At 47.7% G+C, this 70,655-nt stretch overlaps 2 protein-coding genes across 4 annotated transcripts; both read left to right on the forward strand.

Moving 5' to 3' along the window:
• The first annotated feature begins 589 nt into the window (after positions 1–589).
• On the forward strand, positions 590–27,309 carry Bpifb4 (BPI fold containing family B, member 4). 3 transcript variants are annotated; one of them, XM_087653917.1, is made up of 17 exons: positions 590–691; positions 2,836–2,956; positions 3,827–3,889; positions 4,601–5,114; positions 6,013–6,117; positions 6,709–6,852; positions 9,125–9,188; positions 9,535–9,595; positions 10,500–10,591; positions 12,097–12,300; positions 13,248–13,301; positions 15,557–15,727; positions 18,571–18,638; positions 20,305–20,347; positions 22,263–22,326; positions 24,056–24,132; positions 27,040–27,309. In XM_087653917.1, exons 2-17 carry the CDS (start codon positions 2,851–2,853, stop codon positions 27,061–27,063), a joined length of 1,854 nt encoding a protein of 617 aa, XP_087510043.1. In that variant the 5' UTR covers positions 590–691; positions 2,836–2,850; the 3' UTR covers positions 27,064–27,309. The 3 variants fall into 3 exon arrangements, with proteins under 3 accessions (XP_087510043.1, XP_087510044.1, NP_001102679.2); XM_087653918.1 differs by lacking the exon at positions 590–691 and having other exon boundaries at positions 2,846–2,956; positions 3,827–4,399; positions 4,448–5,114; NM_001109209.2 differs by lacking the exon at positions 590–691 and having other exon boundaries at positions 2,851–2,956.
• Positions 27,310–48,542: 21,233 nt separating this feature from the next.
• On the forward strand, positions 48,543–63,134 carry Bpifa6 (BPI fold containing family A, member 6). Its single transcript, XM_087654999.1, has 8 exons — positions 48,543–49,154; positions 49,716–49,820; positions 52,008–52,148; positions 53,250–53,313; positions 53,714–53,774; positions 55,087–55,178; positions 56,069–56,111; positions 62,716–63,134. The coding sequence occupies exons 1-8, from the start codon at positions 48,973–48,975 to the stop codon at positions 62,727–62,729; spliced, it is 702 nt and encodes a 233-aa protein (XP_087511125.1). The 5' UTR covers positions 48,543–48,972; the 3' UTR covers positions 62,730–63,134.
• Positions 63,135–70,655: the final 7,521 nt, after the last annotated feature.

Consider the following 70,655-nt stretch of genomic DNA (forward strand, 5'->3'; position numbering starts at 1 on the left):
TAAAACAATCACGAAAATAAAAAAGTGACTCCATGGTTGGATAAAAACGTGACAGAGCAGGCACCACACACAGAATGCAGATGTTGGCGAGGCTGATGAGAGCTGGCACACGTGTGGCGTTCGCTGGATGGTTCTCTCTGCTTTGCTATGCATGGAGCTGCCCCACATGCAAGCAGTTAGAGCCATAGCCACCTTCCAGGGTCTCCAAACCTCAAGGCAAGCATTGTCTCCCTATAGAGACAGTATAGACTTGGGGAGGACAGGGTCACACGGAGTGAAACTCAGGTCCAATCTACCCACCGGGGCACCTAGAATGGGCAGTATCTGCCTTGGTCGGGGGGAGGTTAGAACCCAGATGTTCTCACCTGAAGGCCTCTCAGATCTCCAGGAATATAGCCAGATCAGGATGATAAGGCCCAGCTCATGTGACACCATCCGGAGCTGAGCACACTTCTTGGAATTAGCCACTAACCACAAACTCTTGTGGTTTTGGGGCTCAATGCTCAAGTTGTAGAGAAAATCTGAATTCCGGTCTTATAATTCTAGTCTGTCATAATTACATAGCCCTTCCCTGTCCTGGTCCCCTCTCAGACTGTGGCCACTTTATAAAGCTGATCTGTGATCAGACTCAGCCCACAGCAGAGGCCTAGGCAACAGACCTCTGAGGATTGGCTTGCACACCCCCTCAAGGGTAAGGAGGAGTTCTGTCCCTGTCACAGGTCCAGGCTGGTAGGGGCAGCTGAGGCCTGGTGAGGAAGTGAGAAACCCCACCCTGCAGGCCTGCAGGGGAGCCCTGCCAGCTGTCAGGACCTCAGATATCAATAGGCCCCAATCGGGACACACATATGCATGCAAAAGCTGTGCCCAGCCTTTCCCAGGGGTGTGGGCCTCCCAGGACTTTTATTGCCTTGGTGGTGCCTTTGAGCTGTTTGTTAGTGTTGGAAATGCCTCCGATGACCCCATTTAAAAAAATGCAGAGTTCATTAGGCATGAGATCAGGATGAGATGAAGAAGCCATTCTTGTATAAATGGTGTTTCCAAATCTCCTGGGATGAGATGGGCTTATGTAGCTCAGAAGTGCTGTGAAACTCAGAATGGCGGGAACAAGCTAAAGAGAGTGTCTAAGTGGAAGGAGTTGGTGTTAACAATGGAAGACTGTCGTGTGCTCATTCTCTGAGGCAGATGAACAAGAAGTCTGGGAAGATGGAGTGGGTGAAGGAGGGTAAGGCAGGGAGGCTGCCAACGTTTCCTGGAAGCCAACCAGCTGAGCCCAGATCAGGTGTCACCCCATTTCGGCATGCTCCTCACTTCCTAAGGGTCTGAGGGTCTTGTCCAAAAACAAGAGCAACAGCTTGCATGGCTTAGAGATCTCAATTTTGTGCTTACAAATTAGAGGTCTTTTGTCTAAGGATCAGAATCTAGATAGCTGGGGCCCAGAGCCATGTTCTTAAGTAATGGTGGATTCCACTGCTCGAGGGGAGGGAAGAGTATTTGTTGGCTGACTGGAAGTATAGAGGAATGCCTTGATGGCCATGTTGGTGAGTGGATGGATGGATGGACAGATGGATGGATGGATAGATGGATGGATGGATGGATGCATGCATGTATGCATGGTAGAGGGATTAATGAATGGGTGAGTGGATTAATGGACTGCTGAATAGATGAATTAGTGGACAAATGGATTGCGGTGTTTCTCAACCTGTGGGTTACAACCCCTTTGGCAAAACTCTATTTCCAATAATATTTACATTATGATTCACAAAAGCGGCAAAATTATAGCTATGAAGTAGCAACAAAAATTATGGTTGGGGGAGCATCATACCATGAAGAACAGCATTAAAGGGTCACAGCAGTCGGAAGGTTGAGAACCACCAGACTAAATGAATGGGTGGATATATGATTGTATAGTTTATATATAGTTTATATGTGCTTATATAATAGATAGAAAAATGGATGGGTGAAGGGAAGGTAGATGCATAGATGGATGGATGGGTAAGTAGATAGGAGAGTGGGTAGGTACATGGGTTGATGTGTGGATAGATAGGCAGATGGAGAGAGGGAAGGATAGGAGGGTGGACGAGTTGGAGGATGGATTGGTGGGTGGATGTTCAGCTTAGCAGCTCTTTGGATAAAGAGTAGACAGGAAAGTAGGTAGAGTGCTAGAAGGACGCCTGGGTAGGAGGAGAAGAATGAGTAGAATGAGAGAATGGGAGGTAGAGCGTGAGTAGATGGACAGGCATTGATTGGAGAGAGCTACAAAGACTTGCTAGCTGCCAACGTGTTCTTGAAGCAGTTGGAATTTCCATCCCTTCCTCCACAGCTCAATCGGTAAATTCCATCTTGGGTAATAGATTTCTGTGCTCTGGAATAATTTGTTTAATGACTATTTTTTTTGTCCCTAGATCATTTTAATTATTTGAAGAATTTTAAAGTGGCATCAATGATTCTGGACTATGTCCTACTGTGTGACTCTTGTCAGTTTCCTGTCTCTGGGTCTTTGAATTCTAATATGACTTCTAGACTGAGGGTGCTTATCTCTGCTTGCCGGCCAGAGCTGGATGGATGGGTGAAAAGAGGACAGATAGATGGATAGTGGAAGAATGGAAGGGCGGATGGATGTGTGGACAGATGGGTAGATGGGTGAATAAGAGAACCAATGGATGGGTGAGTGGCTAGGATAGACAGATGGCTGGGTAGCTAGGTGGATTGTTGAGTGGATGGACAGATGGGTAGGTGGACGGACAGATATCAGGACAGATGGATGGATGGGTGAGTGAATAAAAGGATGGGTGTATGGGAGGATAGTCAGAGTGGTGACACACACTGTCTCAGCAGGAAAGCAACATCAGCATGTGGACTGCTTGGTGTGTGGCAGCTCTGTCAGTGGCAGCTGTGTGTGGCATCCGTCAAGACACAACCACAGTCCTCCGAGTTACAAAAGATGTGCTGGGCGATGGTACGTCCGATCCTAATGGGGGTCATGGGTGGTATGGGAAGGGGTGGGAGGTGAGCCAACTCCCAGTACCTGAGGACCCTCCCCATACTAGCAGACCCCAGGGTTAGTGGCTGGGCGACCTCTCCCTTTTGGGCTGTAGCTTCTCCTTTCTCTCGGATGCCACTTCCTAGGCATTAGCTCATTCTCTCGAGACAGAGATTAAGAACTTAGGCCCCAGGATTCCTGAGAGTCAAACCCTACTTATTTAACCTGAGTCTCAGTTTCCTCATTGGAAAGTGGGTGGAGTCATCTGGAAAGGCCTGGTATCGGGAGAGGTGAGTGGGGTGACTTGTGGAGACCCACATGGTTCCTGGGGCACAGAAGTTCAGGTACAGGTGCCTTTGGACCGTAAGTCCTTGTTCCGTACCCTGAGAAATGAGGACCTGCTGTGGCCCCCGTACCTGACCAGGGCTCCGGTGAGGATGCTGCAAGATGATTTTCTATCTACTGATCTGAGAGCCTCAGAGCCTCTCGTGTCTTCATTTCATCACTGAATGGAGGCTGTTAGTCTGGCCTTGTCTGTTCCCCTGAAGTTTATAATTCATGAGACTTTAAACATGGATTTATAATCCATGTTGACTTTAACAAGCCATGGAGTGAGGGAAATCAAAAGGGAGGGAGAGAAAGGAAGCCCATCAAGGTTTGGAATCTAGCTACAGGGGTGGGAGTGACACCCAGGATGTGAGCTCACTGGGTGCTGGTCTGTCTTCTTGAACTATTTCCTGGGGGTGGGGTGGCAGGATGAGGTCCCACAAGTAGGGTGATGCTCTCAGGCGGTGCCTGGGGATTGAGAAGGGGACCCTCCTGGCTGACACCTGTACCTTTCCACAGCCATCTCAGGCACAATTCAGAAGAGTGACGCCTTCCGCTCCGCCCTGAGGGAGGTGCCCGTGGGTAAAGCCCGTGGTGACGGTGGAGGGCCCTTCTTGGGTGGACTGCTTGGTGGAAGTGAAGGGAGCAGTGGTGGGGGAGGAGGTCTCTTGGGGGGCCTGCTTGGTGGGAGTGGAGGAGGTGGTGGTGACCTGTTGGGTGGAGGCCTATTGGGTGGTAGTAGTAGCAGCGGTGGGGGGTTGCTGGGTGGTGGTAGCCATGGTGGGGGTTTGTTGGGTGGCAGTGGGGGGCTGCTGGGTGGTGGTAGCCATGGTGGGGGTCTATTGGGTGGCAGTGGGGGACTGCTCGGTGGTGGTAGCCATGGTGGGGGACTGCTGGGTGGCAGTGGGGGCCTGCTTGGTGGTAGTAGCCATGGTGGGGGACTGCTGGGTGGCAGTGGGGGCCTGCTTGGTGGTAGTAGCCACGGTGGGGGTCTGTTGGGTGGTGATGATAACCATGGTGGGGGGCTATTGGGTGGTGGAGGGAGCAATGGTGGGGGGCTGCTGGGTGGCAGTGGTGGGGGACTGCTAGGTGGTGGTAGCCACGGTGGGGGTCTGTTGGGTGGCAGTGGGGGACTGCTAGGTGGTGGTAGCCATGGTGGGGGTCTGTTGGGTGGTAGTGGAGGGCTGCTGGGTGGTGGTAGCCATGGTGGGGGTCTGCTGGGTGGCGGTGGTGGCCTTTTGGGTGGTGGCAGGCACCGCTATGATGACTACAGACGAGCTGAATTCCCCCGAGGTGTCGGTGGTGTCCCCTACAACGACTTCCATGTCCGAGAGCCTCCCCCCAAATACACCAATGGCAGACAGCTTGGTGGCAATTACAAATACGGTCACATTGAGGCGAATGACAACACAGCTCAGCTGGGGGGCAAATACCGCTATGGGGAGATCCTGGACTCTGATGGGAGCCTCAGGGACCTGCGGCACGAAGACTACCGTCCTTCAGACTCTGCCTACCACCGCGGCCCCGGGAGGTACAGGTCTGCAGCGGACCCGTCCTCGGCGGGCAGGCTCCACCGGCGCGAACTGAGGCCTGGAGAGATCCCAGCTGGTGTGGCCACTGGAGCACTGGGCCCCGGAGGCCTGCTGGGCACTGGGGGCATACTTGCAAACGAAGGCATTCTGGCAGGCCAAGGGGGCTTGCTTGGAGGAGGCGGTCTTCTTGGAGATGGAGGACTTCTCGGAGGAGGTGGTGTGCTCGGTGTGCTGGGTGAAGGAGGTATCCTGAGCACCGTCCAAGGCATCACTGGGTAAGGAACTGAGCTCCACCTACCAACAGGTGAGCCACAAACAGGCAACCATGCCCTGAGGCTGAGGAGAGGTTAAGAAAGGACATCCTGACAGGTCCAAGTTACACAGTGTGCAGTGTTCACTTGAAAGAGGCCAGAAGCCTGGATCCAGCACTGCCTCTTTTATTCGCGTGTGACAGACATCAGGACATTCCTTTCACCTCTCTGTCTTTCAGTCTACTGGAATGTAGAACGATCAGAGTAATTCAATTTATGAAGAAAAAAAGTGAAGGATTTAAAACTATGTGACAAATGCTATACCATATGCTATACCTTATGCTATAGTCTTATGATGAGGCACATTATAATTATTAATTATAATTATCTATTATAATTCCAGCCATGCCCAGGTTCCCTGCTATAGTCATTTGACTCAACCAATATATTGTGCTCTTATGATGTGAGGGACACAGCCCAGGGAACTTGCTGGTGGTGTGTGGTATTGGAGAAAGAAGCTCCACCTAGTAGAACAGTCCACAAGGACTGGTGGGAGCTTCTGGTGAATAAGAAAGCACAGAATGATGGAGAGTCACCACCCTGGGGTTCAGGGCAGGTGGCTTCAAGCTTGAGTACCCTGGCTGAAGTTTGAGGATTATGCAGGAAGGATCCAGCAGGGGGCAGTCTTCACAAAAGATTCAAAGGAAATGAAGGGTACAGAACTGCACACAGATGTCCCCAGGGGTGGGATGCTCGGCCGTGGTCTTTTTGCCTTGAACTTCTCTATGTTTTGTCCACGGAGCTCAAGTATCTCTGTGGTAGGAGGACAGAGTGTGGGGAGCAGAGGAGGCGGAGTGAGGGAGGGTGTTCTGTGGCAGAGGGCGGCAGCAGTCGCCAGCTCACCTCTCTTGACTGCATGCAGGTTGCGCATCGTGGAACTTACCCTTCCCCGGGTGTCTGTGAGACTCCTGCCCGGTGTGGGTGTCTATCTGAGCTTGTACACTCGTGTGGCCATCAATGGAAAGAGGTACGTGCCCTAGGTCCAGGAGAGGTCCCTGACAAAAGAGCTTGGGCAAACTACTTCTCCTCACCATGTGTGGTTGCTGCATGGTGGGAGACCGAGTGTCTGCACTCCGAGTCAGCCTGTGGTGGTGCCTTCAGTAGTAAAGGCAGTTCAGGGCCTGGGAGGCTGGAGGTAGGGAGTAGCCTAAGTTCCAATACACTGTGTCTTCTTGAGTTCACTAGCAAGGCCACTCTGCTGCTTCTGGGTGACTGTGGCCACAGGGAGAGCACCTTTCTGGTCACCCACTGTGGGGACCTTGGAGAGTGGAACTCATTTCCTTGGGGTGGGGTGGAGTCACATCTACAAAGTCAGTATGGTTACCTTACAAACTAGAGTTTTTACCAAACGCTGTTCCTAGCCTTTAAAATTCTCACTGGCTGTGGGTGAGGGAGATTTGTCCCGATGCCTTGAGGCGGTGGGATAGCATTTCGTTTAGGGCTCCGAGACGTGGTGTCAGGAAGAATTGAGGTGACAGGTTCCTGACAGGCCTGCTCAAGACTGACACCTGGTGGTGAGAGTGGCTCATGGTCTCATTGGTCACCTGGTCTCCTCTAGCCTCATTGGCTTCCTGGATATTGCAGTGGAGGTTAACATCACCGCCAAAGTTCGGCTGACCATGGACCGCACAGGCTACCCGCGGCTGGTCATTGAGCGCTGTGACACCCTCCTGGGAGGCATCAAAGTCAAGCTGCTTCGGGGGTGAGTGTGAGGTGGAGAGGAACAGGGCAGGACTGAAGGGCACTGCAGTCACCCATCCCGGGAAATAAGATGGTCTCACACAGAGACCACACATACTGAGAGACTGGTACCTACTTGGTGGTAATTCAAGGGCTGCACCCTTGAGCCTAGGATATGGGCATCCATCCACCTTGGAGAAACTTGCCCAGGTTCAAATCTCAGTCCCTCTGTGCCTTGCTGTGTGACCCCGAACAACTCTGAGCCCCAGATTCCACATCTGGGAAATGGGGTAAATTCTGTCTTTGGGGACCAAGATAATGAGCATAAAAGTAGTTGGTATAGAATCTGGCATGTTGTCAGAGTTTATGAAAGTATATCCCAGAGGGCTCAAATGTCCATGAGTGTCCTAACGCATAGAGCAGTTTCTTGTCTGGTTATAGTCAGCGTACCCCTGGTTGGGGGTGTGTGTGAGAGATTTTTTTTGTCTTCTCTACAAAGCACTATCTTTTGTCCAGCGAGTTGTCAGGCCTACGTGTTGTCCCCAGGTCTGGGAGATCTTGGGTGAGAGCCCATTAGTGACAGCTCAGAGCACAGGGCCCATCTGTTCACTCCCTCAGTTTTTGGGTCTCTAGTCCCCATTTTCTCTCCTGTCTTACTAATCCTTTGACCACATCACTGCAGCCCACATCTCATGTGCCCTCTAGGACTGAGAGACTCACTGTGCAACCAGAATTCCACCCCCCTGCTTCAGGTAGCTTCTCTCCTTGTGCTTCCGGATGGATAGGAGCAGAGAAAACAACGCTTCAGGGTTCAAAGCGCGAGACTTTCACATTCTCTTCGTTCAGGAGGTCAGATGACGGAGGTGCAGAGGGAGCTGGCTATGCTGCTCACGGTGGTCCTCCTTCTGCTTCCTTGGTTACATCAGGCAGACACCAGTGTCTCCACTGCCCCACCCCTTCATGCACTCAGGCCTCTGCTCTGAAGCCCGAAGTGCGTGGTTCCTTCCTTTTACTCAGATGGGAGGAATTTTCTGCAGTCAAACCTTGCAGTGTCCTTGTCTAACAACTTAGAGCTGTGTGTTACTCCCTGACGAGCTGTCATTCATTTGCCCACACCCTGTTTCGTCCATCTGTTTCTGTGACAGTCTATAGCTGTCTACAGACGCCGTTTACAGGAGGCCTGATGCATCTCATCACTTCCCCTAAGGAGATGCACATAGATTAGTGGCACACCATCTCTGACACACCAGTACATGTGCATCTCAGGCATACTCCCAGGGACCTCAGGAGAACCAGGACAGGATCAGCCCCCCTTAAGATGAATCCACTTATGAGGAGGACCAAGGGGCACAGCGAGCCTTGGAGGTGTCCAAGATGCTGTTTTTTTTTCCAGGATGTCTCTCCACAGCTTGGCGGAGAAGTGGCAGTTGGCTCTTTGTGGGGGAGAGGGTCAGTTACAGTGTAAGGGGTGAACAGGAGTGGTGTTAAGAACTGAGCCCTCCAGGGAGACTGTCTGTCTGTCTGTCTTTCTATGCATCATCTGTGTGCATGACCCATCTCTGGCTTTCATCAGCTAGGATTCAGGTGAGCATTGGTGATCCACTCTGATCAGGTTTCCTGCCTTCTTCCTGCTCTGTTAAATAGCTCCCGCCACCAAGTTTTCAGTCCTACTTGCCTGTCCTCGAGTGTGACCCGATGGGCACATTTTCTTGACTAGATTTCTCCTATTGCATCCATACATGTTTTTTGAGCCCATGGAATGTTCTATATGCCATACTGTGAGCTTAGATATATATTCATTTGTGCCCAGGCAAAATGACAAGCTAATAATAGCCCTGCGGAGGGAGCTGCAGGGAAGGTCTGGGTAGCTAGGAATTTGGAATATCCCAGCCTCTCTGGTATGACAGAGGCCTGGTATCTGTGGTTTGTGGAAAAAAGGAAAGAAAGAAGGAAGGAAGAGAAAGGGAGGGAGGAAGGGAGAGAGAGAGAGAGAAGGAGGAAGGAGGAAAGGAAGGAGAAAGGAATAAAGGGGAAGAGGAGACGTTAAAGAGAGAACAGAAGGAAGGGTGGGAGAGAGAAAGGAAAGGAGAAAGGAGGGATGGAGGGATGGAGGGATAGAAGGAAATTTGTTGTTGGCCTATGTGGACAGGCCTGAGGGAGAGCCTTCTGTCTAGTGCCACTGTCCAGGGCTCAGGGGCTCTCAGTGCTCAGAGCTGGAACCAGGCACTGGTGTGGCTGGACACCCAGAGCCCTCCATGCCTGTGAGTCTCCTCAGCCTGCCTCTCCCTCTGTAGGCTTCTCCCCAACCTGGTGGATAACTTAGTGAACCGAGTGCTGGCCAACGTACTCCCTGACCTGGTAAGGATGGGTGAGAGGGCTTTGTGTCTCCAGGGTCACACAGGTGACCCAGTGGGTTGGAAAGGGCCAGGTTGGTTGGGACCATTGAGTGGCAAGATGGGAGACCCAACCTGAGCACCCACAGCTCTGGACCCCAAGCTGGGGTGCTTTCTTTTTGAGTGAAAGCTCGAAACCTGTTTCCCATCTTAAAGATGGGAATTAGGAGAGGTCCCCTTCCTGGGCTGTGGTGAAGACGCAGCCCACAGGGAACAGTCAAGCCATCCACACCGCTTGCTGCTTCTGCCATGTGTACATGTTGCTCCCCAGCTTTTATACCTCCTGAGCTCCTTGGTGTCTCTTTCCACAGCTCTGTCCCATTGTGGATGTGGTTTTGGGTCTTGTCAATGACCAGCTGGGTCTCGTGGACTGTAAGTGTGCCTTCTTTGCTGTGGTTGCCAATGTCTACTGAGGACTGCTTGACCTAGCCCCAGGGTTGTTGCAGTAGCTGGGAGGAGGGGGCAGGGTGGTGGGCGGTGAGTGAAAGTCCCAGAAGTTCCACAAGCATAGTCAGGCCTCCTGCACTGGCTTAGGGCCTGGGAGGCATGGCCTAGACAACAGTCAGAATTCTGTGTAGAAGCCTGGCTCTGCACTGGCAGCTATGGAAGTGGAAAGTATCCTCATTCTCTAAAAGAAGGCATTTCAGTTCCTGACCAGACCCTGAGGACCAGGCTGCAGTGCAACCATCAGTCCTGGATTTCTGAGATGGCTCCCGAAAGCAAGGCAGTCCCCTGGCATCTTCTCTCACACGGCAGTACCCACAATGCCTCAGCTTTTAACTCCCGTGGCCACACAGCACAGTCTTATTTTCTATGAAGCCCATGTCTCTGCGACACCAGGCCCCTTGAGAATGACTTTCCAAGACTGGGAAAGAAAGTGAAGAAGATGATGTGTTTATTACAGGGAGTCAGGGAAATGTAGATCCAACCGTGGAGCACATTGTGCGGCCTTAAATGTTCCCTGGCGCACCATGGTTCACACCTTACGGAGTTTGTCACCATTGGGATCTGTCTCCCAACTCTGCCGCAGAATCTAAGAGGTGACATTAAACACACTTTCCAAAGGAGGAAGTGAGCTCCAGAGAGGTGCAGGGACTCGTCTGTGGTCACACAGCAAGGAAGAGTCAGAGATGGGGTTGGAACAAACTGGCTCTTCCTTGAAGCTGGATGGAGCCTGGGTCCCCACACCACCCCCAGCCACATGCATAGGTATGGGGAACTGGAGGTTTGCTTTGCTGGGAAGGGACCGTAATGTGACATTCTTCTTTACGCACAGCTTTGGTGCCTCTCGGAATACTTGGGAGTGTGCAATACACTTTCTCCAGCCTCCCACTGGTGACCGGGGAGTTCCTTGAGTTGGACCTTAATGTAAGTGATAGACTGGGAACTTCTCTCTGAAGTTGAGTGTGGACTTAGCATGGACGCTCACACACACGCGCGCGCACACACACACACACACACATACACACACACACACACTCACGAGGTATTAGCACATACTGGGAACAACATCTGATCGGGACCCTTTGTGGACTAGAGACCTTCTAGGACAGAGCTGAGAAGCATCCTCACCCACCATTCAGTGCTTACTTTGAACCAGGCACGTCCCAAGTGAGGGCTTTACTGATGAGCTGCTCAGTGTGTTCTCAGAACTGCAGGAGTTGTTTTTTCTGGCATAGAGAGGTAGTTCCATTATCAAGATCACACAGCTAGTGATTGTGTTTGGGCTCTGAACCCAGGCATCCAGCTGCTAGTGTCTGCAGCTGCTGCTGGGGACTTGGGACTGCTGGAGAAGCACTGGCCATTAATTAGCATGCTAGTATGAAGTTAACGCGTTTTCAAAAGTTTGGTTGGCAGTGTTTGCTGTTTTCCATAGTATAAGCACCCCCACAGTGGCCAGTTCAACCTGGGAAACATGACTTCACTGAAAAGTTGGGAGATTGGATCTCGTGAGCTGGGGTGAACAGATCCTCCAGCACTCCGTGGATCTTGCACCTACTGTGCATGGGCACCCATGCCAGCAGATCCTCCCTGGGTCATGTGGGCATGATGCTCCCCTGAGCCTTCAGCACAGGTACATGCCCATGTTACATGGTTGTACAGACACGTGTGTCCATTGCAGAGACATGCTTCCTGGCCTGTACCCACTGCCGAATGTGAAGCAGGGACTAGAACAAAGCTTCTCCTTTAAGGGAATTTCTGATCTATTGCAGGAGAAGCCAAGAGAATTCTTTAAGCAAACAGGCAGTTACAGACCTAGCGCCATGACAGAACCTAAAACAGTGACTGGGACGCACTGGCAAAGCCAATGAGGGCTTCTAAGAGGAGGCAGCCCTTGAACTGTCGATGTGTGCATGCGCATACATCTGCACCATCTAGGGTCTGTTTGGTTAGAGGAATGCAACAAGTAATGAGCAGGGAAGGTGGGGTGGTAAGGAGGTGGGAGGGGACCTGGCCCGGTGCTGGCCTTGGTGGCTGAGGTGCAGAAAGAAGGTGAGGGCAGAGTAGCTAACCTCTGAGTCCAGAGAGGTCCCTGGAGCAGTGCTCAGGGCATTATCTTTGGAGATGGGTGTACCAATGTGGACCGTGCAGGTGCAGGGGCATGCATGCATGGACTCCCTGTGATGGGCTGAGACATTGGATCTGTGCCGTAGTATATGTATGCACGCATGTGGGTGTGCATGCCTGCGTGTAATTGTAGCTGTAACTGATCATAAAGCAGGAGCTGCCATGACCCCCTTCCCTTTCAAGCAGAGAGAGATCTGTCCAAAACAGTAGCTCAAAATCATGGGTGCAAACAGGAAGGACTGTCCAGACACCTCCTTCCAACCTTCGGTCTCATGTTCTTCCCTCCCCTCTTCTATGCTCCTCAGACTCTAGTTGGGGAGGCAGGAGGTGACCTCATTGACTACCCCCTGGGCCGGCCAGCTATGTTGCCCAGGCCACAGATGCCAGAACTACCCCCCATGGGCGACAACACCAACTCCCAGCTGGCCATCTCGGCCAATTTCCTGAGCTCGGTGCTGACCATGCTGCAGAAGCAAGGTGCATTGGACATAGACATCACTGATGGCATGGTGAGTCGACCTAGCAGGGCACTGAGCGGCTGGCCTGGGTCCTTCCTAGCTCATGCTTTGGAGGAAGGACTGAGGATGGTCCTGCCTTTTACCTGGTACTCCAGTTAACCTTTTCAATGGTGATCTACCCACCCATTCACTCATCCACCCATCCATCCATCTCTCCATCCATGTCTCCATCCATCCATGTCTCCATCCATCCATCTATCCATCCATCCATCCATCCATCCATCCATCCATCCATCCATCCATCCATCCACCCATCCATCCATCTCTCCATCCATGTCTCCATCCATCCATCTATCCATCCATCCATCCATCCATCCACCCATCCATCCATCTCTCCATCCATGTCTCCATCCATCCATCCATCCATCCATCCATCCACCCATCCATCCATCTCTCCATCCACCCATCCATCCATCTCTCCATCCACCCATCCATCCATCTCTCCATCCATCCATCCATCCATCCATCCATCCATGGTCACTATGTCTCTCTCTCTCTCTTTCTCTCTCTCTCCCTCCCTCCCTCCCTCCCTCCCTCCCTCCTTCTTCTCCTTCACACCCCTCTCTTTATCTTTCTGACAAGTGGTACTGCCTTTATCATTTGAGGTTATAGGAAGTGAGTAGATAAGAAGGAGAAATGAAGGGATTCAAAGGAGGCCAAGCAGACGCTAGGCTGTGCCCACGGACTTGCCCAGGATTCCCTGGATTTTACAAAGAATTCTACCAGAGAAGACAGATTTGGGCTTGCCTTGAACACACAGGCCATTTGTGTAGATAGACAGCCTGGACTCCATCCACTTAGCCACACAACTGCAATATGGTCTACACAGTGGCTCCTCTGGTGTGTATTCTTGAGGTGTTAGGCTTTCCAAGGGATGTGTCTGTTTTAGGGTGCACTGGGATCTAGGCGACTCACATGGCCTTGTCTTTGTTCCACAGTTTGAAGATCTCCCTCCACTTACCACTTCCACATTGGGGGCCTTGATTCCCAAGGTATGTAAGCAATCCCAATGGCTGTCCTTGTCTCTACTTCTTTTATGTCCTGAGGGGAATGTCTCCACGTCACTGTAATATAGAGTTAGTACTCTGCAATTTTAAGCAGTGCCCCCTTGGTAGAGAAAATAGGAATCATGGCTGGAGGTCTCTGCAGGCCGTGATGACACCTGGAATGGCTTTGCGTCTTCAGTTGGGCAGGGGTCTAGCCTGGCTCCTTGGGGTTCAGGATGGGTGTGGAGGCCAGATTCTGGTGAGGGAACACAGGAGGGTCAAGGATGAAATACCCTGAACTCTGATGGTGGGCCAGCCTGCACAGTCTCTCCTTGGCCTGGCCACTCCTGGGCTGGAGTTTGAACTCAGTGTCTTGCATATTCCAGACAAGTGCTCTCCCCTCTGTGTGACTTTGGACATATAGTCTTGGCATTTTTGAGTTTATTCTTCTCATTTTTAGAAAAAGGCTCATCCAGGTTGTCCAGAGAGACAGCCAGGGTTGGGCACACACAGGCAGAGGGAAATCCTGGAGGGGTTGTCAGGTGTTTGGAGGAAGGCATGACTCAGCATATTACAGCTGCCAATGACCTCACTGGCTAAGCCTTTGGTTCTTCTCATCTGAAAATGAAGGCCCAGAGTGGGCATTTGCAGATGTTAACAGCTGTTCTTGCTGATATCTACAGATTCCCTTTCAAGTGGCCCTGTAAAGGCAGAACGAAGGCCTCTCTATTCACAGCTCTAGTTCTGAGCACCAAAGAACTCTATGGATGGTAGAGGCCACACGAGGTGGAGGATACTCATTTAGAGCCCTCTGGATCATTCCTCATCTCTCTCCATCTGCCCCTTTAGTTCAGGAGATAGAGAAGCCATCAAAACTCAACAAGTGACCATTACCGCCCTCGTGTGCTTGGCATTTAAATAGCAGAAGCAGCATTTTGAGTTCTAAGCCTCTGCGGTTCTATCATGGACCTGAGATACTGGACCACTTCCTGTCCACACCGCTCCTGATATCTCATGAGACTGTCCCAGAATCTCCTCTTTCTTTGGGAGACAGATCCCATTCTCAGCTGGGCAACAGGCAGAGAGATCACACACAGAGCCAGAGCCTGTTTACAAGAACACAGGGCTTCAGAGGTCTCAAGATGGTCTTAGAGGTTAACACTAGACAAGGTGGCAAATGGCTTGACTCATAGAGCTCTGGTGGCCTCTTGGTGCTCTGCTGCTCTGGGGATACAGTTCCAGCTGCCTTGGGGTCTCCGAAGGAGGCATTACTAAGTCTCAGAGACATTGCCTTTTTTGGTTGGGGCGTTTGGACCCCAAGCTTCTCTGGGAAAACATCCTGAAAATCTCTATGAATAGACACTTGACCAAACGTCTGATTAGTTGGGGTTCATGCCCTTGAAGGTGACTTTGGAGGCTGAATTAAATAGCTGAATTTATTGAATTTGTTTGTGGACCCAGAGTTTGTACAGAAGACTATCAGCTTTCTTATGTCTTTTTAGGCATAATCGCCCTCGTCCCAGTCATGGGCAAAATCTGCTTGAGAAACAGTTGCCTCCCACTCCCTCTGAAAGTGACCAAGGGTTTGTGCAGTGTCCAGGAACTGCTTTCCATATTTAGAGTTTTACATGGAATTAACTGGTATTTAGTAACTGTGATAAACCAGTCTTTTAATGAGATGTCCCTTCAGCAAGTTAGCTTTGGGGAGCTGATCTGACCCCAAGTGCTTGCACTGGGGTCCCCAAGGGGACCCAGCTAGTCCCTGCTGGTGAACTCTACCTTGAGATGACTTGGGGCTACCTTCACATCCCAGGAAGGGTGTAAAGGGACCTGCGCCCTCTGCTGGTCTTAGACAGTAAGCTGTAACAATTGTCTCTGGCCTCTTAATTTCTCTAGTTCAGGAAAAAGAAGTACCCGGAGTTTGAGTCGCTGAATTAATAAAATTTTGACTGTCACTCAGAACCTATTCTAGTGCTTCAGGAGACCCCACTTGGCTCTCAGCCAGATCCTGAACATCTTCATGTGTCTGGTGTTGAGCTTGAGGCTCCACCCATCTTGTCACACGTAGTTTGTGTGGTGCTCCCATGTGAGGGGATCAGAGAGAGCAGACTCTTGCCCTACTCAACAGCAGGTCCATGCCTTTGCCTGGACTGAGTGGGCATCCCACCTTGAGGAACCACTCCACGCTCTGCCCACTCTGTGTTTGCTGACAAAAACCCACTCCCGATGACCCTGTTCACTCAGTCTGGTTCCTCCTGCAGGTGTTCCAGCAATACCCTGAGTCCCGCCCACTCACCATCAGGATCCAGGTGCCCAACCCCCCAACTGTGACCCTGCAGAAGGACAAGGCACTGGTGAAGGTGTTTGCCACCTCTGAAGTTGTCGTCTCCCAGCCTAATGATGTGGAGACCACCATCTGCCTCATCGATGTGGTATGTGTCTGATGGTGAAGGCATCTGATGGTGAAGCCCCCCCCCACAGCTATATCTAAAGACAGATCCATAAGGTCTCCCAGGCTCCCTGTCCTCTTCACAGCCCCACAGCCCCACCAGTGGTGAGCCATCCAGCTTAGGGGTCAGGGAAGCTGGCTCACATCCAGCCTTAGTCACTTTGACTGTGTGACTTTGGGTTAATGACTTCCTATCTCTGGCCTGACTTTTTCCTCTCCTTGGGGAGTGTCATATGGGCATCAGTAAGCTGCTTGGAGCAACTTTGGGGACACCATGAAAGTCTTGAGGTGTACCTGCCAGTGTTCAGACAATAGGCAATATGCATTGGACACTATTATGTATTATACCTTCATGTAGACAAGACCAGGGTCACCAGCACACCCAACCACTCACGCAAGCATGAGCTCACACACCCATCACCTCATTCACCACCAGCTTATGCAGCCATCAGCTCACACACTCCTATACTTATACACTCACACACCCATACACTCACACACCCATACACTCACACACCCATACATTCATACATTCATACACTCATATCCTCACATACTCACACACCCAAACACTCTCACACCCATACACTCACACACCCATACACTCACACTCCATACACTCACAGGCCTATCAGTTCACACAGCCATCAGTTGACAGTATTATACACTTGCACACTCATCACCCACCTCATACACCCACCAGCTCACACACCCATATGTTCTTTGCACTGGAAACAAAAGTTCTCCTTCCCAGTTATCTTGAGGTCTGATAAATTCTTGTGAACCCTGTCACTTTGCCGTACACTTCCCAAGGACTTATTAAAATGAAAACAATCCTTCTTCCCTGGTTCCCAAAGCCCTCAGAAGGAAGTCAAGCTTCTAACAATGTCCCCCAAAGTTCTGCAAGGTCTTCTCTTGGTCACATTCAGTGCTCTTCCAAAAAGTCAAGTGTGATCTAACCACAGGGCCTTTGTTAGGCTGTTCCTTGATGTCTGCATGGCTCGGTCACTTGCTTACCGTAGGCTTCTGTTCAAATACCACCTTCTCAAAGGCTCCCCCGTATCTTAAAAACCAGCTCCTATCTTCCGAAATCGCTCATCTAAAATGCAGCCCCCCATACTGCGTCTCCCTGGCTTGTAGCCTTATTCGATATTACAAAATACATTTGTGAGATTATTGCTGGGCAGAGATTGATCTCATTCATTGTCAGATCCTCAGAGTGCAGCACAGGCCCCGCACATAGAAGGTAGCAAGAAAACATTTTGCAAAAAAAAATACGCTAAGGGCTGCTCCCTCCTCTGAGTGAGGCTTTTGGCACTCAGGGCTCTGATCTCATCTGCTGTCTTCACAGTGCCTGCAGCTCCAGGACCAACGAGGTCCAATAGCCTGGAGCCTATTTCTAGGCTGGAAGGTGGTGCTCTTGGCTGAATCACGATAAGCCATTGTGGTTGGGGCAAGTGGAGTGGGGGTTAGGGGTAGGGGGTGTCATCCGTTCTGGGCATCATCAGATGTGACTTGGGGATGGGAGTGTGTGTCATGTGTACCATGGTGAGTTTCCAACAACAGCTCAGGTGTGTGAGCTGGCTAAGGACCGGGACAGAGTGACCCACCACTGAGATTGTGGTCCTGACTTCCTGAGCCCACATCTCTGCCTGGTCTGGCCCAGATCATTCCACCTCAGCCTCAGAGTCCTCTCACCTTCTTGTCCAGGGTTCTGTTGTATAATACCTCCTTCTTCCTTGCCCCAGGGCCTTTGCATATGCCTCCCGCCAGAACCCAGACTCTCCCACCACTTGTCATCTGCTCAAACCCACACCCTTCAGTCCCCAGCACAAACACCAAGCACAGGATGGCTTCCTATGCCAGCTTGGATCCTTGCCACAGGCACTGGGATCCCAACTCTTCTTCATCACTGTTTACCAATGCTGTCCCCTTTGTTTGTTGGAAACAGACATTAATTTTCATGGGGCTGTTTCATTTTATTTTATTTATTAGGGGAAATCAGTCAGTGGGAAGTGAGAATTTTTCCCTTGATGAAGCTTCTGTTTGAAGAGGCAGAGGAGTGTAGATATTTTATGCCTCTCTTTAGGGGAGGGCAATTATGATTGGCAGGGGTCCTGTCCAATGGCATCTTCGGTGGCTCATCCCCAGCAAGTTTCAAGCCTGTAAGTCCCATCTCCAAGGGACCTTGGGGAACTTTGTCAATACCTACAGAGCTGGTGTTGGCATGTCTCAGAGAAACGTTCTCTCAGCCCCTCCTGAGACTTGTGTGAAAACAGCAGTGGGTGTTGGCTGACCTCTGCATGCGAGCCATAGGTTTGGGGTGCTTCTGGAAGTCTCATGCTTATGTGGGGGCCAGGCCTTTTGACAGAGTGACTTACCTTTTGAGTGAATGGGGCACCAGTGGGCACTGTACACTGTGAGCACTCAGCTGGCATCAGGAGGTGAGAGAACGCTGAGGCTGAGGTGGAATGATCTAGGCTAGACCAGGCAGGGATGTGGGCTCAGGAAGCCAGGACTGTAGTCTCAGTGGTGGGTCACTGTGTCGGAGTCCTTAGCTGCCTCACATACCTGGGCGATGCTGGAAACTCACTATTGTAGGCGTGGCACACATTCCCATTCCCAACTCACATCTGATGATGCCCAGAAAGGATGACACTCCCACCCCATCCCTGGCCATCATGGCTTGTCATGCTTCAGCCAAGAGCACCACCGTCCAGCCTAGAAGTAGTTCATTTGTCACGGATATGCAGACACTTTGAGGACACGGCAGTACCGTAATGCTTATGACATTAATGGTGCTTATTCTTCTCCCCCTGCCTCCAGGACACAGACCTCTTGGCTTCATTTTCTGTGGAAGGGGATAAGCTCATGATCGATGCCAAGCTGGATAAGTAAGAGGCTCTGTGGTGGTGGGTTTCTGCTCCTCAGAGCATGCCTTCTGTACTGAGACAGCTGGTGTTGGCTCATGCAGGGCCACCAGGCAGGGGTTGAGGTCAGCTATGTGGCTGTCACAGCTGGGTAAATCCAACAGGCTAAATCCAAGAGATGGTAGAGGTGACCAGGGTTCTGTCTGCTGAGACTGCCATGAACCAAAGCCAGGAAAAGAGCCAAGAAAACCTGTCAAGAAGTGCATTAGGGGTCACCAAAGCGCTGGTGACAATAAGTTGCTAGACTACTCTTAGCTCTTTATCTACATGTTGTGGCCTTCTTAAAGATCTATGGCATCAGGGCCTTCATTCTCTTGTTTTAGAGGTGAGAAACTAGGGCTCAGATAGGTGGATGTGCTAACTTAAGGCCACCAGAGTAAAGCTTGGAGCCAGTGCAGGTCCGGGTGTCTCCACCTGAATCTAGAGTCCAGAAATACCATTCAGATCCCGATGCGATCACTGACTGGCTGTGTGATGCCTGTCAGCTGACTTCTCTGAGCATCAGTTTTCTCATCTGGCTACCACAGCCTTTACCTCACAAGATGCATGAGAAAGACCATCATTCATTGGGGCAGACTAGAGGTTACAGAAGTGTCTCTGTTTAATCTTGACCCAATTCTGTAGAAGTAAGTATTACTGTCAAACCCATTTCAAGATTAATGAGACCTTACTTTGGGCTGTCAGTCCACATTTAGTTCAGGATAAGTTTTCCTTTTGATGATCAGTGTTATGAAGCCCAGCAATGGTGCTAGTTGGCTACCCAGGATGGTCCAGCAGGTGCCGGAGGGGATGGCGAGCCATGAGTGGTGAGGAGAGCAGCCATGGGCAGACCAGGGGCTTCTGGAGAGGAAGAGTGGGGCTTTCCACTGGGGAGACTGATATGAACAGTTTGCAGAGTGTCAAGGCATTTGGAGGGTGTGTTGGGAGAAGAGTGGTAGGCCTGGACCTCAGGATGTTCAGCTTGGAAAATCTTCTCCTTGGGAGGCTGCTGTCACCCCAGGTGGAAGATGAATTTTGCTTTTGAGAAGCCACAAAATCCCTCTGCCTCCAGGGAGAGTCTGTGAGTCTGTTGAGGCAGGACTGTGGGGTTCACTGAGAGCCTGTTGGTGCAGAGTGTGAACTCACACCTAGATCTCTCTTAGAGTAGGACAGGAACAGAGCACACAGGCTCAGGGTGAATCCTGCTACCTATCTTTAGTTCTGTGACTGAGCTGAAAGACCCCGCAGCCTCAGCCTGGGGTCCGGTATGCTATGAGGATTAAGGGAGATACAGGTAGTCAGTGTCCATGCAGAGCATTGGTCATGTATCACACACAAACATTCCGACAGCCTCAGAGAGATCCCTCATTTAGTTCTGGCAGCCATCTCCTCTATGGGAGGGGAAACTGAGGCACAGAGGGGCGAGGCTCCTAAGATCTCACAGCCAGTCTGTGGTAAAGCTGTAATTCCAGGCTTATATCTATCAGCATGGTGTCTGAAACGTTCTTAGTGCTCAGTACAGGACAGTGAGCTGCTCTCAATCGGTTCTGCCAGGAGAGTCTTCCCGGGGATGCTGGTGGAGAGGCTTCTGACAATTGCTGCCAGTTCGAGGCCATTATTGCTTTTAATGGACCACATTCTTCTTCTGTAGGACCAGCCTCAACCTCAGAACCTCAAACGTGGGCAACTTTGATGTAAGTATCAGGACTTAGGCATTAGAAGAGACCTTTTGAGAGGTCCATGCCCTCTGGTCCTAGCCGAGACCAGCAAGGTTGGGATTTGCAGGGGCTTGGCAATGCCGCTGTCGCCCCTTCTCATGGATGGAGACTGAGGCTACAGTGTGAGAAAGGGGTGGGAGGTGAGCACACATCAGCCGCTCAGCCACAACGGCACCGCTCATCCTAGAGGATGCCCTGGGATCTCACCCAAGTCCTATTTCTTCAGAAGGAGGAGGCACAAGGGCAACCAGGTGCTAGGTACCCATCTCTGCTCTTGAAGTTGGGGGGGACAGGACCCATGTGTGACTGGATGAGCATTGCCCACTCATGCGAAGTCTCCATTTTCTCCTACAAAAGGGAACTGGGTATGGACTCATTTCTCTTCTAAATATCAGGCCTTAGCACGCTGCCTTTTAAGAGTTCATAAACCTGAGGTGCTTAGAGTCAAAGACCATTTCTTTTGTTTATTCTTGGGTCCCCCACCTAAAGCTTTAGATCTCTCTCTCTCCCTCTCCCTCCCCCTCCTCTGCTTTTGGGCAGACCTGGGTGATACTTGTGCACATGCTGAGAATGGCAGGCCCATTCATCTTGTCACTTGTTTTTGAGCTTCTTCAACCCCGAGCCTTGTAGTAGTGAAGTTGATGCCATGAGCCCAGTTTCAGGCAGAGAACCTGTCCCCAGCTTTGCAGCTGCCTGGCAGAGCTCCAACTAGAACAGGAATCTTTGGCTCCAGGTGGGGAGGCGTACCACATCCCACAGTCTCAGTGGATACGCATGAAGTTCCCAAGCACGGCCTCAGCTCAAAGCCTTTCCCCCTTGAATAGCCTTTCTCACGCAGTCCTCTCAAACTTCTTAGGACTTAGACAGTGTGTCAATCCTCCCTCTTTTCCTAAATAAGAACAGGAAACTCAGGGACTTTGCTGACCTACCATAGGCGATATGATTTGTCAGAGCCGTGGAGGGGACACTGGGAACTGGGTGCCCACACTTGGCCTGTGGGGAGCCCTGGGTAGGTGTTTGCACACATTGTTTGTTCTGGTTTTCAGTACCACTGCATGTAGTAGGGATCATCTACTCCTTTTTGGAGATGGAGAACCCACAGCCTAGAGAAGTTGAGGGCAGTCGGCAGCTGAACCTCAGCATCAGTGAGGGATCAGCTCCAGGGCCCCCAAGATGGCCAAAATCTGTGGATGCTCATGGTCTGTGTGTAAATGGTGCGGTGTTTGCATGTGGCCTGATGATCTTCCTGCTTACTTTCCGTCTGATCTAGATCATGTGACATGTGAGTGTGGTTATCATCTGTATAGTTGAGGGAATCATGAAGAGAAGAGAGACCTAAAACACATTTAGTGAAGATTCGTTTTTGTTTCTGTTGTTGTTACAGAGTCTTATACTGTTAGCTCAGGCTGGCCTTGAACTCATGGCGACCTTCCTGCCTCAGCCTACATATAATTCTTCTTATACTTGTGAAGCACATTGATCGAATCCTTAGAAACAGGGCTCATGGACACAGAGGCCTAGCTATGTGACTAACGGCCAGGCAGCTAATCCCCAGAGTCCTTGCAAGTCCCACTGCACAGTTGAGGAGGCTCAAGGTCAGAAAGGTTCAGAGCCTTCCCACAGGTCCCTGGAGGCTGAGTTGGGACACTCCTCAGCCTCCTGGGGGAGGAGCTAAGCCTTCTTTGCTACTTACCTCCTAGCAGCTTTGCTCTGGTCCTTTTCTTCTCTTTCTGTACTGTAAGCAAGTGGATCAAGTGCATGGAGAGGCTGTGACCTGGAACCTTTGGGGGTTCTCTCAAGGCAGCACAAGGCCTTCACCTTGAACTCCAGGTCCCTCTGAGTCTGTCAGAGCTGACTGAAGCCCTGCCTGAGCTTTGTTCTTCTTCCTCAGGTGTTCATCTTGGAAATGTTGGTTGAGAAGATCTTTGACCTAGCGTTTATGCCCGCAATGAATGGTAAGAATGGGTGCCCATGTTTCTCTGAGGCGCGTGGCTTGGGGACCTAGTGATTACAGACATATTGGGTAGGTTGAGTATAGATACCCGATGAAGTAGCATTTCCAGGGACTTCATTACAAGTAGATTGGTTTAAGTTTACAAAGGCAGATGCTCTTCAAGCTTAAAAACGAATAAGAGGTAATTTTAGATTGGTTTGAGACAGGGTCTCACTGTAGAGCCCAAGCTCATGATACTCCTGCTTTGTCTGTCTACATGTTGTAGACATGTTATAGGTGCCTGCTGGTGGCCCAGTTTAATGTTTTTACTTAGCAAGGAATGAACGCCCACATTTCTGTCATCAGGGTATAGCATTGCTCCCCAGCTCCCGCAAATGTTTCCTGTTTGGCTGCTTGTTTGGTTGTGTTTTTCTTATTCCTATCAGGATTGCCTGTGTGCAAAATTTCAAAGCACAGTATGCCACCCAGGGATGAGTCATCCAAACAGCTGAACATTTAGCGTTTCCTTCTAAACATTTAGCATTTCTGGCCCCTCAAGATCACCCCTGACTCCTTAGATGCCACAGCAGCCTTGCAGGTAGAAAGAGACGTGGCAGGACTGGACAGACCAGAGCTGGGGACTCTTGACCTGACTTGGTACCCTTGAGACAAGCTTTTTTTTAGTTTTCCCAGATACAATTTATCACCTTCAAATGTGAGAGATTTAACTAGATCTATGCTTCCCAAATAGGTTCCAAACAACAGCACCGTAAGAACAGTGTTCTGTGGCCAAAAGAGACTGGGGAACAGCGTAGTTCCTCCTGTAGGGCAGGCTCCAAGCATTCCAGCTGACAAGCCCTGCTGGGGTCCAGAAGGCTAACTTCAGCTAATCCCGAACTCCACCTACCCTTTCCTCTACCTTCCTCCTTTCCTTTCTTCTTTCTAGAACATCAACCAGCAAACCTATTAGCCTCTGACTTTGTTTTTAAAGTTTCATTTTGATGATGATGATGATGATGATGATGGTGGTGGTGGTGGTGGTGGTGGTGATGATGATGATGATGATGATAGTGTGTGCAAAATGTATGTGGGAAGGTATATGTGCCACACTGTGTGTGTGCAGATCAGAAGACAAACGTGTGAAGTTTATTCTCTCCCTTTTTTAATATATGGGTTCTGGAGATTCAACTCACATCTCCAGGCTGGAGCAGCCCCTTTACAATCAAACGCCCGCAGCAGTCACATATTGGGGGCCCACGTGCATCATTCCGTTCCTTCACTCAGCAAATCTTTCTCCTTGCTTCTGGTGCTAGGGACAGAGTCTTTAAGGAATTGACATGGGCAAGTGTGACGGGTGCAGAGACAGAATTAACGTGTCCTAGTTTCTCTGGTGACAGGAGTCGGGAGTAGGGCAGGAGTAGCAGCTGCCCAGAGTTACCGGCTAAGGTCTAGGAAGACTGTAGATGACAAGGCTTGGGAAGAGCCCACAGGGGGCTCAGAGCCCACAGGAGGGGTAGGATGTAGCTCACTTGGTAGAGTGCTTTCCTGTATGCGCAAAGACCTGGGTTCAGTCCCAGCACTCCTCAGCAACACAGCAAGTCTGAGGCCAGCCTGGACCTCTAGACGCCAACCCCAAGGTCGAAAGACTAAAAGACAGCTGTGGTCTTGTGAATGCTGGTTGCTTTTGGCCAGGCTGCCACCTCTTGGCTTCATGGATAACAACTGACTGACTCTTCCCACTCTCTTTATAGCTATACTGGGTTCTGGAGTCCCTCTGCCCAAAATCCTCAACATTGACTTCAGCAACGCCGACATCGACGTGTTGGAGGTAAGAAGAGATAAACGCTGGTTTCCCGTTCAGCTCTTGCCATCACCTTTGTCCACTGGGAGAGGAAGTGGTGCTGGGTAGTGGGTGGTCGGTAGGAGGGTGGGGTTTGTAGGAGGACAGTGACTTAAGTTCTTCCCTTCAAAGCACAGGACTGGGGCTGAGGAAACAGGGCACAAAGCTGAAATCTCTTATGCTTGTACCTCCCATTTTCCAGCTGGGAAAGCTGAGGTTCTAAGCAATACTAGGTGTGCCAATGGAGTGTGGCAGAGTTCACTGAACATCTGCTTTGTGCCACACATTTCAACGGGCTGGAAGCAAGTTCAATCCTAGCTCCAATCTGACTCTCCCAGACCAGCAGAGATTCACACCCCTGAAGTAACTGATTATTAATTACATTGATGGCAGGTGCCGTCAAATTCAGGGGCTTTGACTCCATTATAAGAGACACGTGAGAAGCATAGTGAAGGTTCATCCTGAGTATCACTCGGGAGGACATTCAAACTGGAAGTCACCCAGCAGACACTTGCTGGTGTTCATTCAGAGCTTTCTAAAAATTCTGCCTCCATCAAGGTTCTGATGTGGAAGGCACTGGGTTTTGGCTGGGTGGCCTTGGGCAGGTTATGTAACTACTCTGAGCCTCAGTTTTCCAATCATAGTCATGAGCCATCAGGTTACTTTGAGGATAAAATGAGAATCTAAATGGAAGAGATTCGCACAGCGTTTGGAATGCGGTAGGCCTTCTGAAAGTGTCTGCCATTACCTGTGCTATTATTATAATACTGCAGGGGGGACATCTTGGTGCCCTGAACCCAGAGAGAACACACTCCCAGAACAGTCCAAACCAAACTTTCTTTCACACAGGAAATTTCTTTTAAAGAATTCTGGGTATATTTACACTGCTCTGGGTGTGTAAAGAACACACACACACACACACACACACACACACACACACACACACACACACTGGATCTTGTTGGGAGAGCAGTATTCCTTCCACATCTGGAGAGTATTTCAAGGAGGTGACAGTGAGCTTGGACGGAGAGTGCAGGTCTGGAGCCATCCCCAGGGCTGCCTGTCCTGGCCCCATTCTTTGAGCATCTACAGGACTGAATCTGCACTACCTGAACCTGGGTCCTCATGAGAGCAGCAATTTCCATCCTGTGTTTTGAGGGAGTGATCTTGTGAGCCAGCATTTTCTGTACAGCTATTGTCACCAAAGCGCTGGGACTCGAGAACAAGCCTGGCATGGAGTTATTGTCCCTGTCATCATTTCACAGTTTGCTAAGCATGTGCCCCATGCTCCCTGTCATGAGTTCAGTCACAGCCCCAGCTTGGGGCCCAGTACAACTTCCAGCAGACCTTTGGACCCTTTATAATGGTGGCCCTGTAATGGCAGACAGATCACATACTAGGAGGAGTGTCAGTGGGGCAGACCCATTACCCAGAGTCACTCACTCTGCTGGAGTTTGCAGGGAAATCACACGCAGGGACCCCCCCAAAACTACCCCTGCATGGGGCTGACCCCACCCCTACCCCAGGGTTTTGGAACCAGGTAGGGATGGACTTCTCCTTCCTGACCAATGATCTATGACTCTTTCCATGTCAAAATATTTACTACTTTATATAAATGTGGTAAATATTGTCTTTATTTCTCTTTCATATCCCAGTAAGGGAACTGCATTGATATATAAATTAAGCTGTAAGATTAGAATTTATCCAGAGTCATAAGGAACCGTACAGTGTTGTACTGATGTGCAAACACATGCTGGGTTAGTTAAAGGTAAGGTCAGCTCTTGGCCTGGCCTTGCAGCCCCTGATAATGTTTCTCTCTCTCTCTCTCTCTCTCTCTCTCTCTCTCTCTCTCTCTCTCTCTCTCTCTCTCTCTTTCTCTCTCTCTCTCTCTGTGCAGAGGGGCCATTTATTTTTAGCAACATTTTAAATTTACAGATTTTTTTTTAAAAAAAGTAAGACCAGATCCTTTGGGAGTGCCATTTTCGTAGCTTCCCTTCACCTTGGCCCACTGACCAAAGCGGAGCAGTGAGCACCAGTACATGGGTCCATCAGCTCCCTGAGTGTCCTCTGTCCTGCTCAGGGTCTGCTCTGGGATGTGCTGTGTTGCACTGTGTTGTCCTGTCTCCTTCGAGTCCTGCCACCCCATGGAACCTCACTGTTTCACTGGCTTCACGACCGTGACATTTTCTGTTTGCGGGGAGGGCCTAATCTGAGACAGACCTGACGTTGCTTCCTGATGGAGCCAGGGTTGTCTCTATCACTGTCACCTGCCAAGACACAGTGTTCACTTGGCTTCTCCTGGACAGCCTGGCTTTCTGGTTGTCACTGCCTTCTTCCTGCCAGGCTTTCCGACTGTGAAGCCACCGTCTGTCCTCTGACACTCACATACCTTGTATAGAAGCTCACGGATGCCTCCATGTCCTGCCTCCCTTCTCACCCCTCACTCGCTTTGGCTGCTGTTAGCTCTGTGTGTTCTCCTGCTGCTATTCTATGCATAAGTCATTCCTTTTGTGCTTATTAATCAGAATTCTTACATAAGAAAGAGCTGTCTCTCACCTTCCACTACTTAGGTGTAATGGAACCTTCTGTTGGAAGAGAGGATCTCAGTGGGCATTTTATTCTGGTTACAATCTATGCACTATTTATTCCAGTCATGTGTCCTGGATTTGGGAAGACTGCAAACAGAGGCATAGGCCCACTTCTCTGATTTGATTGAAAAGGGAGACGGGGGACAAAGAGGAAAGTATCACACACCTTCCCCAAAGTCCTCTACAGGGCAACATAATGGTCATCACGCCATCTCACCCTGTCCATCCCATGAGATGGCAAGCGAGTGGCTGAGGCTGCAGCCAGTGACACTCACCTGCTCGTCCTGTTCTCTGCTCTTCCCTGAAGGACCTTCTGGTGCTGAGCACATGAGTGACAGAGGTAGACAACGTGAGAAGAAGTCAACCAGCTTCAGGGAGGATTGTCCTGGACACCGGCCTGGTCCCAAGTCTCTTCAGCCTTCACCACAGGTCCCCTCCCACCCTCCCACCCTTTCCTCCTCCTGCCCTCAGCCTGGGAAAGGATCCAGCCACTCCCCATTGGCCAACAATGCCATGCTCAGGACAGCCTGGGGACTGAGATCTTGTGCTTTCAATAAAACATTTCACTTTCCCTGCATTCGGGGTGTTTCCATGAAGGATCCTCCTGGGGCCTAGCATTTCCCTCCCTCCTTGTCTGTGTCTTGGAAACAGGCAGTGGATGACACACTGAGGGCCTGCAGAGGAGCGGTGGGGTGGGGGTAGGGATGGTGACTTGGATTCAGCTTTAGTGCTTTCTTCTGCACTCACTTTGGTGCATTTCTCTTGCCTCAGTTTCCCCACCAATGTTGAGTGGACAGAGGAGGCCTGGACTCAGGAGCAACAAATTAAAAACTATTGGACATCACATCTAGACTGTCATTGCCTCCTGGTGCTGTCATGATCATGGTGCCCTGACCCTTGTCAATTTTAGCGTTTTTTTTCTCCCCTTACTCTCCTCTTGTTTTTCAGCTGTGACTTGTCCTGGTACAGACGGGCAGGCAGTTATATCCCAGGTTCCCTCAAACTAATACCCACTTGCACGCTTGAACACACACACACACACACACACACACACACACACACACACACACACACAAAATCATCTCTCCTGACTCATCCCCCAACAGACCAAGTCTGCATAGCCAGTTATGGCTGTTAAGACTTGATGACATTTAACTTCATGGGAGAATCAGGGGGCAGGAACCAGGATGGTTCCCATTTCATAGATGGTGTAACAGAGTCACTGAGATGGTCACTCAGGGGTTTGAGCAGTGTCACACAGCTGAGGGTTGGACTTGATGACTTAGCTCTGGGAACTTTGCCCTCGCTGCTCACTGCTCTGCTGCATGTAGTTGTAAGCTGCAGGTTTCATGTGGCCTTAAAGTTTTATGATTCCAAGAGGAAGGATGGAGTGGGGACAGTGCCATGCTGCCACAAGCCTGCTTCTTCTGGACACAACCAATCTGCTCATATTTCGCTAGAGACAGGGTCTGACCTGCCCAGACAGGGGAGGAAAAGCAGATAAACTGATGACCACATTTTTCTGTATTCTTCTGTCTAAGGGGAGGCCAGAGAAGCAGCTGGAGGGGAGGGAGGACTGGCTTGTTCTGCCTCCTTACCCACCTTGTAAAAGTACCAGGCAGCTCATGTCTGGGCCTAGGACAGAACATCTGCTCTGAGAACAAGCGGGTTTCTAAAGCAGTCCACAGGGACCTATGGCTTTTAAGCACAAAGCCAATGGCTGTACATTAAAGGACTTTGGGCTCTGGCCACAGCATCATTCCCTCACAGATGACACATCCCCAAACTGGTAGGAACACCAGAGTACAATGACTATCTCTTCATAATTAAACATAAGCACACAGTGTTCTATGGTGGTTCTCCTGTGAACAGCAACCTTGTACACACATCAGAAGCTCATTGAGCGAGAGAAAAATTTGGAGTTAGAAAAAGGAGACTCAAGGGGCTGGAGGGATGGCTCAGAGGTTAGGAGCACATACAGCATTGAAAGAGGACTTGAGGTTAGCCCCCAGTGCCCATGCCAGGTAGTTCATAACAACCCCAGCTCTGAGAAGATCTGACACTCTTACCCTCCTCTGGCCTCCATGGGCACCTGAACTCATATGCACACACCCCAACACACACACACACACACACACACACACACACACACACACACACACACACACACAGAGAGAGAGAGAGAGAGAGAGAGAGAGAGAGAGAGAGAGAGAGAGAGAGAGGGAGAGAGAGAGACTTAATGTGAAGAGACACCATGACCAAGACAACTCTTCTCAAGGACTACATTTAATTTAACTGGAACTGGCTTACAGTTTCAGATGTTCAGTCTGTTATGATCATGCAGGTAGACATGGTGCTAGAGGAGTTGAAAGTTGTACAACTTGATCCAAAGGAGGTCAGGAGACTGGGCTGGAAGAAGAATTCCAAAGAGAAAGATGGAGCTAACCTCTACCCTACAAGTCCTTCAAAGAACATCCTGGAGGAAAGGAACTTCCCCATACATTGTAATCTTCTACTCATCAAAACCCCAGAGACACATCTTCCCTTCTGGAAAAAGCAGAGTGCACTTCTGTGAGCACATGGTCTGCTCTCTAATGTCCTAAGCCTAATGTTGAGCACAGCTCTCTCTTCCTCCAAACCTCAGGCTTCATGTTGCTTTGGTGGAAGCTGTGGGTAGTGGCTCAGCCAGGGCTGGCAACAACTTTCCAAGCCATTCCAAGTTGTCATTTCAATACCTACATTTTGTGTAAACTTCTGTAACCAGTGTTTGTCTTCCAAACCCAACACTACAGTTGACTCTTAAATGACTGCATTTCAGCTAGCAGCTTCTCTAAAAGAAGAAGAAAAAAACCCACCAAGAAGCAACAGTCACTGTATTAACACAGTCAAAAATCACCTCCCAACATCCATGTTCACTGGGGGTATTGAACTAGGACCGCCAAGAATAATTTTACCACTGCAGAAAAGACAAAACAAAACAAAACAAACAAACAAACAAAAAACACAAAAGGAACAACAAAAAACCCTAAAAAAACAAAACAACACTAAGCCAGAATTCCAAAGTTTTGTAACCACCTTATTTTCAGGGCACAGTAAGCATTACTCAGTGCTATTTTACATACAAAAGTGACACAGAAAAACAGTTACAGTAAACCAAGCGTGCACTCTAAGCTATAATGTAAGCTATAACACACTTACAGTAGACTGGTCAGCTAGAGGTCCTCTAAGGGGTGCCCAAGTAGAACAGACTTTATATTTTTCATGGTTGCACAAATTACAACAGAAATCTCAAATCCCATCTTTCCACATTCGTTACATCCAATTGTTTTCTGTTTTCCTATGGCATAACAGACAGTCAACAGAACTCCAGATTTCCTGTCACCCAAGTGGCTGTCACTCAAATGGTTAAAAAAGAGCCCAGGTAGCTCAAAAGAGCCTAGAAAAGCAAGGCTAGTCACACAGATGACAGTTGACACAAAAAATGATGTTTGAAAAGGACACAAACAGCTTAAAGGATTCTCCTCAGTGAGAAGAAAAAGGGAGGGAAAGCTGCACCAGTCCCAGGGAACTTACCAAGGGTCAGACTTCAGGGCCAGGAGAATCCAAACACTCATGTTTTCTGGTGTACTGAATAAGACAGAAGGCAGCCAATGGCAGTTGAGGCTGAAAGATAAGAAGTAGTCCTGGGAATAAAGTGATTACAGCAGCTTCATGGGCTGACTAACTTTTCCTCTCTGTAAGGTGTCTTTCTCCTAGTTGGCCTGTCAGTTGTTACTGGAGATGTTAGGGTCAGAGACTGAAAGATACAATGAGGGAGTTAGGCTTGCACCTAGGTTCTGGAAAGCAACTGGGGCCAGGGAATGTATGCTAGGTTATATTTCCTATATGTATGTGGGCATCCCTGAAAAAGCTGTGGCCAACAGAGAAACAATCTGCAAGAGACATAAGAGAGATCTGGTTCAGCACGGCTTAGTTATCTGGCCTGGTCCAAATTTCTAGAGTCTGACATGGGGTAGTTTATTTGAGCCACATTTAATCACTGGATAATTTTGGAAAAAAGTTTCCCGATGACAATTAATTCTTGGGTACAACAAAGCTTACGAGATGTTCACATTGAAACTTTTTATAAAGTGCATATGGCTTCTTCCATAAAGACGAGTTCTGTTGACTCGAAAACAATGCCCAAGATAAGGATCAGGTAGGGAGAATGACTGAGGTAAGCATCATACCCTGTGGGAGTCAGGGATGTCTTTGTGCTAAGATAACATAGAAGTTACTTAGGCTGTCTTAAAGTACAGGCGATATCTCTCATAAGAATGGGCTTCATGGGCTGAGAATCGATGCTCAAGATCTGGGGGCACGGGCATGGGAAGACTGGGATAAACAAGCACAATAGTTTGGGGGATATGGGTGAAACCTGGATCTCTAGATAGCAAAAAGTCATCAGGTTGTAAACTACATCTATTCCCAGCATTTTGGGTGGAAAACAAAGAAGACATGAGCATGCGTGTTTGAGTTTTCTGGTTTCTCTTCTGTGACCTCCTCTACTCAAGGGTATTGGGAGAGGTCATTTTGTGAGGCCCTGAAGGTGAAGCTTCAGTAGAGACTTTAAGACACTAGATGTGGGGTGCTCACTAAGTAAAGCTACAGGCATGGAGTGGAACCAACCCAAGAGAGAAGCCGTAATGCTGCTGTGGAAGAACTAGAAGGCTAGGTTTCTCAAGGCTGTTGAGCCCAGAAGATTCTATCATGAGTCCCAAATGTAGGACACGTAGCTATAGGATTTGATGTTTGTCCTGCTGTATTTTGGTCTTGCTTTGTCCAGTCTTTACTTATCATCTTTCTGTTTCTTCCTTTTGGCATGGAGAAGTCTAGTCTATGCCATTGTCTAATGGTAATATGTAACTTAAAGAAATAAAGGCAGTTGGCCGCCATCTTTTCCCACCACAGTGAGACACTTTACCCTCTTTCACGTGATCCTGGAATGGAGTCCCAGTCTGTGGTTGCAAGTCACAGCCCACCTGAAAAGTCTTTGACATAGAGTGAGGTGCCTGGTAGAAAATTCAAGAAACGCGACACCCCCTCCAATATTTAGTTCTAACCTTTTTATTTTCAACATGGGAGTATGAGACTCCAGAGGCAAGGGGTGTGATCCAGGAGTTCCTTATTCACTGTGGGAGCTGAAGAAGATGGCAAAATGCAGATTCGCAGGGGTCTCTTTAGTATTCCTGGACTCAGGGTGGGGACCTGGGAGCTGCCTTAACGAGTGCTCATGGATGCAGAGGGACAGGGGAGACATAGAGAAACATTGTCTTTGTCCACCGATCCCAGGGTATACTTGGAGAAACTGAGGGTTGGGTTAAGTGAGGGGCACACATCAAAGAGGTGACAGAGATGGCTTAGAATTCAGGTGTTTGATGCCTAGCTGTGAGACCAGCTGGATGTGACTGGCTTATGAAGATGTTTAAAGAAGTCTCCCCACCTCAAACCCAACGAATCGAATCTACCTTCCCTGCCCCGCCCAGGTATGGGCTGACTGTGACAACTCCCTGTCAGTCAGCAGCCTGGCAGTGCCCCCAGAGAGTGGCAGGGCCAGTTCTAAGCCTTGAGCTGACACCTCTCTCCCTGTCCCACCTGAATTCTGCTGTCCCATGCAGCCATTCATGCCAGCAAGTCCATCTTCCTGGCCCCCGGGGATTCTACATTTTCTTCTTGCTGTTTAGTCTGTCCACCCCAGTTCTATTAGTCTCCCCAACTTGCCATTGTTCCTTGTCATTCATGCCTTCTGAGGGAACCACTCAACATACTTTGTTGGTAGTGTCCTGGTTCTGCTCTTTTTCATAGATTCTAGCCCTGTGTCAGTGTCCCTGAATGATTTTCTCCCCGCCTTGACCACAGACTCCTTCTCATCAGTTCTGATTTAGCATTAATTCCCAAAGTTCATGTGAAGAAGTGATATAGGTGTGTTTCTGTTGTCCCTGAAAGTTCAGTTCTTCTGTTTGAGGGACACCCTTGGCTTGGGAAACCATTACAAAGCACGATGTCACTTGACCACTTCCAGCGAGAGAGGAAGACTCCCATATCACAAAGAAGAAACTGAACTATGAGAAAGCCATAACTTTTTATGGCTACCTGGTCAGAAAGATGGTGCTGTGTGCCAGTCAAGCCTCCTGACCCCAGAGGCAGGCTTGAGTGTTCATCTCAGAGCAGCGATGGGCGGGTTTTTCTTGTGCTAATCCCTGGCATATGATTCAGAACAGGTGCAGCCATCGCCTGCACTTTACAGGGAGGAAATCATGGCCTAGAGAGACGACTTGAACCTCACCTCTCCCGCCCTAACCCCTGAATACCAGGGACAAAGCTGAGATTTGAAGCAGTTGCCATGACATCCGAGCACATTCTTTCATTTTTAGGCACAAACACTAGGAAAGAAATGTAGATGCACCAATCTGGAGAGGATCCCGAGGAGATGGGCGAGGCTGGAAACTAGTAGCTCTTGTCACATCAATGATCCCCAAAACAAACCTCCTTGGAGAGATGGGAAACCATATGATGATGGGGATATTTGTACCATGGTTTGGACACTCTTCCCCTGGCGGCCTCTTGGTCCCTAATGAGTGAAGATGGCCACAGCAAGCATGGTGATGATGCTTCCTCAGTAGAAGACGAGGTGCTGTCAGGATAGCAGTGAAGTGTCAAGACCTTAGTCCTTTTCTTACATTTCTTTTAGATAGGATCTTACTAAGTAGCCCAGGCTGCCTCAGTGTCCACAGTGCTAGGATTACAGGTGTGTACTACCACTCATGACTATTTTTATCCTTTCCATATTAGTGCGTGTGTGTGTGCACATGTGCGTGCAAAGCTCACACACATGTAAAGGTGTATTTCTTTACTTTTGTTTCCACTTTACAGATGAGGGGCTGAAGTTTAGTCAGATCAGTCAACACATAAGTAGGCGAGTCAGTACCCACTGACACTTCTTCCACGTGATGCCATGGACCCCGTGGGGAGTTGGAGCAGCATGCTGGTTAGCTTTTAATGTCAACTTGACACAACTTAGAATCTCCTGATAAGTGATTGATTGCCTTGAGTAATTAATTGCCTTTATCAGATTGCCCTGTGGGCATATCATTGGAGGGATTTTCTTGGTGCTAATGGATGTAGGAAGACACAGCCCATGATGAGTGGCACCATTCCCTAAGCAGGGAGTCCTGAACTACATACACAGGATTAAAATAGCTAGTTCAAAAGCAAGTGGGTGTATGGGTGCATTATTTCTCTGTGTGGTTGTGATGTGACTAACTGCTGAAGTTCCTGCCTTGACTTCCCCTCAATGATGGACTGTAATCTGGAATTGTAAGCCAAATAAACGCCTTCCTTAGGATGATGTGCCATATAAGACAGAAGCGAAGTCAGGGCAAGCAGGAATAGATGCATGACACTTTCTGTAGGTTTCTCACCAAAAGAATTAAGGGAAACTATCTCCAGAGTTTCAACACTCCAGCATTCTCTCTCAAGAACCCCACTTTCACATCTGGCTCCTCCTTTCTCCCACCTTCCCTCCCACAAACATTGCTTCTCCTTCTTCATGGAAGGCAGGTCTTTCACAGTCTCTAGTCCCTTATGCAAGTGCATGGCTGGGAACAGTGGCATTCAGACTCTGAACAAAGGACTGGGAGTGAGCCTCAGTGGCAAAGGAGGTTGGCCAAGTGCCTTCCAGTGTGATTTCAAACAAAGAGGAGCATTGTGATTAAGGCCGCGTTGATCTGTCTTTGAGGGACGGGTTCCGATAACAGCCTATCATGTGCTTCGTGGTGAAGATCCTGGAACGGCCCCAGTGTTGAGCAACTCTGCTCAGAGAAACTCTTGTGGTTCCCACTTGGCAGCATTCTGAACAGAAAGATTTTTTTTTTGGGAGAACATTTATATCACTAACAACAACAATGTTAGGCCTCTGATGGGTGGTGAGGCCCCCACTCTGTCTGCCAGTTAGTAAATTATTTCACAGATAAAGGAATGAATGGGGAGAGAGCTCTTTCTGATTCCTTTGTGTTAATTACCATTAAAATTGTATTAATAACTTGTATGTGCTTCTAATGATAGCAATAACAATCTGAAAGATTGTGGTGTTTTTACATTTTCAGATTTTATTTATTTTGTGTGGCGTGAGGGTATGTGTGTATAGAAGCCTGTGTGTCACACACTCATGTTGGGGGGTCAGAGAACAACTCATAGAACTGGTTCTCTTCTTCTACTATGTGGGTTCTGGGAATTGAACTCATAGAGCAAGTCTTGGTGGCAAGCATCCTTACCCACTGAGCCCTCTTGCTGGCCCAAAGACTTTTTAGATGTTGAATATATTAAGGAAAAGGAGATTAAGAAAAATTTAACCAAGATATGTGACTCTCCCCCTCTATTTTCTCCTAGCCCTTCCTTCTTTGATTCGTTCCTTCCCAGGGTCTTCTTTGTAGCTCGGGCTGGCCTAAATTCTCAGTTCTCCTGTTGCCTCCAGGGTGCTAGGTTTCAGGAGTGTTATCCTCATGCATGGCTGAAGAGGCATGTATATAAGAATACATACATGCATGCATACAAGCATACATGTGTGCATGTGTGTTTGTGTGCATGTTTACATGTATATGTATACGCATGTGTATGTATATCTGTAATTTCTCTCTCTCCCATTCCCTACCCCACAAGACATGTATTTTTGGTACAGGAAAGTCCTTGCTTGTCCTCCTTGCTGTTCATTCCTCTAACACAGAAGGTACATTTCCAACCCCAGGACCTTTGCTCATGCCCAGATTGCTAAGCCTTCCTCTACATAGATTCAAGTTGTTCTTTTGTCTCCTGAAGTTGTCAGCTACTTTCTAAGTGATGGCTTCTCTGACTTCTGTATCTCCAGCTTCTCTGACTTCTGTATCTCCAGCATCTCTCCCTTCCCCCAACCTTTTCAAGCCTCCATATCGTCTTCTCTCCCCTCAGCACCAGACACATATGTGGCATATATTCATTTTGTTTGTAATTAAGCCAGAATGCCCATAGGAGTTTTTAAATCAGTTTAGTTCACCACCGTCCACAGCACCATGCCTGGCTTACTCAACAAACTTTAGTGAAATGAACCGAAGAGTGAATAAAGGAGGAACAAGGAGTGAGTTTGTCCAGCAACACACTTTTGTGGACAAGCATACACTACTAGGGCTGGGAGTCTGTAGGGAGTTAGAAAGGCAAAGCAATTCCAGGGAGACAGGAGAGCCACAGGTTTTCTGACTTCAAAGGATGTGCTCCCCCTGTTTTCAATTGGATGCTGGTGCTGATGGAGCGCTATTAGGGTGTCCGGGCTCCATTTGTAAATGTAAGAAAACCCTGTGATGCCTTTGTCTGCAGTCCTCCATACTGATTAAAGCTCACTGCTCATGCTGCAACATTTGAGATAACAGCATGAACAGGCAAGCATCAGGCCCAACAGCCAGAATGGCTGCCCCAAATAAGATGGATCTACCCAGAGCTGGCCGTGAAGACTTTATTATAAGATAGAATATCTTTGGAAAACTGACTTAGCAGGATCTACTAAATTGGTCACTCCCATCACTTGGTCCAAGTGTACTGTGCACACATGGTACCAATGGGAGGTATTGGGTGCATCCGAAAAAGACTTAGTAACTATAGTGGAGTATTATATGACAAGGAAAATGAACAAACCATGGCTGTATACACAGTATGAATGAATCTTACAAGCAAAAAGTGTAATGAAAGAAACTACTCCGAAGGGCACACGCTGTGCCCTTTCACCCATGGGCACAATAGGGCAAGAGAAAGGAACCTATGGTATGAGATGTCTGAGCAGGAGTTATCCTTAGGGATGGTGATAGGCGGGGAAGTGCTCAAGAGAGACTTCTTATGGGCTGGGGGTAGGGAAGATTGATAATGTTATGGTCCTTGTTTGGATTTTGGTCCCAACAGGAATTGGTCTGCCAGGGTTGTCATAAATGAGCATCATGGCGTAAGTGATGGCTTAGATAATAGAAGTGCATTTTCGTCTTCTTCTGGAAGCAGAAGTCTGAGCTCAAGAAGTGGTTGGGTTGACTCACTTCGAGCCTACTCTCCTTGGATTGCTAATGGCCATTCTTCCCCTGAGTTGTCCCTCTGATACTGTCCAGTGTGTGTGTGTGTGTGTGTGTGTGTGTGTGTGTGTGTGTGTGTTCTGCTTGACGAAGGTGTGATGGAAACTCAGATAGAGACTGTCATAGCCCCAAAGTAAAGGCAGTGCTTCAGTGTGTGCCTCTCAGGAGGCCTCACAGCAGGGTCTGCCTCCTTAGCTCTGACCATCCTCAGCCTTGGCTAAGCAAGACTCATGATGTCCAGAATCTCAGGTTTGGTGCCACCCTCTCTGGTGGAGATTTTTTTTCTTCCTTTTGCACAACAAGTGGTGAGAAAGGTACACAGACAGAGGTCTGCCAGCCATGCCCAGCCAGCTATGCCCGGTCATACACCCCGTGACCTGGAATACCTGATGACTGGTTCCAGCGCCCTTGGCGATCTGAAGTTTTGGAACTAGAATGTCTGGAAGAGACAAAGAGTTTAAATTGGGAGGGTCTTTCTGTGGTTAGGCCTTTCACTGTGTGACTCTGCTCAGGGCTTGCAGCTCTCTGGGCTGTAGGCTCCTCCTGCTCTGCTATTTCTCTCACCTGCCGGACATGCACAGGGAGAGCCCTGCTGAGGTAAAGTGAAAGGTGGCAGAAGGGGCCATCTTTAAGAGACCTTCCACAGTGCTATCTTACAGTCCACACCTCGCCATCCCTGTCTAATGAGGTGGGCGCTAAGGACAGGGCCTAGGGGGATTCGAGAATTCCTGACAGGAAGAGACACAGTCAGGGTCCTGCATCTGGGCCATGATAGAGCAGGATCTTCCTTGAGATGCTCAGTGTGAACTTCAGATTCAGCCTGAAGTGAGGCCCCTCCATGCCCTTGGAGGGGGAGAACTGAGTGCAACCATAAACGTTTCTAGGAAGGTCCTGGAATTGAGCAGGATCCAGCATTCCTTCAGGTCCTAGGGCTCTAAAAGGGCCCAGACCTTAGTAGGCCCTGAGGCCTCAGCACACTGACTCCATGACGGAAGTGCCATTCAGCCTGTAACACTCACCACCGGTCATCACTCAGACAAAGCTAACCCGTCGAAGCCCACGGCTCTGGGGAAGCCTCTAAACGTACTAACCTTGCCTTTTGGCTTCTGTAGTTCTGCTTATGGCCACCTGTTCTTTTTAACTCAAGAAGGCCAACTCAGAACATAGTTTTTGTGCTTAAAGGTTTGCCCTTGGAAAGACTTAGGCCACTCTGAGCTTCCTAGAACCCAGTGTAGTCACTGGCCCACTAACATAGACTTGTAGTAAGTTAAACCTACATCTGAGCAGTCTTCTCTGGTGAATACCCCACAGTGGGAACATTCATAGGTCCCTGGAGTCCCCACAAGACTAACAGGAGCTGTCACAGCCTTTTACTTTCTCACAGAAGCAATGGCATGTCCCTCTGACATTCAGTTCTGTCCCCAGCACACCCAAAAGGAAAAGAGAGACAAACTAGCTTAAGATTCTTTAAGGGTTCAGGTATCCTCTCAAGGATGTGTGAGCAGAATTCTGAGGTAATTTCAGGAATGTCTCTCAGGAATAGCCAGATCCTCACAGGAGGAGACATTTTCCACCATGCCAGAAACTCTCTCCCAGCACATAGACTCCCAAGAGCTCCTGTGATAGTTGGAACTGATTGCTTAGACGGTTAGAGTATTTTGGGGAGTCAGACCAAGCTGAAAACTCTTTCTGCTGCTTTGCAGATGTTCAAACAGAACAGAGATACCACCATCCCCAATCACACACGGCTTTGGCCCACCTATGAACACACAGATGCATTTAAGCCAGCCTGGATTTCTGCAATTTCAGGAAGTCACACTCCTTCCCAAGTCACTGATATGCATGACCTATGGTCTCATTCTCCTTAGGTCCTCAGGGCACAGCCCTGCCTCACCTCTGTTCTGTATTAGCAGAGGTGGCCCATCTTCCAACAGCCTGCTCAGGTCTCTGGTACATTGGCCCAGCCCCCTGTTCCTGATCAGTCTATTGGACTGGGCTACCTACTATTTAAGTGTCTCTCTGCCTTCACTTTGGAAGCAGGTGCAAGAGACCCACATGTCCTAAGTGGCTAGAGCTGTAACCCAGGTAAGCTGTCTCTATCCCCACTCCCAAAGCAAGGAGAGTATCTAGATGAGGAGGGACTTGAGTTCTGGGGTTCATCTTGCCTCGTCACTGATCCCCCAGGCTACCCTTGGGCCTTGAGGTGGGAACTCTCACCTTTGAACATCATGCCTGCCAAAACAGGACACACCATACTTGAGGGAGATAAAATCAGATGAGCTTAGGACTCTTTGCCATCTAGCTCATCTGTATGCAGACATTTTCAGGGCACAGACATGTATGTTGCCTTGAAATGGTCGCCCCTTAATATTGTTGGGATCAGGTTTCTTTCTCTGATAGTCAAAAATAATAATTATGCAAGTGTAAAATGCCAGGCTAGCTTTGTTGAACTGAAGATGGTGTACTCCTGGGAAGAAGGGGACATAACCTGATGTGAGCCAAGTGACAGCTCAGGGCCTGGCACTTAAATAAGCATCCTCATTGCCACCGTTCAGCAGGACCAGTGCTACTTCAGCACAAGTACCAGATGCACAAAGTCATTTGCAGAACTGAGCTTCTCTCTTCTACCCACCTTTGCTTAAAAAAAATCAGCTTTATTTCTTTAGAATTTGCCTACCAGCACAATTGCTGGGCACAGAATCTTTTGCCCTAAACTTATCAGCTAGCCCGTATCAGCCAGCTCCTGCCAACCTCCTCCATCCAGGTCAGAGGCGGAGGCTGCAGGCCCTAGCTGCCCCGAGGCTTTACAGACCGCTGCTTTCTTCTCATTCCAATGCATGGCAGCAAAAGCCCCTTCTCTTTCCCTGCATCTGTTTCCCCCTCCCCACTGCCCCCTACCTAAAAGTCCCACCTGTCCTTTCTGCCCAGCAATTGGCTCCCGGACTCCTTTATTGACCAAATCAAGAACCAATTTGGGAACCAGATCTTCCTATCAGCACCTCCCCCTACAGCAATGGGATAGGTTCTCTTGATGTGATTTTTATGAGACACGAGGAATGTCATGGGGCTGTACACTACTGATAACTAGTAAGACCCTGATCACCTACTGTGATGTTTGGTTTCAATGTCAACTCGCCACAACCTAGAGTCACCTGAGAATGGTGTCTGTTGAGGAATCTTCTAGATCAGGTTGGCCTATGAGCATGTCTACAGGGACTGTTAATTGCATTGAGAAGACCCATTCTAAACGTACGTGCCACCATTTCATGGGCTTGTCCCTAAACTACATACGAGTAGAGAAAACAAGCTGAGTACTTAACGGCAACCTGCAAGCAACAGTCCACATGTTTACTCCTCTGCTCTTGGCTACGGATGTGGTACCTTAAGTTCCTGCCTTGGCTTCCATACAGTAAGGATGGAGCAGTCAGCCAAACAAATCCTTCCATATCTGTGCTGCTTACAGCAATAGAAATTAATCTACAACACCCATCATCACCAAGGTGGGCTGGAAGAAGCAATGGTCCCTTCAGAGTGCAGGAGACTTTCACAAGATAGATCTCTAGTGGGATCATTGCTGAAAACATCAGATCTTCAGCCTCCATCAATCCAGTTAGAGACACAGGTGTTAGATTAGTACACAGGATGGCCCACGAGCATTGTATTAACTTACCATGCAGCCTCAGATAAATCGTCATAGATTCATAAAGATTAGTCAGGCAGAACTCTCACTGAGGTCAGGGAAATGGTCAGGAAGACTTAGAATTGTTTGCAGTTATTTTTACAATTTTTGGGTCACAGCCTGTGACCCAAGCCAGGTTTGGTCCCTGTTATTAATAGAACAGTTTAAAGAGCCAAATTAATAGTGAAAAGCAGGGAAAGGAGTTTTATTCAATAAAACCACATTGAGAAGAGGAACAAGGGATCCAGGGACCACCAACACCCCTAGCCCATGTTTAGGGTCTAAAGTGAGATAGAAATTCAAATAGGGGTCAAGGACATGCCCATCCAAGCAGTCCTGGTCAAGGTGTGGTCCTGTTCACTGTTGACCCATCATCGTCTGGCTTTAGTCTCATCCTGAAGGTGGTCTGAGAAGTTGTTAGAACTGTGTGAAGTCTCTAGGAGACAAGTTTTTTTTCCTCTGGTGGCACTTATTTTTTCTCCTGGTATAAGCCTTTTGGGGGGATTTCCATTTCTTTGGGGTTCATCATTTCAATATTCTGCTAGTCAGATTTTTGAGACACAAGTGTCTCTTCAGAATGTCTTCGCCAGGCTGGTTACAGTTACTCAAACCACAATGAAGATCTACCAGATACCCTTGTTTCTCTCTGTACTTAAAATGCCTTCCCTGCTAGTTTCCATCACAAGTTACAGAATTCAGGATTTCCTTACAAACCAGGAGCTACTCAAACAGTTCAAAAGAACAGTAATGGGTCAGAAGAGTCCCTGCTCCCCCATACAAGGAAACCATCTTCATGCCAGACAAATGACAGAATTCGGGTGCCTTCATAAAAAAAGCCAAAGGATCCTCAAAAATGAGAAGAACTTTATTTTTATTTTCAATTGTATCAATAGATGTAACTCATGGTGTGAATTTGTGCTTGCAATGTCCTCAGAAGCTGGGAAAGGAAAGGGTTACATCCTCTGAAGTCGGAGATAACAGGCAGTTGAGTGGCCTGATGTGGACACTGGAAACTGAACTTAGATCTTCAAGAGAAGGATGTGCTATTAACTTAAGAGCCATTTCTCCAGCCCTTAAAAATGACAAGGAAAAGGGAAAGGCAAGATCTGAGGTACACGGAGCCAGAAGAATTTACCAAGGGTCTGACTGCAGGACTTTTGGAGTCTGAGCACTTATTTCTCTGTCCCACTGGACGGCGGTAGAAAGCAGCTAACAGAAGTGAAAAGATAAAAAGCCCCCCGCAAAAATGACTCCAGAAACTATGGGACAGCTAATCTGAATTTGGGGCCCTGAAGTGAGATTCCAGTTTAAACAGAGGACAGAGGGTATGAACATCTAAAAAGTCTTCCCATCAGGGTTTAACTTGGGGCTGGTGGAAGTCCCAAAGATGTTCTTTCTCCTGACAAAGTTTGTAAGCACAGTTATAAGACAAAATCTTGGGATACAGAAGCCATAGAAGCTAGGCTTGGTCGTGTGTACACCAAGTAAAGACATTAGGACTGGTGAAAAGTAGCAAAGACAATCATTGCATGCTCACTGGGGAGAACAAATAAAGTGGGGGGAGTAGTGGCTTCCAAGTCATTTTTGGTGTAATGATGTCATCTTTAGGTTTAAGTAGAGGAAGGACTGCGGTCGTCTGGTTTCATTTTTTTTTTCTGTGTTAACACTGTGATCAAAAGCAACATAAGAAGACGAAGATTGATTTGATTTACACAAGCAGCTCACAGTACATCATTGATGGAAATCTAGGCAGGAACTCAAAGCAGAACCCATGGATAAACATTGTGTAGTGTCATAATCTTTAGCCTCTGTATAGCCTAAGACCACATGACTAGGGATGGTGCCACCCAGAGTGGGCCAGGCCTCCTGCATCAATTGATAACCAAGACAACTTTCCCATAGACATGTCCACAGGCTAACCTGATAAAGACAATTACTCAATTGAGAATTTTACCCCAGATGATTCTAGATTGAGTCAAGTTGACAATTAATGCTAACTAGGATATGGGGCATGAGGCTAGAAGTCCTGATCAAGGGTGTATTCTGGTTGATCCTTGTTTCAGCTCTGGTTCTGACAGGTGACCTGCTCAAAGAAGTCTTTACCCCTGCCAACACTTGAAGTAATCTGGCTGGCTCTCATAAGATAAATTTTACTCCAGGGTATAACCTTATCATTATGGATAATTGCTCTCAGTTGACAGATAGATAATTCCCTGAGCCTTTCCTCTTAAATCCAAAGTAAGTCACAGGCTCAACTGAGTGATGAAGGCTTTTAGCCATAGTTGTTTCTAAGTGCCTGTTACAGGGGACGTCATGGCACCAAATATGTCCTCCTCGCTGTGGTCTTCTCTGATGAGCCTGCTCACCTAGTCTGTAAGAGAGGGTAGTAGCTGTTTGTGATGTCCTCATACATCAATGCCTTCTTGGTACTTAGGGCCTTAGTACCATCTTCCCCCATTTGCCATCATCCTACAGAGGTCACAGGTTCAGTACCCTTGGGCTAGTATCAGATGCACGCCTAACCCCACTGCTCCATGCTCACCCTCCTCCTGCCCTCTTCCTTTTCTCAACCTTCAGGCTCATGGAGGCTACCTTCTCCATCTGGCTCAGTCCCTCACAGCCTAGGCTTAATTCTCAAGCTGGCAATCCCAGGAGAGATGTGTATAAGACACATGTGATTACAAAGTATATTTGACTGATTTAAACATTTTTCGAACAAGTTGCTAGCATATTAAATCCAAGAGCTTTAGTCTCTCCTCTTGTTCTTAGTGCTGTAAGCTAGTCCTTACTTCAGAGTCTGCAGACACAGGAGCAGTTAAACCAACCTTGTCAAAAGGACATGGCACTTTGACAGGCAACTCCAATTTGCATTAGTGTGGAATCCCCTGGTTTTCCTGGAAGGGCAGCTGAAGGGTAGCATGGCTCCACTCTTCATCCAGCAACAGAGGGGCTATGCCCTTGAACCATTGCATTAAGCCATGTCCCAATGCTACACTTCTTTCATGAGGTTGCTTGCCATCTCTTAAGATACATGAATATTTAATTCCATCATGGCCAAGGCACATTCATCACGGCCTACACTTCCTTACTATGTGGAGTTTGAAGGGTAAGCAGGGAGGGAGAAGGAAAAGAAAAGAACAGAAGCCATGTCCTTTTGCTGGCATAGCCACTGGGTCACAAAGTCACTTATGTGTGCTCCATTCTTTGGGGTAGTCAACAACCCTTACCCATCTAGATTTAGGGGTAGGAAAATAGCCCCCACTTCTTGGTGGGAGGAGCATTAGAGATAGTGTAAACACACACACAGGAGAAGTAGACTATCATGTGACTGTCTCTGAAAAACTGAAAACCTAGCCCTCCACCCCTCACCCTCTGGCCCAAATAGCTAAGAGTGAATTCACACAATGACATCTTTGTGTCCCAGATCTACCATTAGCCACGGAGGGACTCTTGCAGCTCATTTTGTTTCCATTTCATATTAGGGTTGTTAGAAGAATTTAATGCTAAGTAGTGAATAAAAGGCACTTAGCATGTGAACTAGTGCAGAGTAGGTCTTCAGTATAGGACCTCTGTGACCAACCACTTCTGCCAGATCCCCTGCTATAACACAGTTGGGGTCTTGTAAGTGAAGGGTCCGGGGGTACCTGGAAGAGAATGGGGGACAAGAGATGTGAAGAAGGACGCCAAGACAAGAGTCAGATCAAGGCGACAATTATATTTTTCCCCAAGGCTGAATCTATACCATAACATGGGTAACAGAGGGAGGGGGGAAGTAAGAAACATTTACCCAGGCCAAGGACACAATATTCGTGTGGCCAGGGAGTAGGCTGATGTTGACAGGATGTCAGAAAGGTCACAAGTTTGTCATATCTATTAGTCAGCAGGATGTTGGTTTTTCAGAAAGGTTACAGGTCATCACATTGGGTATCTTGACGAATCATATTATTATTCATTTTGACCACCAGATTTGTATTAGTCTTCTGCAGCTGGCTGGGGATTTTCCATGAACCCAGTCATACTTAATTCTAACCATAATAGTAACATCAATAATGGAGGGCTTCAAGGGCATCGCTCCCAACAGGGTCTGGGCTCAGCCTGCTTGGCTTTGGATTTTTCTCTGTCACCAGCTGTGTGGTTTTGGGCAACTCGATTTACATCCCCATACTTCATTTCTTCCCTGAATTCTGTTTTAGAAAGACATCATATTAATTGTCATACAACAACCTCCCAGTTTTAACTACTTAAGCAGAGGAGCTCACTGTCTAGAGGGTTCCCTGCCTCCCCAATGCCAGGATCTTCCAAAAAAAAAATATGAAGTGACTGTTTTTACAGAAGGGGAAACTGAGGCTTGGCTAGACCACATAGAGGATGATTATAAGTTTTGCATAAGACCCCAGGACTCTAGGGTCATGGACTACTGTTACTCCATCCGCCAACCATTGTCTCCACAGGTACTTGCAGTGAACATGAGACTCTTGTGGGCATCCCTCTTCCTCGGCTGCCTGCTTAGCAGAAGCCATGCTTTATTGGAAGATTCCATTCAGAAATCAGGTGAGCTACCTCATACTTCTTGGGAGTTCCATCCAAGGAAACTCCAAAAGAGACAAACTGACACCTGTTAGTGTATCTGACCCACCAGAATAATGTAGATTTGACAGTATCTCTGGGTGCTTTGGGGGGCACTGTATCCTCCCCCAGAGACACATTATCCCATCTGGGGCATATCTTGGTATCTAGATCTAATAAACTACTTTCTTCCCATTATTGATTATCTCAACATAAATTTTAATTTTTACACCCACTTCCCAGGCAGGTCTCCTAGCCTTCAATTCTGATGGTTTTATCTCATGAATCTTTGCCCTAAAGAGTAAAAATCCTGATCTCTGGCAGCCCCAAATTGTAGGCTCAGCCACCTACCGTAATGTTCCAATTAAAGACAAGAACGATGGTGAGAAAAGCAGGAGGAGATTTAACTGAAAAAATTTCAAAGAGGAACCCCCCCACCCCGTTCCCTCCAAGCTCATCTTTAGGATGTTGTTGTAAAATATAAAAAATAAAAAAAGGTATTGTTGTCTTTTATCCTCCTAGGTCTGACACCTCAGTGCCCCAAGATATCTGCTAGAAACACATCCCAACTTCACCACTGCGGCCCAGTGTCTCCAGCCGCCGTACACTTCCCTACACTCAAACCCTCACATAAAAGAACACACAACACAATAATCTTAGATCCAATTGATAAGATATAATTGCCCACCTAAACATAAAGAGCCCAGCACCATCCATCCCTTAAGAACATTGATAACAACCTGTAAATACACAGAGCAAGATCTTTACGTCAGCCTACATTGTCCTGCCATGGCTTCTTGGCCTCTCCTCCTCTCTTCCTCTCTCTTTGTTCCAGTCTCCTCCTCTTCCTTCAAACTTCTCTCCTGCCCATCCTTCCTTCTCCTCCAATGACAGGCCTCCTTCTATCCTGTACCTGCCCCTCACCTGTATTTTACAAATTCAATGGGGAGAAGTTTCTGTTGAAGTCACCTGATTCCTGAGTATGTGACTAGGCAGCTGTCCTTGGGGCAGTGGAATTAGCATCAAAATAAAGATAACTCCAGGGCAAATCAGAACGTTAGGACTCTGGAATTTTCAGTTCAATAGAACAAGACCTGGGGTGAGGGGCAAGAGGTCTGCTTGATGAAGGCTGAGAGTCAAGGTGTGGTCTACTTGGTTCTCCATCCCAGTTCCAAGGGATGCTCTGAAGTTGTTACCGGTGTCATCATTTGAGGAGATTCATCTGGTTCTCACAAGGTATCACTTCTGCTGTGGGGTGTGTCCCCACGCATAGACAGTTGGATCTATGAGTGCCGGGGGTCTGTCTTCTGAGACTTGCTTCTCCTGGAATCCAAGATGTCTGCAGGTTTCAAGCCTATCCCCGAGCTTTCAACCTTGCAAGGGAAAGAGCTAAGTTAGGTGCACGGATGATTGACATGTCCGGGAGGCAGCAAGCAGGAGTCTGAGCCGAACTCAAAGCCCCGGTGCCAGGTTTCTATCCTGTGGACTCAGGGAGGCATCTATGCTTTTTAGCAAAAGAGGTTCCTTCAGTGTCTAAGAACACAGGTAAGAGCTTAAGCATCTGCCTGGGGAGCACACAGCACAGACATACAGCTTCGGGTGTGATGACCGATCCTTTGCACATAACTCCTTCCTACCCTCTAGGTCTACAGCCTGGCCCACATTTATCTCTGAAGTCTTCATTTGAAATCACATTCCTGGGACAGATTTTTGCCTTAGGTGTAATTTTGTTGTCAGGAATAGAAACTTCATCTGCTAAGAGGAAAATGTTGATAAAAGGGAAGAAGAGCTATCCTGTATGTCTCAAAGTTCAGAAGCTCCCTTTAGGGTGTGAAAACCAAGGTCTAGCAGTAGAAGGGGATATAGCTTGGTTAATAGGAAAGAGAAGTTGCCTAGCTTTTACAAAACCCTGGGCTTCATCAGCAGCACTGAAATAAAAGAGTAAATAAAGTGTGTGTGTGTGTGTGTGTGTGTGTGTGTGTGTGTGTGTGTAAGTAAATTAAGATGTGGGAAACTGTGAGCTCCTAACCGTTGCTCCTTCTTTGAGGCTTTATTTTGTTTCTCCGAGTACCATTGCTCATTAGTCTTTTCTTTATACAGCTCTGCTCCATGAGAGATGACCCCGTGTGTCTTGCACATGTCTGATCTTTCATTGCCTCCTGGGCTCATGTGCAAGACAGAACCTTGGTTTTTCTTTTGCAAAGAACCTGGCTCCAGAGTTTGGCTGCAGCTGGTCCTGCTTGGAACACCTATTTTTCTGTCCCCAATGGGAGCTCGTGCCCCAGGACCTAGCCATATGTTTTTGTCTCAGCAGGCATCAAAAGTGGAGGCGGTGGCCCAGGATTGAATACAGGATTGCTGAGTGGTAATAAAGGTGAATACACTAATCTGGGAGATGCCATTGGGAAAATCCCAGCTCCGATCCCTGTTGCTTCACCTGTCAAGGTCCCTGAGATCAATACAGACATTGCGGGCCAACTTGATCAACCTGAGATGAATATTCCAGGAGACTTGGACACAAGTGGTATTACTGGCCAAGTATCCTTCAGGCAGCTGGGTCAAAAGAGTATGAACAGTCCTGGCCACCATGGCCACGGGTGTTTAAGAGAGTCTAGCGGTTTGCTGGTGGGTGTCATGAACTTTACCTTTAGCTTCCAGGTCTGAGGTGGTGGTTCTGGTCAGTCCGAGGCTGTGTCACCTGGTAGCCCAGGTCAATCTGAAGCAAGGTCAACAAATAGTCGCCTGAGACTGGGTCATCTGGTGATGTGGATCAATAGGAGCAGTTTAAACAAATGATTGGACTGATACTATGTCATTCTGATTAATGTGGTCAAGATGGTGCTGGATCAATCTTCTGGAAGATTTGATCAGGGCCAATAAATATCCACTGTGGCTTTAGGTCATCTAATGGTTTTGAAGGAAAGTCAATGAATGGTCAGTTTGAAGCTAAGTTATCTGGGGACTTAGTCAGTCTGGAACAGGATTAGTAAGTGGTCTGTCTACCTGGGTTTTAGTTCATCCAATGGCCATGGCCAATCTAGACTAGTGACCACTCCACAGTCATGATTAGTTTAGGTGTAGAGTATCTTTTGTCTCTGATTCTTTTGACTGTAGGTTACATAATAGTTACGACAGGTCTGAGGCACGATCACCCTTATGTTAGAAATTAAAGCAGATTCATTAAAAGGTGCTACCAGGACTCTACCTTTGGATGAGTTTTATAAGGAGAGTTACAGGTTCATTACCATAGACAGCCATGAAAAGGCCATGTTGGAGAGTTAATCATTTTGTCTGTAAGTAGCCATAGTAGAGCCTTAAAGGGAGAGACATCTATAAGACAAAAGTGTTTTCTGCCTTACAGATTTTCAGGGGTGGAGTTGGCAAGCTCCATGTCACATGACCTAGCCTTGCTTGTCTAGGTGCCAGAGTCTGGAAGGCATTGATAAAAGTGAAGTTATAATTCATGACTGTCCTTGGTCTAGATATCAGGGTGTGTGAACAGGCTCACAGCTGTGAGTGGAAGATACTAAATGTGTAAGAAGTATGAGGTCCAGTGTGCTCTCTTATGAGCTCTGTCTAGAGAGAGCTGTAACCTACTTCTTGGATCAAGGCTTGGTGTCTCTGACCACCCTGGTTTCACCGAGGAAGTACTACTTGAATGTCCTGTCCACACGGGAACTCCAGTAGGTGATGGGGTTGGTTCCATAAGTTCATCACAGTTAATATGAAGGCACTCTAAAGAGAACTAAGTAACATCCTTAACCAATAGTTGTCAACACCTGTCCTCAACAACGACATCCTGGCCCAAGAAGGGCTGTTGGGTGCTGTTATTCTCAACAACCAGAATCTAGTCACAGAAAGAGAAAAACTACAAATGCTACTCCTGGGTGGCAAAGTATCATTTGGTATAAAAAATGACCTCGTGGAGGCAGCAGGGACCTCAGCTGTGGAAGGCTTGGTCTGCAAAGGCTCCCTGGGTGGCCTTTGTGGCCATGGGAGTCTCTCTGGCATGAATAATGTTCTGAAGACCATGAATTCTGGGAAACTTGATAGCTGGTGAGTTTGACTTTTTTTCTTGTTTGCATTAAGACAATTCCCTAAAGCATTTATCAGAGAAGGTTCCAGGTACCTGAAAGACATTGGTCTGACTCATTCTTTAGAAAGTTTAGAAGGAGTTCACCACCTCTTCTTCCTAAGTCAGCCACTGCCTAGTGTTTCTCTAACACAGTCTGTCCTTTGGGTTTATGAAGGTTTTTCTGCTATATGGTAAGTCACACCAGGAAAGCATATCACAGATGCTCTGACCACTTATCCCTTAGTTAGTATCGGTCCCCCAGTGAGTAAAAGAACCCCTTCCTTCCAAGCTGATCCCACAGTTGTTAACTGAGGTTTTCAATATGGTATCTGCTTTCTCTTACCATTGTAATCAAATACAAACCTCAGGTACTGGCTGATGCTTTCCTGATCTAGGATTTATAGAAATGGGGCTCAGAATAAAAAGCAAGGGTAGAAAGAACAGGCATGGGGTGGAGGGAAGGGAAGCCACTGCTGCCTGAGTAGGGAGCCAAGGAGCCCTGGAAATTGGCGTTTTCACTTCCCCTCACTCTTCTCGTGCAGGCTCAATGTCACCCGCTTCGACATTGTCCATCTATCATGGAAGGTCTTTGCCTCATCTGATCTCGAAGTTAAATTTCAGACCAAGTTGACTATCAACTTCTCAGGGTGAGCAAAATGGGGGATGTTATGGTTCGCATCAACTGTCCTCTTTAGGCTCATGCTTTGAACTCTGCCGCTGTTTTGGGATGCTGTGGAGCCCTTAGATGGTAGAGCCCACCTGGCTGAAGTATGTGACTAGAAGCAGGCTTTTGAGGGTTCTGGAGCTCCAGCTGCCTCTGCTTCTTGCTCTTCCCTGACACGAGCAGGTGCTTTCCACCACGTCATGCCATTGAGCTGCCTTCCCTAGGAGATGAACGGAGGCATCTCTGAAACACTGAGACCAAAACACCCACCTGCCCTTTGCTGTTTCTGTTGGGCATTTGGCCGCAGTGATGCAGCATAGCTGACTGCAGTGGGAGAAGGGAGTGGAGGGAATTCCTAGAGAGAACCCGTGGTTTTATTGGTAGTGGGGAGCTTTCTTTCACTCAACAGATATCTTAGCATTTCCCCAAGACGTTGATAATTTCTGCGTAAGTATACAGTGCCTTAGGATGGCGGTGATGGTGGACACAAATGGTAGACGACCTTTTTGCTTTTCTTCCATAGTCTGAGGCTATGTTGAAACAAACATGGGAAGGAAATTAAAACACAAAAGAAAACCATCCTCCAGTCTTGCATCTGAGAGACACTGGCCTTTTAGGTGGATTCTTTGCAGATCTTTCCCCACAACCATTCTGTAAGGCAGTAAGTGCTCCATGGCACATGTGCAACATGGTAGCTGTGAGCTATCCTGTGGACAGGCACCAGGATTGTTCACCAGGTCATTCCTTTAAATAACTGTGATTGGTTCAAATCATTAATCTGTTAATTCTCTAATTATTAGAAAGTCTCATGAGCACAATTTATAGCTACTTACTTACTTACTGTGCTGGGAGTTGAATCCACGACTTCACATGTACCAGGCAGACATTCAACTACTCAGCTACATCACCACCTATAATTTATAGCCTTTGATAAACATTGCCAAATTATCTTACAGGAACCTGGCGATGGTGATTAAATGTTTCTAACATTCTTGAGTACTTGATACAGTCCAGGTTCTGGGCAGCAGTTTCCTTGAGTGATCTTTTCAGTCCGCACTGTAGGCCTCTAAGGGAGGGGTAGCTATTGCGTTGGTAGAGCTTCAGAGAAGTTCAGTCAGACTCCACATGCAGATGCAGAGAGAGCTCTGTTGGCAAAGTGCCCGTGGCACAGGCTTGAAGACGTGAACTCAGATCTGGTTTATGCTCCATGCCTGTCATCCCAGTGCAGGTGAAGACAGAGAGAGGTGGATCCCTGAAGCTCATTGGCTGGCCTAGCCAAATAGACGAGCTTCAGGTACACACCATCATACACATATGCACACCATCACACATACACACACAATTACACACCTCACAATACAACCACACACGCGCACACCATCACACACATACCATCTCTCATACACACACAAACACACACACACATACACACACATTACCATCATCATCATGTAAACACCACCACACACTCACAGTTACACATGATCACACATATAACACATGTAAACACCATCACATACATACCATCTCTTTCTCTCCCCCACATATACACCCTCTCTCTCTCTCTCTCTCTCTCTCTCTCTCACACACACCCACCCACACACACACACACACACACACAATCACACACACACAATTACACACCTCACAATACAATCACACACGCACATGCTATCACACACATACCATCTCTCATATACACACACATCACCACCATCATCATATAAACATCACTGTGCATTGAGTTACACATGATCACACACACATATACACCATCATACGTACACACACACATCATTACATGCACATATCACACACATATTATTCAACGTGGGTGGTTGTGGGTATGCATATAAGTCCAGGAGGAGATTCTAACATTGGAGATGTGCATGAATTTGGCAGAACTCTAGGCAGCAGGGAAAGAGGTAGCCTTTCACTACCATTTTTAAAATGAGTCTTGAGCTATGAATAACCATTTATTCCAACAAATTATTTTATCAACTTTATATATACATATAATATACATATAATAAATACACGCAATAAAAACAGATTAAAAGTATATATAGGCCATCACAAATTCTTTTTTCAAAGTATGTCTATCAGGAAACCTTTTAGAGTATTCCCAGACGTGCATTCAGCTTCTAACGGCCCTCTTCCATGCAACCAGGATGCTCTCATTTCTCAGTGGTGCCACAGTGGATGTGAACATTGAAATCCCCTTGCATTTGCAACAGGCTGAGCCTGGTCAAATCTCATTTTCCGTGAAGAGTTGCCGGACAGTATTCACTGGGATCCAAGTGAATACAGGGTAGGTACAAACCCAAGAGATCTGGGCACCACACACGGTGTGTCATAGGATGGTGCTATGCTTGAAGTAGTTATCAGGCTCCATGGAATCTGACCAAGATGCCAGGAAACTATGTCACTAGTGTTTTAATGCCCTGCTTCCAGTCAAGCTTCTGTCTCAAGGAGTTTGGAATACTAAGCAGAAGGGGATACCTTTGGGCCAGGAGTACAGACCTCCTTGGCAGCACCCACTTGTGGAGAATTTTGGGTGCTCCTGCTTCCAAGCTCTTATGGAGAGATCCTAGGTAGGAACTCTGCACATCACTTCCTGCTAGGCTTCCGTCTCCCGAGGTGTCTGTGTGAGCTCTTAAGGGCAGAAGTTGCCTTATAGTCATCATCATTTTTCCAGCACACATTGAGCCAATAGACATTGTTGTTCCTGGAGACACACAGGAAACAAGACCATGCAAGATATGTGAGTGAAAACGAAGGGGAATGAATGGGAGGATGATTGAATGAGAAATGGATGGATGCATAGATGGATGGATGGATGGAAGTGAGTGCACACGTTCATGGATGGACAGAAGGTATGTAAATATATGCATTTATGGATGGATAGATGTATGTATGTATGTATGATATGTGAGTGCACACACTTATGAATATTTGGATGGATATGGATAGATCCAGGGATGGATTTAAAAAGAGTAAATAAAAGGCATATTAAAAAAGATATTAGTGGTCTACCTGAGAGGTCTAAGCTAGGTTCACTGGGGAGGTCAGGAAATGCATACTTGCTTAATCTAACACAGTCATTCTCAACCCTCACAATGCTGTGACCATGTTGTGTTGGTGACCCCCAAACACAAAATTATTTTCATTGCTACCTTATAACTGTAATTTTCTACTCTTCTGAATTGTAACATAAATATCTTATATGCAGGATATCTGATATTCAACACTTGTGAAGAGGTCATTTGACCCCTAAAGGAGTGACAGATTACAGGTTGAGAAACGCTGATCTAACAATGGAGACCTAACCAGTACTAAGATTGTATAGCAGAGAATTTCAAAGCCTTTAGTGGTAATGATCATTTCCACTGTTTCCCTTTCCTTTCCTCAGCGTGTTCTCCCCAATGATGGAATCAATGTTGAAATGGTCCTTGAACATCTCCTTGCCCAACATAGTAAGTCTGACAACGTGGCCCTGGCGAACCCTGAGCATGTGCTGTGGAGACGGTGCTGAATCTAGTGGCATGGGGGAGCAGCCCACACAAGCAGAGGCAGCCAAGTGGGACAGCTTTATTACTGAGCTATGCAGCCTCCTAGAGTTGCTCTTATGTCCTTCGTCAAGGTTCCTGCTTCTGAAGAAGAGACAGAGAAAAAGACAGTTGTAGAGGGGTAACTGTGCAGCAGGAAGCTTAGGCCTGTATAAGAGGGAGATTGTAACATGTTTGTGATAGACCTTCTCCATCTTATGTCAGAGACTTTTTTGGCAAAGCATCTTAGATTACAGAGTTCAGCTTGTATATACCAGTGAAGTAGGTGTAAGTATCCTCTTACAAGGCCTCCAATCCTCTGTTACAGTTGTGCCCAGTGGTCCGATTCTGGTTCAACATCATCAACCAACAGTTGGCCATTCTCAGAAGTAAGTAGAGCTGTTGCCTGCGCACGGCTTTCTCGTGCCTACTGCTACAGTAGCAACTATACCTACTCGCACTCCGCTGCTAGAGAGCTTCCTGAGTTGCACCTCAGATCTCCCATTTCCTGGGGGATCAAGTGGAGACCTTGGGGCATGTCATCAGGGTCTTTCTAGAAGCTAAGTTCCCGGTGTTTTCATCCTTCTCTAGGGGAGTGACCTAAGCCACCTGCATATACCCTACAATGTATGGAGACACAATGGCTGAGTTCTGCAGGACTTCCCACTCTGGCTTTCTATGACTGAAATACTCCTTCATCTCCCAGTGTAATCTCCATGTTTGGTCTATCTGAAAGCCTCTGGGGCTCTTTCTCAGCAGAGCCCCCTCCTCAGGACTCTTACAGCCTTTGGCACGCCCTTTTACCATTCACTGTATTGTGTGGAAATGTCTACTTCCAGATTGTCTATCCCAGTAGCCCAGAGCTCCTTGAGGTTGCAATTGCCCCTCCATTTATCTGACAGTGCAGATAAACACAGTGTAGACCCCCACAAATAAATTCTGCTGGTGTGTAGAGTGAAAAGGGAGAGAAGGGATATGGTGGGCATGAGTAGGTGGGAAAGCAGAAACATGGTAGGGAGATAGCAGAAGAATGATGGACACTCAGGAGGATGGGAGTGTGGGGTTAAGGGGGGATGGTAGAAGTCAGAAGGGGTGATGGAAGGATATAAAAGACAGACAAGTGGAAATGGAAGGAAAACACAAATAAAAGAATCTGAGGAAAGATGGAAGGAAGGACTGATGGACAAAGAGCAACAGTGTTGCAGTGCGCATGTGTGACGTACCATTGCTGGGTGCATGAGGAAGGGAAAGTAGGGTCTGTCAGCAGATGTGTGTGAAGATGGAGGAAGGCGAGACGGACTGTGACCGAGTGAATGGAAAAAAACAAGCTACGGAGATGGCTAAATGAAGGGAAAGAGGAAAGGGGGAAGAGAAAGGGGCAGATGAATGGAAAGAAGAGAGGGAGGGCAATGGGATGCACAGGAAGAGGGGGGGAGGAGGCTGCTGGGATGGGAAATGGATAGGTCTGCTTGTGGGAGAGGTGGATTTTCTTTGCCAGGGTGTGAGCACCCACCACCCTGTCCTGGATGACCGTGGGGTTCTGCGTCCTCAGTATATACTCAACAGATGGGGAATGATCTCTTTCAGACGTGCTCGCTTATGAATGGATGAGTGAGTTTTATGAGTCCCTGTTTCCATCAGTTGAATGCTTTGTGTTTTCTCTGACATTTGCAATGCCCCCTGCCCCCTTCTCTCCATCAGATATCGCCTCATTAGGGATGCCGGGGAACAGCAACTTACTCAATGCCTCGCAACCCATGCTGTATGAACACACATATTACATGGACTTTAAGGTAGGAAGAGCCAATTCCTCCTCCTGTAGAGAAGCCACGTATCCCCATGTGAGGTCTCCTTGGCTGGGAATGTACCCAATCTGTACTAGCAAGAGAGCCCACCTGAGCTTGGATTTTGAATGATTACGCAGCCTTGAGCACTATGCCCTCACTTCTGAACCGCAGTTTTCTTGTCTGTCAGGGAGGGGTGATTTTCATAGCTACACACAGTTTTTACCACCTGTGTCTCCCAGCATTCGAGCATACCTGGAGTTGGTATCTTCTATTCAAAGGGATAGCACGGTTTAGCTGGCAGGTTTTACAATGTCCTACTGGCCCATGAAGTAACCTGCCCTTGAAGTGGTAGTGTTCAGTACCGTGAATATGAACTAATGGTTAGAGGAGAAAGTGCCTGGCATATATGGATTACAGTACCAACTCAAAAAATGATTGGCTTGTTCTGATTTTCCCTTGATTTAAAAAGATTTAAACAGCCAATCAAGTTTACTGCTTGGCAGGTTCACACGGAGCCTTCAGGGTGCTGGGACAGTGGTTCTGGTGGCCTTGGCTATATGCTCCCCACCCTAAATCTTTCCAGGTTATGGGATGGCCAGGAACTTGGGGGCAGTTCCTAGATTCTACCATGAAGTGGGATCTTAGGGTCAGCAGAAGTTCACTGCTTCTCAGCCCTCAGATGTCCAAGGACAGAGTCTCAAATCAAAGAGTTTAGGAACAGAATTATGACAGTTCAGTGTTTGGTTTGGACAAAACCATTCCCACCTCAGAGTCTCCTTTGCTTGTCTTTTTTTCTCATTTTCAAAGTTGGTGTCAGGTTTGCAGGGGACACAGAGCCTGGCACATAGTAGGTATACACTTACTGTGAGTTTTCTGGTTTTGTTTTGTTTCTCTAGAACAAAAGCTTCCCGGCTTCTTTCATCAACTGGTTGATTAAAAGTAAGTTTTCGTTCTCATATCCATCCCAGAATCCCGCAGTCCTACTTCTCTCTTCAGTGTTGAACGTCCTTTGGGAAGGGTACTGGAAATGAATGAGAAACCCCGAGCCACAGAACGTCTGCCGGGGTAAACCTTCTTGATGCTGGGCTCCTGGAAAGACATCTCTATAATATTACAGTGGGGTTCTTGAGATGGTCCATTTTAGAGGGGTTATGTGTAAGTGGGTCTCTAGGACAATTCACTGATTGCAAGAGAAATTCTTGGAGTTGTCCAGTTCTAGGTGGTTGGTGCCTTAGGGGGGTTTTTAAGTTACTTTATACTTCGTTATTAAGGTTTCTATGACTGTGGGATATCTTCCTCAATGAGTAATGTTACAGTTAGCTTATTGAGACAGCTCACTCCATAGCGATTTTGATTACCGTGAGACTCTGGTGCTTTCCTATCCTCAGTGATTCTGAGGGATTCCTGAAGAAGTTTCTTCCATGGTGGGAAGTGCTTGGATGGAGTTCCTGGGACAGCCTACTCCACAGAACAGCCATCCCTGAGCTGGGAGTTAGGGATGGGCTTAAATCCCAGTTTTGCCAGTATCTTAGTTACTTTTCTTAATGCAATGACCAAATACCTGACAATAAGCATTGAAATAGAGGAAGGGTTTATTTTGGTTTGAGAGTACAATTCATTGGGGGCAGAGAAGACAGCAGAGCATGGGGTCACATTCTGTCTGTAATCAGGAAGCATGGGCGAACGCTAGTGCTTCTTACTTTCTCCTGAATAAATCCTGAATCCCAGCCTGTGGAATGATGTAGGACTCATTCAGCCTGGGTCTTCACATCTCCATTAATTCAACTTATTAACCTCCTTGACGGACCCAGAAGTGGCTCTAGACTGCCATGTTGATAATTAATGTTAATCACAGCTGCTAACTTCCTGTGGCCTTTCTATGAGTCCTGTTCTCCCCGTCTCGAAAAAGTCTTTCTTTTTCCATCTGTTAAGAAGGCTTTTAACTAACAAAGAGTATTGGAGGGAGAGGGGAACAAGATCAGATGCCAGAAGAGTTTGCAGAAAGATCCAGGCCATGATAAGTTTTCCTCATGGTGGCCAGTGTCTTCCCATCTCTTTGCTGTGAGATGTAGATGCTCAGTGACTCCTCGGCCCCATTTCCTGTAGGATATTGATAAGACCAGGCAGGACTATGACAGTGATGCTGAACACTGAGTGTCACTGGAATTCTGTGACCTTAGTTGGCTCTGGCCTGGATCTTGTTTTCAGCAATTTCCCGTAGCCACCCCCTACCAGCCCTCTAGACCTTGGGTTTTCACTCCCAGAAGCTGACCAGGGGAAAGCATGCACAGATCTGTGTGTTAGCATGCACCTGCTTCAGGTGGGCCCACCTATAAGAACTAACCAAAGGCACGTGCTTGAGAGGGGACAGGGTGGTGAATGGCCTTCCATTTCAGACAGTAGGCAGGACTTAGAGTCCTAACAACTCTTGGGATCATCTGAAGCTGGTGCTGGGTCCATCTAGACAAATGGCATTCTCTGTTGGCTGAGAGCTGGGCCCTGAGTTCTAAACAGATGCTAGAGGAGATGCTACATGAAGCCCTAGCCCTGAACCCCAATTAGCTGTGCCTCTGTACCTGACACTCCTCTGTCGTGTGAGAAACATGCTCGCAAGCTGCTTTCTCTGTTCAAAGGTTCCCTGTGGGGTCTCTCCAGGGGTGGGTAGAAGGCCCAGATAACACATGTCTTAATCACTCTTCTCACTGCTGTAATGAAACATCCTGACAAACGTAGCTCAAGGGAGAAAGGGTTTATTTTGTCTCAAACTTCCCAATGAGGGTCTGTCACGGTGGGAAGTTACAGCGGCGGCACAGCTGGTCACATTACATCTACTGTCAAGAAGTGGGGTGATAAGTGCATGCTGGTGCTCAGCTAGCAGCCCAGAGTATGGTGCCACCCATCGTAGGAGGGGTCTTCCAACCTCAGTTAACAATCAAGACACCCCCTCCCCCATAGACATGACTAGAGGCTTGTTTATTGGATGGCCGTAAATCCCATTGAGTTGACAGTTAACACTAGTGCAACACCCTTTGAATTCCCGGAATTGAACGTCCTGGTTTCAGAGGCTAAGGAGTCCCAAGAACTTTGTGATGAGCAATCATGGGTAGGCAATGCCAGGCCTATTACTGTTGAAGCCTGAGAGGAGGGATAGCACCTGCCTCATTGGGCGGCCATGAAAAAAATGGTGGACAAATTTAAGTTCAGACCTTGGACAGTGGAACCAACTGCCTCTATGGCCAGATGGTCTAACCCACAAGGAAACGGAAGGTCTGGAGCAAAAATCAGATAGGGCAGTGGCAGAGGCAGTCAGGGGAGGCCCCAGAGGCTCAGTGGGGCGCCTGAGGGCTGTGAGAACACGCACCTCACTCCTGTTCCTCATAGACAGGCCTTGAGTGAGCAGGGGCTGGACACCACATGCACTTCTGCTGTCTTTCCCCCTAACTTTAGGGAAGAGCAAGTTTGACCAAGGCAAGGCACCAGCCTGAGCTGGACTGACCGGGCTGGTCAGTTCCCAGATAGGCCACTAGGGGGAAGTCACAAGACTGTTAACATGTTTCTTGGATTATGGCCAAATCTGTGGACTGGAATCAAAATTCCTAGTTTCCAATCCCAGTTCTCTCAGCAGAATAGAATATTTAACCCAATGTTGCGCCAGTCTCTCCACTGAGGACTATAATAGGAATAATTTATTCATTTTTACTCTCAACAATCAGGTCATTAAAAAAATTAGTGTATATTGATTATAAAAAGTGGAGGCTTTATAATGGCGTTTCCATTCAGGTGCTTTGACCAAATTGACGCCCCCCACCCCAACCCCTCACCACCACCACAATCCTCTCCTTCACCCAGCACTACCCCCTTTCTACTTTTACACATATACATGGATTTCATATGATTAAAACAGATTAAACACTTCAAACAGATTAAAACATTATTAAGAATAATTTCCGTGGGATAACAGGACATTCGAAAACGTTTGCATGGCAAAGGGAAAAAATCACCAGAGTGTAGTGGCAATAGACAGGATCGGGGAGGATCTTTGTCAGCTGTGCATCCAACAAAGGAGTACTGTTGACCATGGAGAGAGAGAGCTAAACAAATTAATTAACCCCCCCCCCCAAATCTTTCAGTCAGTAAATGAGCAAGATTGTTGAATAAATTCTCCAAAGAAGAAATGCAGAGGGGCTCCTCCTGTAGGTGGACCCGGCACCGTTTTATGGCTGCTAAGGAGACTCCTGCACCTGACTAAGAAGGGCGACAATGTTAGTCAAATGGTTCTGTGGGAGAGTAAAAAATGGAGAGGCACGTGCCATTTAGCAAACTGATGGAAGCTATCCTGAATGTCAGGGATGATCAATAGGGCCAGGCAATTTCCAGCTTGATGGGCAGTCAGATAGTGGGACAGATGCACCTGCACAGTTGGAAGGGAAGGAGAAGGATGAGGGGAGGGCCAGCAGCAAGCAAGAGACCCTAACAGGTGCAGTGAGAGGCCCTAACAGGTGCAGTGAGAGGCCCTAACAGGTGCATCTACCACCTCATCCAGAATGCTGCCAAAGACCAAACACATGGTCTCAGTTAGAAATGACAGTTGGCTCAACCCAACATCACAATAAGCCTTGTGTATTCTGATTGGAGAAGTTTAATGTGTCTCATTTAGTATTATAAAAGGACAATATTACAGATTTTATTGGACACAGTTGTTACATGTGGGGCAGTGTGTCTTTAAGTGAGGTAAAGTACTCTTTAAAAATGGGTCCTAGATATTTTTTCCTTTAACTCAAGATTTTTATTTTGTTTAATATGGAGGAAAAAGAAGCACAAATGGAATATATATGTATATATATATGTGTATATGCAGGAAGATGGTTAGCTGTCAGAAAAATATGCAAATCTAAGACAGCAGCACACTCCAGTCAGATGGCTGTGATCAAGAAAATAAATGACAATGAGTGGTGTCAAAGATGTACCAAAGGGACACACGCGTGCGCGTGCGCGCGCGCGCACACACACACACACACACACACACACACACACACACACACACACACACACACACACACAGAGGAGCAACCACTGAGGAAATCAACATGGCAGGTCCTCCAAAAACTGAAGACAGAGCGGGGCATGGTGGCACTTGGGAGGCAGAGGCAGGAGGATCTCTAAGTTTGAGGTCAGCCTAGTCTATAGCACAGGTTCTAGGACAGCCAGGGCTACACAGAAAAACCCTGTCTTGATTAAACCAAACCAAAACAAAATACTGAAGGTAGAACTTCAGTATTTCACTCCTAGATATATATCCAAAGGAGGCTACGTCAGCAAGACCCCTGCACAGCCATATTCATTGCTACGCTGTTCACCACAGCTAAGATGTGAGCCACAACCTGAGTGTCCATAGTAAATGAATGGATAGTTATCCTTTAAGGTAAATAGACTCTGCTGTGTATATGCCTCACAGTTTGTTTATTTTTATCAGTGTCTACTCAGGAGTCACATGGTAGTTCTATTTTTGGTCTGCTGAAGATACTATGCTGGTTCCCACAATTTATACTTTCACCAGCAGTGAATAAGGTTCCTCTATCCTTGCTGTCACTTGTTGTAATTTTTCCTTATGGCACCTTTTCTGACTGGGATGGGATGTAATCTCAGTGTGGGAAGTGTAGCTTGTTTTCTAAGCATTTCTTGGCCCTTTGCGTTTCTTCTTTTGAGAACTGTCTGTTTCCTACATCTGCTCGGGTATCGATTGGGTGTTGTTTCTTCGGTGTTTGAGTTCTAATGCATTCCAGATGCTAAACCCCTGTCAAAGAGTCTCTCCCATTCTGTAGTCTGCCTCCTCACTCTGGCAATTGCTTCCCTTTTGACTTGGTGGAATCTCGTTTGTCAGCTTTTACTCCTATGCCTGAGCTGTTGTGATGGTTTTTAGAGAGCCCTGGCCTATACCTTTATCCTTCTTTGGCAGTTTCAGAGTTTCATTCATTACATTTAGGTCTTTGATACACTTTGGACAGATTTTGGAACAGGGTGAGAGATATGGATCTAGTTCCATTGTTCTACACGTTATCAGAGTTTACTCAGCATTGTTTATTGAAGAGGTTTTAATTTATTTTTAAATAATGTATCATCAAAAGTGAGGTGGTTGTAGCCATTTGTCTGTTGATCTACATGTCTGGTTTTGTGTCAATAGCATGATGTTTTTGTGTTGTCTATGGCTCTGTCATATAGTTTGAGGTCAGGTTCTATGACACCTCCAGCATTGCTCAGGTTTGCTCTGTCCATGAGTCATTTTATTTAGTGCTCTTAGGACTATCCCAGCATATAGCTGTTACTATTCTTAGTTGACAAATCAGGAAACTGGGATTCAGAGAGATTAACAGTCTTGAGCCACTACTGGGGAGGCGAAACGTGGAGACACTAGACTGCGTTTACCCTGCACTGCTTCTGTAGCTGTTGGGTTCTGGGCTTAAGCAAAGCACCTATTCACTACTCAGTGGGTGGGAAAATGCAGCCTAAGATGTGGGAGGTTGAAGCTGGGGTTCCCAAGTTCCCAGGCATCTAGTTGCTGTGGGAACCACATGGAGTCAGGAACAAAGGGTTGGGGAGGGTGGTCCATGGGCCTGCAATGAGGAGCCTGGGGCTGGGGTCTCACAAACTGTTGGACATCCAGATGCCATTGGGTCATGGGGAGTTCAGAATGGAGTTGGGGGGTCCACAGGCCTGTTGATGAGGCCAGGGCCAGGGTGAGGAGAACTCCGGCTTAGCTAATTTGCAAAAGTCCTTAGCTTAGTGGAGGCTTAGTAGGCTGGGAGCACAGAGGGGCCTTCTGTGGGAGGCTTAGGCAGCCCAGCTCTGTAAGCGAAGGCCTTTTCTATGCGCCCCTTGGTGGTTCTTGATGGGACAGTCCTTGGTTCCAAACTGTTTATTGATTGTTCTTTATGGAAAATGGGTGCATCCCACCTAATCAGGGTGGACAAGAGATTTTTGCAGGAAGCTTATTGGCTAAATCCTCAGGGCCTCTAGATACCTCATGACCATGGAGAACTTTGTTCTGGGCTATATGACCACAGGTCACATTTCCTATGTGGGAAGCGTGGCAGTGTTCCAGGCCAGGAACCTGGTAGGGAGCAGGGAGCCATCTACCATCTCGGGTGGGTGCCTGGGTGCTGGGACACTGAACCTCTTCAATCTTACCAAGTTTCCTGGCATGGTCCCCTGTCCCACACAGAAGCTGGAGGAGTTGTGAGGGTTGTGTCCTAGTGAAATGTCCCTTGCTATGTTGGCCTCAGTTTCTCCACCCGTACGTCATTGGTTTGGGTATATAAAGTGGGTATCCTTCCTCATTCTCTGGTTTTCTGACTCTGCCCTGGGGAAAAAGCATGGTGGCAGCCCAGAGACCATACCCTGGAGTCTCTGCGATGAAGGGACAACCTAAGTCTCTGGAGCCTCTCCACCCCCACAGAACTGCCAAATCTTAGGCTCTTTTGAGAATAACAGAGCCATGCTTGGTAGGCAGACAACAGCATTTGTTTTCTCAACCTTCTCTTGTCAGCTCCCTCTTCATAAACACGTTGAGACACCCTGCTGGCTTGAGGAAGACTTCTAAAGCCAGGCAACTGTGTAAGGAAGAGGATGGGACAAGTGGAATATGCCTTAATGTAGCCCCTAAAGTCTCCGAAGACCAGGAAGGCTCAAGTGGAGGGCAAGACCTGCAGCACCCAAGGATCCGCCGGGGAGGATCCTGGGAACCCTTCTACCATGATATATATTCTTCCAGCAGGTCACACTTGACAGGCCTTTACTTATGTGGATCTATCATGGTGTTCTATATAGCATTAATGAAATGTCAAGTTGTGAACAGAAAGTTAAATAAAGCAAATCCCCTCCCCTATGTCACTGCTGCTAAAAATATAGCAGAAATAGGCTCAAATGTCTCTCTATTCAGGAACAATAAAGGTCACCTTGGACTCACGTTTCCTCCTACCTTCACCCCCAGTTTAGCTAAGCTTTCTGCTGAGCCTAGTCCACCCATACAAACGACCTAGATGCTTGCCACAGCTTCGGGCAGACTCCAAGGGGGGGGGAGAGACTGGTGGTACACGACACAAAATGCTTGTTTTGGGTACAGCCACTTCTTCACCTGTGTGGTTCCTGCAGTCAGTCGTGCAGACGGGCCCTCAGTGGGTCTTCCATAGGCAACACATAGAGGGAGGCAGTGGATGGGAATACCCACACCCTGGCTAGTTTACCCCTGGCCCTGCTCGCTGCTGTTCATCCACTCGTTTGCACTCTGCCACGGCTTTCTCTTCAGGAATAATAATTCATATTGAAACGCAGGTGTTTTCTTCACCCGGGATAGGATATTTACTTTAGGGCTCAGCACGTGACCCTTACAGGGCTGGTGGGAATGAGTTCTAGAAGGCTCTAAGGGATGCTAGGGAAGAGATAATCCTCTTACTCCTGAGGTTACTAAGTTACTGGTGGTTCTCTCTGCCTTCCCCTTGTTAAAGTCCCCTTGAAGCCAGTGCAGAAGAAAGCAGAACCCAGTTGCAGAGTAAATATGGCCCTGAAGATTTCCTTTGAGTGCCTGGGATCCATGACATTTCAAGGGCCCTCTTTGTTCCCTAAGTCTTTTGGGATTGTATCTTCTAGCCAGCAACACAAGGAGCCTGAGAAATGCAATTGACAAACACATTTCAGTTCATTCTGTATAAGTTGTAGTGGGAAATGAGAGAGAAGTAGAAAGCAGAGTTGAGCCTGTGTGTGTGTGTGTGTGTGTGTGTGTGTGTGTGTTCGTGCATGTGTGTGTGTTCATGCATGTGTGTGTGTGTTTGTGTATCCATGCATGTGTGTGTGTTTGTGTGTGTGTGTGCATGTGTGTGTGTGTGTAGCAGAAAGTGAGGTGGTTACATAAGAGGTGCTCTAAAGGACAGAGAGGATTTACAATTGTGACATGTGACATCCTCAGGCCTCGCTCTGGTGCCAGGAGGAACTGATGCATAAAAGAGTGAGAGGTCATTTCCTGGAGGCTGTCACTGTAGAGAAGATCTTCAAATGCATTCCCTCCTTCATGCTCTGCCTGAGGATGGACATGTGCTGTTGTAGCTGAAACAGAAGCTTGGGATGGAGAATGAAGGTTCATAGGAGGGAGAGTGGAAGATGGATGCTTGCTGGGTTCTGGGTCTCATCGCCAGCTCCCAATCATCCAGTCAGCTCACCTGCTTATTCTATAGCTTCTTCTGTCATTTTCAGTTAGTATGGTATTTATTGAGACCCACCAGAAACCAGCCCGAGACTGACAGCTGTGGATATAGATGCCAACATGAGGGTCCTTAGCCTGAAGAAGTCAGAGACTGGCAGAAGAGAAAGACCATCACACATTCTTTCAACCAACTCTGTCTTGAAAAACAAATATATTATATCACATATATTGTATGTACGAGACAGCTAAAATTTACTCAGGTAGCATGAATCCCTGTGGGGATCTTGCAAGTGTCATAGTGGCAGAAGAACAGCCCATGTGAGGCAGGAAGGACATGTGGTTCAACACAGCTTAGCTCTAAGGTGTTGGTTCAAACTTCTAGAGTTGGACCACGAGCAGTTTATTTTTTGGTATATTTAAGCACAGCACAAGTTTGGGAAAAAGTTTTCTTATGAAAATTATCACAATAAAGCTTACGGCATGACTACATTAAAATGCCTTTGCAAAGTGTATGTGCCGTCTTCCACAAGAATGATCCTATTGACTGAGAAATGATGTTCAGGATAAAGATCTGGGAAGGGAGGATCCAGGATAGGTAAAATACTAGAAGGACTCAGGATCAGTAAAACACTAAACTCCTGTGCAAAGTCATGGACCGTCTTTCATAACAATGGGTTCTATTGACTGGCAATGCTCAGGAGTCTGGGAAGAGTCTAGCATAAACAACAGTCTGGAGATTTTAGTCCTACAGATAGCAAAAACCACCAGGTTATAAACTACATCCATGTCCAGCCTTCTGAACAGACACAGGTATATACATCTCTTCTGTGGAAGAGAAAAGCCCATGTGTTTAAAGTGTCTGGTTTCTCCAGTGCTATGAGAGAGAAGACCTGAGCCCCCTACAACTCCCATCTGGAGAGAAGTCCTGTCTTCATGCTACATTACATACCTAGACACCCTCATCTCATAGACCTGGGACTTTGTCTTCTAATCTCCATTTCTGATTTCCACTCCCACCTCTGCATCGATAGCATAATTTTCCTCACTGCCCTGGTAGCTACCATGCTATCCGCTGTGTGTTTGAGTGTTATCATTTTCAGTTTTTACCTGTATGTAAGATCACACAGTAATTATCTTTCTGTCTGGATGTTTACCTCTCCAACAATGACCTTTCCCCATCACCCAGATCCTCCTTCATGAAAACATGGTGCTAGAGAGACTAGGGAGCTTCCCTTCAGTGGTGAGCTGGCTGACTACTGGGCCTTGTGGACTGTCCAGGAAGGTCCACATTGCTGGGGCAAGAACTTAGATTCTTCATCATTGACTGCAAGTCAATACTCATGATCAAGCAGAGGCTCACTGATAGGTATCAACAGGATCAGAGGCTCCAGTGCAAGACACTTTGGAATGAAAGGATGGAGGGAGGAGCAGATGGATGTATAAAGGCAGACCCACTACACCAGGAAGGACCTGGAAGCTGATACAGGGCAAAGGACGGTTACAAGCCAAATCTTGGAGAGTCAGCTAGGAGCACAGAGGAGTTCAACCAAATGGCCACTTCTAGGGGCCACCAACCCAATCCTCCCTGTGGGAGAAGCTAAGCTGTCAGCCAAGGGTAATAAACAGGCAGGACCCCGTGGGAAGACATGGAATGCCTAGGGACCCTGGGTCCAGCCTTCAGTATCTGCCCTCTCAGGACACCCCACCATTGTGTCTTGTCCCATCCCTTCTTCCTCTTCTCCCTTTTCATCATCTCTTCTTTCTTCAATCTCCTTTCCACCTTCACACCCTCACTCTAATTCTCTCCTCCCCCCTCCACATCGCCCACACTTTCTCTGTGTCTTCCCTCAGCCTTTTCTTTTCTCTCATGCTTCTCTCCTCCCTCAAATACTTGTCACCCACTATACTTCAGGGGCCAGCTCTAGTGACAAAGATGGTAATAGCAAGACTCCCAGTCATCCAGCAGCTCAGGGGAACCAAAGCCACCAAGAACTCTCTCCAGGTCCTATTTCAGGTTTCTTTGAAAGCTTTCAGCAAATGGTCAGGGAACGTTCCACTGAGCAAGAAGAAGCAAATCCCAGTCGAGAGTGGGAAAGACACTTGTTTAGGTCCCATTTTCCCAGTCCAAGGCCAGAGGGGCTCTGTGTAACCAGGACTGATGGGGCTCAGAGCAATGTTTTGTTTTTAAGATTTATTTATGTGTAAGTGTCTTTGCTTGCATGACTTTGTGGGCATAGTGTGTGTGTGTGTGTGTGTGTGTGTGTGTGTGTGTGTGTGTGTGTGTGTAGGTCCCTGATGAGGTTAGATGAGGGCTTTGAATCTCCTGGGACAGGAAGTTACAGGAAATTGTAAGCTGCATTGTGGGTCTTCTGGCTTTCTGAACAGAAGTAAAGACTCTTCACCACAGGCCTGAGAGGCTTTGTTTAATGTATACAAATTGTGTGTGTTAACATTGTTGAAAGCAAAATGAAAAAAAAAACCCTTCAGTCACTAAGGTTGCACAGTTTCACTAATTGCTACCTTTATTTGCAATAAAATGGCAGGTGCTTCAGTACTCAAAAATTCCCTGCTGGTGGTTCAACTGTGAGAGATGGGGTAAAATAAATGAATTCTCTATCTGTCTCCCTCCTTCCATCTTTTCTTAAAGAAAAGAAGAACATTGCAGCTGGGTTATAGCTCAGCAATAAGGAACTTACAGAAGTGCACTGGTGGGGTAGTGATCCAGGCTGATTTGGGGATGTCCTGCGAGGAGGTCTGGGGACTGCCTGTTCTGTCCTTTTGAGTGAGGGAAGTCTAGAAATCAGAGTCCCTAACGTTTAGCCTGGCCTGGTTCCTGTGTGACCCTAGCCTCACTATTGGGCCTCTCTGGTCCCTGTAGCTTTTTCCAAGCAGGGATCTGAGTGGTGACCGGGAACAAGTACCAGCTCATTGCTTAAGTGCTGGGGTTAGCGAGAACAGGAAGCTGCCATAACTGGGATTAGCAGTCATAGTGGATGTAGGAAGTCCTACCCTGGGACAGCTAATCCTTAATGCCTCACTGGAGATTTTCAATAAGAAATTTATCTCACGACCCACATGGCCCCAGTCTTTTGTCCCCAACGGCCAAGTACTTTCCATTAGAGGAGACTTCCTGTATACTTGATGGATGCTCATTACAAGGTGACTCGGAGCAGTCAGCACAGATCTGGGATGATCTCTGACAGCCTTACCTCTCCCCAACAAGAGCCCTTTATGTTTACTATGTAATGTAATGTAATGGCAGACACTGTCAGGTGTGTCTGCAGCACAGCCTGCCCGGTGTGAGGGCACTCACATAGGTTTTCCTACCTGTTTTATCTACACAGGGATAGCAAGAGGTTATCTGCAGTTCCCAGTCTCACTTCACAGGGGTAGAGAAAGTCCCATCCCAGGTCACGTAGCCAGCAGAGAAAAGAGTGAGTATTTAAACTTAGATCTTCCAAGTCCCATTGAGATTCTGAGCATCTCCCTGCCAGTCCTCTTACCACCCTCATGATGCCTTAGACACTTGCCTGCCCTTTATACTAAGGAAATGTAGGTTCAGGGCATTTACCCACATAGCAGCTGAGGCAGCTGGGGCTAGACACCAGCAGCAGGCCTGATGTCATCACTCTAACTCCAGCATCCCCAGTCTGTGTTCCTGGGGTGTGAAAACCCCTACTTAGTAAGATTTCATAGTGGTCTGTGGCTTTGTGACCCATAGCTGGAAACAGGATTCTCATGGATTTGTGGAACATGGTGGCAGGCAGCCAGAAAGAGGGTCATTATACAGAAGCCAGCATGGCAAGGCCACAAGAGACTTTGACTATCTTAGCTCACAGAAGTACAAGGTCATAACATCCTCTGCTTTGGTCACCTCATGTTAAGGACAGGCCCTAACAAAGACGGGGCAGAGATTGAAGGAATGGTCAACCAATAACTGGCCCAACTTGAGACCCATCTCACGGGAAAGCATCAATTCCTGACACTATTAATGATACTCTGTTATGCTTACAGACAGGAGACTAGCATAACTGATCTCTGAGAGGTCTATCCAGCAACTGACTTAAACAGAGAGAGATCCCCACAGGCAAATATTGGATGGAGGTCAGAGACTCTTATGGGAGAGTTGTGGAAAGGATTGAAAACCCTGAAGGGGATAGGAACCCCACAGGAAGACCAACAGAGTCAACTAAGAGACCCACGGGGGTTCTCAGAGACTGTCACCAACCAGAAAGCATACACAGGCTGGTCTGAGGTCCCTGACACATAGGAAGCAGACATGCAGCTCAGCCTCTGTGAGGGTCCTCCAACAACTGGAGCAGAAGCTATCCCTAAACCTGTAGTCTGACTTGGTGTCCCATCCCCAACGGGGCTGCATAGTCTGGCCTCAGTGGGGGAGGATGCCCCTAATCCTGCAGAGACGTGACGGGTGGGGAGATATCAAGGGGGGACCCATGCTCTTGGAGAAGGAGATGGGGATGGGGAGGGACTCTGTGAGGAGGGGACAAGGATGGGCAGCATTTGGGAAAATAAACAAAAAACCAAAAAAGGCCAGGCCCTAAAGGCTTGCTAAAGAGCAGAGGTCCAACTCTGTCCAGTCCCTCAGCCCAAGACCCAGTTCACCTGTTTCTGTGTTGTTCTGGTTTTTCATGAACCCAGGGCTTGGTGACCAGTTCAAACAATGTGGCCTATGGAAGACGGGTTATACAAGCCTAGGGACATTTCTGCTCTGTTGGCTATCCACAACCTGATGTAGGTGACAGAACCAAAGCACTGGGTCTACCCTTGTTTGATCTTGACTGCTGCGGGCCTCTCAGAAACGCGTTTCTTCTACTGAAAAACGAGGCTCTCAAACGAACATTCCTACAATCAGCAGGCATATTAAAGAGTTGTATCTAACCTGAAGGCCGGACAGTAGGCAAATGTCTGCCTTAACCTCCAGGAAGGATAAGAACTGCTCACTGCTGCCCCAGGAGGCCACCTGCTGAAACAGCAGCTAGCATATTCCCCTGGGGCACAGGGGCTGCCTTCTCTTGAAGTCAAAGCCCCTTCCTCTCTGAACCTCCTGTTCACTGGGAAATAGAACAGGATAGAGCAGGGCAGCTCCTGACTGTAAATAAAGAACAGTGGTCATTGCTGTTTATAGGGGTTTATGCTTTTTTTTTTTATTATTAACTTGAGTATTTCTTATATACATTTCGAGTGTTATTCCCTTTCCCGGTTTCCGGGCAAACATCCCCCTCTCCCCTCCCCTTCCTTATGGGTGTCTCCCTCCCCACCCTCCCCCCATTGCCGCCCTCCCCCCAACAGTCTAGTTCACTGGGGGTTCAGTCTTAGCAGGACCCAGGGCTTCCCCTTACACTGGTGCTCTTACTAGGATATTCATTGCTACCTATGAGGTCAGAGTCCAGGGTCAGTCCATGTATAGTCTTTGGGTAGTGGCTTAGTCCCTGGAAGCTCTGGTTCCTTGGCATTGTTGTACATATGGGGTCTTGAGCCCCTTCAAGCTCTTCGAGTTCTTTCTCTGATTCCTTCAACGGGGGTCCCGTTCTCAGTTCAGTGGTTTGCTGCTGGCATTCGCCTCTGTATTTGCTGTATTCTGGCTGTGTCTCTCAGGAGCGATCTACATCCGGCTCCTGTCGGTCTGCACTTCTTTGCTTCATCCATCTTGTCTATATGGGTGGCTGTATATGTATGGGCCACATGTGGGGCAGGCTCTGAATGGGTGTTCCTTCAGTCTCTGTTTTAATCTTTGCCTCTCTATTCCCTGCCAAGGGTATTCTTGTTCCCCTTTTAAAGAAGGAGTGAAGCATTCACAGTTTGATCATCCGTCTTGAGTTTCATTTGTTCTAGGCATCTAGAGTAATTCAAGCATTTGGGCACTTATCAATGAGTGCATACCATGTATGTCTTTCTGTGATTGGGTTAGCTCACTCAGGATGATATTTTCCAGTTCCAACCATTTGCCTACGAATTTCATAAAGTCATTGTTTTTGATAGCTGAGTAATATTCCATTGTGTAGATGTACCACATTTTCTGTATCCATTTCTCTGTTGAAGGGCATCTGGGTTCTTTCCAGCTTCTGGCTATCATAAATAAGGCTGCGATGAACACAGTGGAGCACGTGTCTTTTTTATATGTTGGGGCATCTTTTGGGTATATGCCCAAGAGAGGTATAGCTGGATCCTCAGGCAGTTCAATGTCCAATTTTCTGAGGAACCTCCAGACTGATTTCCAGAATGGTTGTACCAGTCTGCAACCCCACCAACAATGGAGGAGTGTTCCTCTT

Source organism: Rattus norvegicus, chromosome 3 (genome assembly GCF_021556685.1).
Source record: "Rattus norvegicus strain SHRSP/BbbUtx chromosome 3, alternate assembly SHRSP_T2T, whole genome shotgun sequence".
NCBI classification, from domain to species: domain Eukaryota; kingdom Metazoa; phylum Chordata; class Mammalia; order Rodentia; family Muridae; genus Rattus; species Rattus norvegicus.

What these genes read in the sequence shown, in the direction of transcription:
- Bpifa6 (XM_087654999.1), top strand. Translation starts at nt 48,973, where the DNA reads ATGCTACTCCTGGGTGGCAAAGTATCATTTGGTATAAAAAATGACCTC. An exon ending in TTGACTATCAACTTCTCAGG is followed by an intron (nt 49,821 to 52,007) that starts GTGAGCAAAATG and finishes CCATGCAACCAG; the next exon opens with GATGCTCTCATTTCTCAGTG. An exon ending in ACAGTTGGCCATTCTCAGAA is followed by an intron (nt 53,775 to 55,086) that starts GTAAGTAGAGCT and finishes TCTCTCCATCAG; the next exon opens with ATATCGCCTCATTAGGGATG.
- Bpifb4 (XM_087653918.1), top strand. Translation starts at nt 2,851, where the DNA reads ATGTGGACTGCTTGGTGTGTGGCAGCTCTGTCAGTGGCAGCTGTGTGT. An exon ending in TGGTGGGGGACTGCTAGGTG is followed by an intron (nt 4,400 to 4,447) that starts GTGGTAGCCACG and finishes GGGGACTGCTAG; the next exon opens with GTGGTGGTAGCCATGGTGGG. An exon ending in CCAGCTGGGTCTCGTGGACT is followed by an intron (nt 9,596 to 10,499) that starts GTAAGTGTGCCT and finishes CTTTACGCACAG; the next exon opens with CTTTGGTGCCTCTCGGAATA.